Consider the following 70,653-nt stretch of genomic DNA (forward strand, 5'->3'; position numbering starts at 1 on the left):
CAAGCTCCACGGGTTTGTGTGGTTTTGTTTTAAGACTCACATGTGTTCAATGGTTTGTGTTTTCCTTTCCAGTTTTAATGGGCATGTGTTGAAAAATTTCCTTCAGCACCAGAGACAGCATTACACATATCTTTTTCTTAGAGGCAAATCTAGAATTGAGTGAGAAAGAACTTTGAGCAATAACTTAACAGCACAGAATGCATCTGAGAGCCTAAGGCTAGAATGGACTTTGGGTCATCATTGCCTCCAAGTCTTTGTCTGCAGAGTATATTATTAAAAGTGCTTTGCTACTGTAGGATTATTCTGAAAATCTTTTCAAGAAGGAGATTATACTCACATGCAGTATATACAACCCTTAATAAGAAGAGAGAGGAAAAATTCCCAGGTAGGTTGTGTAGGTCCCATGATGTCAGACCCCAGAAGAAAGTTTTGTTGGAGAAGAAAAAAAAGTAATATCCATATTGCCAGAATTCAGATATTTGCTTCTACCTAACGAATGGTTAGAAGTGATTAATCTGCTATATAATGGTATGCTAAAGGAAAGTACCAAGGGAAGACTCTAATAGAATTCTATAAATAGCTTAGAAGTGATTAATATGGTCATGAATTGAAATACCTAGCAGTACCTGCTTGCGTAAAGACATTTTTATAGAAAAAATTCATAAAATAAGATCAGCATTAACAAATGAACATTTGAAGTCAATTTTGATGAATCAGAAACACTAACTTTGAATTCCCATTAAGCAAAATGTTTATCCCCTCCTCCCAAAAAACCTGAGTTCCATTTTATTGATCAGTAGACTGGTATTATAAAAATCTGTCTTCAATTCTTATTGTTGTATTTAAATATTTTCAGTAAAATTTTTAATGGAAATTAATTTTGTTTTCTTATGTAGGATTTTTTTTTAAACAAAGATCTCAAATTGGTCTAAATTTTCTTACTTAAATTTTTGATGGTGTATACTTCTTTTCTTTGCTCTCTCTCTCTCTCTTTCTCTCCCTCTTTCCCTCCTTCTCATTTTTTGAGGTGCTGGGGATTGAAGCCAAAGCCTCATGCATGCTAAACAATTGCTCTACCATCGGACCCCCTTCCTTCTCTTTCCTCCCTCTCTCCTTCTCCTCCTTCCCTCTCTCCTTCTCCTCCTTCCTTCTCTCTTTTTTAGATGGAGTCTTGCTGTGTTGCCCAGGCTGACCCAACTCCCGGGCTTAAGCAATCCTCCTGTCTTGGCCTTCAGAGTAGTTGAGGCTGCAGGCATGTTCCATTGTACCTGGCTTTATTTTCTCACATTAGTATAATGTCCTTGGTTTTGCCCGTTGGCTTGCAAAGTCTGAAATGTTTACTATCTTGACTTTTAAAGATATTTGCTGAATCCTGGTTTGGATACGTGCCTTTTGTACCCAGAATCATGGTTTTAATATTTATCCATGTTGCTTTGTGGAGGTCCAGTTCATTTATTTTTATGGCCACATCATCTTTGAATGAATATGACATAATTTGTTGTTCATTCTATTGTTGGTAAACATTTCCCTTTTTGGCTGACTGGTTTTCCAATGGTTCATTTCTTCTGTTAAGCCTCTCAAAGTATCAGCTTTTACTTTTGCTCTATCTGCTGTCTTTTTTTTTTTAATCTCATTATTGAGATTCCTCAGGATGTGTGTCTAGTTATAGGGTCTCAATGGCTTAAGATCTCTCTGATATTGGTCTGAGCTACCACTGATCCCTATGCGATTTACAGGTGGGGGACTGGATGTGGTCTGTGAGATGGAAGGGTAGGCAAGCAGAGGGCAATTACAGGTATCAGGATAGGCATTCTGACTTCAGTGCAGGTTTAGTTGGGGTGTCTGAAATGGTCAACCCGAGAATCCTGTAGTTGGGCAGATCACAGCAAGCTGAGTCCGGTGACATTCCACTTAGGAGACCTGTGTTTCAGTGTTCGGATTAGCATTCTTTTGGTAACTAAAACAGTTCCTGGCCTGGAGTTGAGTGTTCCTTTTTGAGAAAGTCTGACAATAACCAAGTCAAATTTCAATAACTGAGGCCATAAAAATGTCCAAATAAATACTCATAAACAATGGGCCAGGTGGGGGGGTGCAGTTAAACCAAGTGGGGCTCATGGCCCGGGGACATGAATCAGGGAAACCGACAAAGCAGATTCTGTTATGAGTGAAGGGATGTTCCATGTAAATGTGAGGGCCACTGCTGGGTTTGATGTCAAAGTAAAAAAGGAGCACAGATTTGGTATTTTTGCCCTAGTTATCAGCTCAATTTAAAAGGAGAGGTGATATAAATGAACACAGATTTGGCCAGCTACACTCCTGTAGCTCATGGATGAGGAGTGACTCAGGAGTGTGGGGGAGCTAATGGTTAGGGCCAGTTGTCATTTTCTGGGTAAGGAAGAGGGAGGGAAATTCCAAGAGGAGAAAGAGCTGACACAAAGGCTCTTGCATTTTAATAGTTATTCAGCTATTTCTTAGGAAAGACAAATGGGCATTTCACAAAGATTTCAAATTTAGTCTGAATTTTCTTATATCTTTAATTCAGATGGCAGGTCAAAGAAACTCCATCTCACATCCTCTCATCAGCCCCTGGAAAAAATAAGTCTGTGTTATAGATTTTGAAAAGTTGCCTTGGATTAAGGCAGATCATTTTTTTTTTTTTTTGTCTTAAGGTAAGCCTAGAGGATCCATTGTCTTTCACTGTTCCTTCAGTTCATTGGTTAATCTCTCACTCTTTCATCCACTCAAAATTTACTTATTGCCTATGATGTTCCAGGCATTGGAAAGATTCACGAGACATATAAAAGGAGTCAAACAAAACTCATGCTTTTGAATTACTCCTAAGGCTACTCTCTAGGAAATCACCCACCCTACCGCCCCATTATGTTCCATTGTCCTGAAAACAGGCTGGGAGCTGAGTTTTATAGAACAGCATGTTGCTATGAAGATTTTTAAAAGTCTGGGGTTGCAAGGATCCGATTTGTGTGATCTTAGCACATACGAGATGTCTAAGACTTGTTATGCCATTTCATGGGATCTCGAGCTGGTTGGTTACTACAACTGGGCTTGGTTTCCTCATCGGTCGCATGAAAATAATAATATACATCTACTTTATATTATTTTAATTTAAAGTCATACCAACATACATTAGCTGCTCAGTGCAATGCCTGGCCCATGGTAATTATTTATTAGATGCTGTCTACTATTTTCTCTCTGGATGTTTGATTTCCTAACTGCAAAATGAGTAAATGATTCTGAGATCCAACCCAAATGTTAAACCTCCCTCTTCCCATCCCAAGGCAGGGTTAAACCCTGACCAATTTTTTTTTTCTCTCCCAAGCTCTCAGACCCTCTCTTTTTCATCCCCTGAAAGACCAAGGATAGTAAAGAATTCCTTACTTTTTGAATTCTTCATCACAGGCCACCTGACAGTCTAGCTTAATCACGAAGTTGTTAAGGTTGCCATTGCAGCCACTGTAGTAAAAATATTCACACTTTTTGGAAGTTTGGTTGTAGAAATATCTAATAAATATATCAAAGCAGTCTCCAGGATTCACATCCATCACACAGGGATCTGCGTGAGAAGTTCCCATTGAGTTAGGAGAAGATGAGTGGGATATATCAGGAAGGCTTGCCATTGTGGGCTCTTGAAAATTCTCACTTTAGCTTGGAAACATTCTCAGACTCAGGGTCATTTCTCTTGGAATCAGGGTGGCTTAGCGATTCAACCTGCTTTTAACTCTAAATTATGGCTGTGGTCAATAACTTGGAAAAGTACTGAACTATCAAAAAGGAGCTTGTACAAAGTGACGAGGTCCCCCACATTTCACATCTTTACAATTTATTGAAGTTTACTATCCTCCTTCTTCGCCATACCCTCATTTCCTATCCCTTTAACTGCCTCCTTAAGACATCCAATTCAGAACATTCACTCCCCAGTTTCACAACACTTCTACACCTCAAGATTCAGATAACTGTTCCCAAAGCAGGATGCATGACCACGGGGGTGAGGCGCTCACCCTCATTCCCTGTCATTTCGCCCTTCTTGCCTTCCCAGAGGCAACACTCCGTTTTTATTGGTAAATGGTCAAAACAGCCACAATCCTGGTTGGATTGGCAACCTAGCAATTAATGCTACCCTAATCGAGAGTAGCCAGTCTGGAATTCATTCTCTCTGTCAAAACTAGCTGTTTGGGCACAGTTCCACGTATAAACTTATTTTATACTCACAACCACCCTCCAAAGTAGATGCTTTTTTGATCTTCATTTTACACATGGGAAAAGTGAGACTAAGCCCTGATCAATGGTTTAGTGACTTGTCCAAGAGCACGCTTCTGTTAAGTGACAGGACGGGAGTCTGGAGTCTGACTCAAGATGTAGACTGTGTCACTTTGTCATGCTCTGGGAGCACTGAGCCTGTACATATAAATGTACAAGAAAATATCATTGCTTTTCACATCCACATTATAAACTCCTATAAACCAGGATCATGTGTTCAGGTGTTCTCTATATGCTCAGAGCCTAGATATTGCAAATGCTGGAATCTTCTCAGTCTTTAAAACCCTTTCTCTTTTATTCCAAAAATACTTTTTTTCTTTTTCTTTCTTTTCTTTTTTCTTTTTTTTTAGTACCAGGGATAGAACCCAGGGGTGCTCTACCACTGAGCTACATCCCCAGCCTTTACAATTTTTTATTTGGGACAGTGTCTTGCTGAGCTGTTAAGGCTGGCCTCAAACTTGTGATCCTTCTGCCTCAGCCTCTCCAGTTGCTGGGATTACAGTCATGTTCTACCATGCCCAGTTCAATATATATTCTTGAAAGGTTGGCCCTCTTTGAAATCTATCACAAAACCCCTAATTCAAAATACTTCCTATCTCTTTGACCTCCTACAAAAAGCTGTCTATCTGGAAATGACTTATTTCTGTTTTCTTCTCCTCATGAAACATCTATGAGCCCCCTCAGTAGTGCCCTGAATCAAGAGACTAATAATCTATGGATATTGCCACAAAAGAGGACCCTACTGGCCCACCTAGATGGCACACTTTTTTGGCCACTTTCCTCATTCATAATTAGCTTTTGGATTTATTTTCTGCCTTAACGTCATACCTTTGTGTTCTTTGCATAATCTATCAAAAGTGTTAGCCATACCACCCAGTACAGGGGTAGTTAGAGCGCAGAAGATGAAGAGCCAGAGAAGAAATCCCAGCTTAGCAGGCTTCATGGTGCAGTAAGCAGCAGGTCTTGGAGGATCTTGGTATCCACTGGTGTTATGGTTTGGCCTTGATACTTAAAAGGGCTGAGTCTACCCACCCCAAGGGCCAGGATTGGGCATTGCTAGGTGTTGAGTTGAACACTGAGTGCTTGAGTACCCAGCCATGAAACTGAAGGTCCCAAACCGATCAGACCCCTGATAGTAAGTCCCATATTCATGTAGAAACCATAGAAACTTAAGGATCAGAGCTTCTGCAGAAGGTTCAACCAGAGAGTTGAACCATCAAAGCATGAAATTTTAAAAAGGATTCTTCCTTTCTACTCTTTAACCATCTACAGCAGAGAAAAAAATTAACACACCAGAATGTAATAAGTGCTCAGTAATAGGGTTAGTTATAATTGCCAAAGTACTTCCTTCATGCCACAAACTATTTTAAGTAATTTATAAAGATTAATCATTTAAACATCACATAGACCCCATGAGGTAGGTATATTTATTTTCCTCATTGACAGAGAAGAAACCAAAGCAGTGGTTCACACACACACACACACACACACACACACACACACACACACACAAGCATTTACAACTAACATCACCTGACATTGATTTTTTTTTTTTGGTAAAATATGAAATGAAGTGTTTTTTTTTTAGATTTTCTAATGGTTCTAGACCCATTTATAAATGAACTCCTCTTTTATTGAATCATATAATAACTTTTACTATATGTATTATATGTATGAAGCATGATATAAACACAATCATTCATATGTTTCATATGAATTACTCTTTCTGAGCTCTTTATTTTACTCCACTGAATAGTTCTGTCTCAAAGCCACACTTAATATCTTGAACTTTATATTACCTTAGGATTTTGCATTTTTATATAGATTTTAGAGTCAGCTTGATAAGTTATTCAGAAAACCGATCCTGGGCATTGATTTGAGTTGCACTGGATCTGGAGATCAATTTGAGAGGACTGGTGTCACAACAATATTGTCTTATGAATGTGGTTTTCCATCTCTTTTGGTTTTTCACGAATCTTTCAAGAAAGGTTTTTGATATTTCTCATGTAGATATTATAATATTATTTATATTTTTGATAATTTTGTAAATGGCATCTCAAACATTATATTTCTTTCTGTTTAATTTGGTATACAAAAATGAGAGAGATGTTATATATTGCTCTTATATCCAGCCACACTCATATATTCTCTCATTATTCCTAAAACTTACATGTTATTTTATTTTTTGCCTTTTATAAAGGCAATTATCTGTGACTAATGACAGTTTTGTGCATTCTCTTCTAATTATGAGTTCCAAACTTCAATTTTTTTCACTTATTGCTCTAGATACTGTCTTGAGTACACTGTGGAATAGAAGCTGTGCGTGTTCATCTCTGTCTTTTTTCAGATCTTAAGGGAATCTTTCTAATAGTTTCACCTTGAAGAATGATGTACACATTAGGGTTTTATCTTGTCAAGGATATTTCCTTTTATTCCCCATGTGCTAAAAAATGTTCAAATATCACAGATGGATCTTTGTTGTTTTGTGGTACTAGTAATTAAACCTAGGGGTGCTGTACCACAGAGCTACACCCCAGACCTTTTTAGTTTTTATTTTGAAACAGAATTTCATTAAGTAGTCCAAGTTGCTCTCAGATTTGTGATCACCCTGCTTTAGTCCCCTTGTAGGAGACTAAAGTGGCCTGTGCCACTGCAGTTGGCTGTAAATGGACCTTGAAGTTTGTAAACTAGTTTTTGTATTTTTTGGATAACCATACATTTTCTTTGGTATTTGGTGAATTATGCTATAGTTTCTTGTGATGTATAATCTTTTTATACACTACTGAGTTTTTCTAGTAAACTGTTAAGATTTGTCTATCTGTGCTTGTAAGTAGGGTTGGTAAGTAAATTTCATTTCTCTTACTGTACTGTCTCCATTTGGTTTGGGTGTAAAGATTATATTGGCCTCAAAGACTGAATTGCAAAACAGTTACTTCTAGCATCTGGAAGATCTTACTTGAATTGAAATAGTCTGTTCCTATAGGTTTGAGCAAACTTTTCTGCAAATCATGTGTACTCTGTGTTTTCTATTTGGGGAGATTTTCTCTATTTAGTAGCTTTATTACTGGTTTACTTTTCAAGTTTCCTATTCTTTTTTCTTTTCTAAATCCTGTTTTACTTAAAGTAATTTTTAAAATTAGTTTTTTTAGATATATGTGACAGTAGAGTGTATTTTGACATATTATACAAACATGGAATATAACTTATTCTAGTTAGGATTATTAATATATTTTCATTGTGTAATACATTATATTGACTATAGGTATGGTAGTGTATTCCAGATCTCTAGATTTTATCTATCTTGCTTGACTAAAACTTTTTGAATGTTCATTAGTAAATCCCATTTCTCTTCTACCCAGTCATTGGCAAACGCCATTCCACTGTTGATACTATAAATTTGACTACTTTAGGGGCCTTATATAAGTGGAATCATGAAGTATTTACTTCTCTGTGTCTGGCTTATTTCACTTAGTGTAATATCCTCCATTCTCATAGAGTGGGATTGCTGGATCATTCTGTTGACCATTTGATGTGAAAAAGCTCTTTCAGTTTGATGTAATCCCACTTATCTATTTTTGCTTGACTGTGCTTTTGAACTCTACTCAAAAAACCATTGCCTGGAACAATACTATGAAGTATTTCCCCTACGTTTTTTTTTCCTAGCAGTTTCATAGTTTTAGTATTACTATTTAAGTCTTTAATCCATTTAAGAGTATAATTATTAGTGCATATTAATTGTACAAAATAATGGGTTTCTTTGGGACATTTTCTGACATGCATACACTGTACTTTATCATACCACTCTCCCTGTTGCCCTTCCTTCTATTAATCCATTTCAAGTTGATTTTTGCATGTGGTGACAGATAGGGATCTAGTTTCATTTTTCTGCTTGTGGATATCCAGTTTCCCCAGCACCATTTATTAAAGAGACTGTCTTTTGCCCAATGTGTGTTCTTTGTGCTTTTATTGAAAAGCAGTTGCTCTAGCTGTATGGATTTCTGTCTGGGTTCTCTCTTCTGTTCCATAGGTCTAAGTGAATGCTCTTATGTCAGTACCCTGCTGTTTTGGTCACTACAGCTTTGAGGTATGTCTTGTAGTCAGGTAGTATGATGCCTCCAGCTTTATTCTTTCTGTCAAGATTGTGCTGGTTACTTGGGGTCTTTTGTGGTTCTGTGCAAGTTTTAGGAATTTTTGTCTATTTCTGTGAAGAATGTTATTGGTATTTTGATAAAGATTGCATGGAGTCTGTAGATCATTTTGGGTTGTATAAAACTTTTAACATATTAGTTTTTCTAGTTTATGAACATAAAATATCTTTTCCATTTATTTTGTCCTCTTCAAATTGTTTCCCTAATATTTTTTAGTTTTCATTGTGGATATCTTCCAACTCAATTTATTCCTAGGTATTTTAATTATTTTTTTAGCTTGTATAAGTGGGTTGTTTTCTTTACTTCTTTTTGAAGCCAGGCACTCCTGTAATACCAGCAGCTCTGGAGGCTGAGGCAAGAGGATTGCAAGTTCAAAGCCAGCCTCAGCAACTTAATGAGGCCCCAAGCAATTTACAAGACCCTATCTCAAAATTTAAAAATAAACAATGAAAAAAGAGCTAGGGATGTGGCTCAGGGGTTAAGCACTCTGGGTCTAGTCCTGGGTACCAAAAAGTAAGTAGATAAACATTTGTTTCTGAGTTAGTTTGTTATTGGTATTTGGAATGATACTGATTTTTGTGTGTTGAACTTATATTTGGCAACTGAACTGAATTTATTAGTTCTAATAATTTTTAGTGGAGTCTATAAGGTTTTCTATATACGTGATCATGTCATCTGAAAATAGGGATCATTTGCCTTCCTCTTTTCCAGTTTGGGATGCCCTGTATTCTCTCGTCTGTCTGATTGCTCTGGCCAGGACTTCTAGTGCTGTGTTGAACAGAAGTGATGAAACTGAGCGCCTTGTCTGTTCCAGATCTAGAGGAAGGGCTTGAAGTGTTTGAACATTGGCCTTTATCGTGTTGAGGTACATCCCTTTTATACCTAGTTCGTTGAGTTTCACACTTTTCCCTTGACTCTCTGGTGCTGAACTGAATGCAGTTGGGCCCTGCTCTCAACACCGACCCAGGTGCTGCTTCACTGAGCTTCAGCTCAGCTGCCTGAAGTCCACCTAATCTGGGTAGGAGCCCAGATTTCTGACTACAGAGGCATGGGAGGGTACTGTGTCTCCTCAAAGTAAGCATCTCACAACATGCAGAGGGACTCCAGAGGCTGAGAAGTGTCCATGGTGCTGGAGCTCTTCTCTTCAGTTATAAGAGGTGTGGATCAGGAGGCCAAAAATCAGAACTTAGTGTGGGGAGGTACTAGAGTAAATGAAGGCCCAGGAATGAGGATTTGATTTGATTTAAAGATGAACAGAGGCATCTGGGGCTGATTATTTGCTGTTTTCCAGTAATCTTGATTAAACTTCTGTTTCCTATTAAGGCTGTTAAGAGTTTCTGTGTTGCTGACCTTAACCTTTGGGATTTCTAAACAGTGGACTTTGTCCCCCATCCTATTGTAGTTTCCCCCACCTCTCGTCCTTTTGCTCACCGTATGTTATATGCCTAGAATGAAGAGGGGAATTCTAAGAAGAGACCCCCGGACCCAGGGAGCTTACTCTGTGTTACTTGGGCACTCACCATGCACACGCTGTCTGCATTTCTTCCTTAAGGACTGAGCCCAGGGGTTTCTGACCTTTTCACCACATATCATATGGAAACTGCCATACTGCATCAGTAGAAGCAGAGCCAACTTGTATTTATTTCTTAATTTATTGTAAGGATCGTCTCACACAATGGACACCAAGTCCTAGGTCTGTCATCTATAAACTGGAGACCGACTGGTGGTGTCCTTTGAAGGTCTGAGAACCAGAAGCACTGAGAGCAGATCAACGCTCAGCTCAATTTCAGCAAGACAACAAATTCAACCCTCCTCCACTTCTTTATTTCAGTCAGGCTCTTGGGGGACTGGACGATACTCATCCACCTCAGGGAGGGCCATTTGCTTTACTGAGCTCCTCACTGAAGTGTTAATGCCTTCTTGAAACACCCTTGCAGACCCACACACCCTGAACTGACGTTTAAGGAGCTAGCTGGGCATCCTTACAGCCAACCACTCAGGACACCAACCCACCAACTTCACAGAGAAGAACCACCCACCAATCGCACTGGGATTTCCTTCTGCTCCTTTGGTGACTCCAAATGCAAGACATTGTATTTATTAATTTTATTTATAAGTCTAACACCGCTTGCTGATTTCAGGTCAAACACTTTTCTCCACCATTGCTCCAGAAGATTCCCTGGATGTGTCTAATGGAAAGTTTCTGCATTCAACTCTTTCCTTGGACTTTCAACTTCTCGGGCCAGCTTCTGTGATGATGTAGCATTCCTGCAAGGCAGAAAACCTCACTTCCAGAATCTCTGACCGAAACGACTTCTTGTAACTACTCAGAGGTTCATTTAGTTTTGGTTGAATTAAAGTGGGAAGTTGTTCCCATAAAAATGTGTTGAGTGGGCACAAAAGGACAGTGACTGGGTGCCCATCAGGAGAGTCCCGGATTCCAACCAGGGCTGTCTGTGACTCCTCCTTTTGGTTAGACCACTTCCCCTTTACTCACGGTTTTGTTCATCTGGCTTCCGGTTTCTTTCACCGTGTTGACTGGGACCACCCCATTAGCACTTCCTTCTTTTAATATTATTTAAAGATGGAGTATCAGAAGTCCAGCCTTCCTTCCTGTCCTCCTGCTCCACGCTCTTTAGTTCCCCTTATCTTGCCTATTACTTCTAGTATTATCTTCATAAACACTATTAAATATCCCAATTTTCTAAAAATTTAAGGGCCCTTCAAAAGGAACATTTCTCTTTTTTGAAGAGGAATAGATGAGTATTTTAGACCTATCACATTTTTGTAGTATTTAAGTTCACCTTGTTCTTTTAAAAATTATCTTATCAATATTATTGTACATCTACATTCTTCCAGTGGCCTCCAAGAGAGCAGATTGCAGTTTCTTTGTATTCCCTACCTTTAACTTGCTCCTTCCTGCCTCTTGCTTTCTTTGGTCAAGAGATGTTTTCAGGCTTGAAATGTTCTTGCAGGTTGGATGTACTCCTTTGACTTTCACATTTTTGCTGTGACAAGATGCATCTTTTTTTTAACTTGTTCTTTTTAGTTATACATGTCAGGAGAGCCAACTTTGACATATTTATACAAACATGGAGTATATCCTAGTCTAATTAGGATCCTAGTCTTGGGGATGTACATGTTGTGGAGATTCACTATGGTGTGTTCAAATATGAGCATAGGAAGGTCACGTCTGATTCATTCCACTGTCTTTCCTGGTCCCACCCCCGGCCCTTCCCTTCATTTCCCTTTGTCTAATCCAATGAACTTCTATTTTACATCCCCACCTTGTTGTGTGTTAGTACCCACATATCAGAGAGAACATTAGACCTCTGGATTTGCTTGTTTCATTTAGCATGATAGTCTCCAGATCCATTCGCTTACTGGCAAATGTCATAAAGTCATTCTTCTTTATGGATGAGTAATATCTATCTATCTATCTATCTATCCATATATACATACACATACATACCACATTTTCTTTAAAAATTCGTCTGTTGAAGGGCACTTAGGAAGGTTCTATAGTTTAGCTGGGCTTGGTTGGCTTTCTTAAAGTCCCTCATATGGTTTCGTGGAAGGGAGCACAACACTCCTTAGTACTGTGGCATCCTTACGAAATATCTCCACAAATCCTCTCCTTTATGATAAAACACTAACCTCCTCTTAGTCTGGTGGTGACCATTGGACTACTCTGGCCTCTTCTGAACATGTCTCTTTACACGTATTTCATACTTTACTTTTCAAATGGATGGGTGCTCATTAATAATTGCCTCTAGATTTGAAGTGTCAGCTAAAATATGAGAGAACTGATTGCATAATGATCACACATGCATATGTTTTATACCATGAATCTACTGCAATATACCTAGTCTTTTATCGAGTACCAAAATTGTTTCAAATGTTTTTGCATTTATAAATAATATGGATGAACATCTTTGTCCACATCATTATTTCATCCTTATATTTTTCTAGACATGATCTTTACTTGGTGTGATGCCTAAGGGTCCTCCAGTCCTAACACCCAACCAGTCCTCCAAAAACACAGGCTTATTACTGCGTCATCTCTTTCTTCTAGTTGGAAAATCTGTACGGTGGTTGCCTGTGGAACAGGAAATCTTCACTTCCGGATCTCTTTACTCCCTGTACTTTCCTCATACTGTTTTCATATTACACTCTTACATTGTCTCCAGAGTACAAAGTGCAAATATATGTTTCAACAATTAGTATACATATATTGGAATTTTATTTCTTTCACAAATAATTAGAATTAAACATTAATACACTACATGTAAAAAAAGTCTTCTTATAAACCATAAAACCTTGGTAAAATTATCTGTTACTGCGATCTTTAATTTGCTATCATTACATGAACATCAACTTTATATAGCTTGAAGCAGTACTTTCCATTAGAACTTCCTGTGAGATGGAGGTTTTCTTTATTTGAGAGGTATAGTACAACTACTCATGGTTATTAAATGTTTGAAATGACAAGACTGAGAAACTCACTGAATATTTTATTGTGTTATAATAAATATATATTTACATTTAAGAGGTCCTTGTGAGCTGTGCTTATAGTACTGGACAGATAGATCAAGCTTCAATTTTTTTTTTTTTTAATTTGGTACTGGGGATGGAACCTTGGGCCTCATGCACACTAGGCAAGGGCTCTACCACTGAGCTACATCCCCAGTTCCAACTTCAGTTATTAAAATAGTGATTGCTGTATTCTGAATGGGTCAACCTGTACATTGACTCAGGTCACCTGAACCATATCTGGTCAGTTTCTGGAGTTCAGAAGCCTGCAGACTTTTCTGAACAGTTCTTCCTGCTCCGGTCCAGGGGTTACCAGGAAGTCAGCCAGATTAGAAAAGTATCAAGGTGTAAGGATGGACTCATGATAAATTTATCTCAAGAAAGTTTCATACACAGAAACATGTAATTGAAAGGAAAGCAGAATTGTGGGAGTAGTTGCCATAAATTTTCAAGTTGGCAACATTCAAAAGGAATTTGGAGGCTTAGTTCATCAGATGTTTGGTCGAGAAGTTGAGGTCACTGTTAAATCTGCTGATCCTTCATTGTGAGGTTTAATCGCAGTATCTTTCAAGGATGCAGTGCTTTCTACAGCTGTGCCTTGCTTCTTTTTGAGATGATATTTAGTAGCTCAGAAAATACTGTACTTGTCTTCATTAACTTGAGTTAATTTATATGGAATTTGCAGAAATGAAAAAAAAAATCAACAACCAGTCAATCACGCAAGTAAAGTTGATAGTAGCATGAATGTGGTGATCCCTTTATAAAATAAGAATCTTGGATAAAGGAAGGATTGGCAGGCTTGAATAATAACAGGAACATTCTTCCTAGGCCTTCTGCCGGCAATGTAGCATGAGAGTTTCTGCTGTCACCTCATTGCATCTTCACGACACACCTGAAGACTAGGTATTCTTAATCTCCATTTTACAGGTGGACAGACTAGGGCTCTGAGGACTCAGGAGAGGCTCCGCATCACCATGATGAGGGCAGAGCTGGACCGAGTCCCAGAGTAGCAGGGACCTTTCACCCTTGCTCTTCTCATACCCTATGTGAACAGATCCTCTCAAACTTCTTTTTTATTTGTTTTCCTATATATTATAATTTTCTATAAGCAAATATAAATCAGTTAAAAAATAGTTTAAAAAATGAGTCTGACTCCAGGGGGAAACTGAAGTAGGCAACTTCCATCTGAGGGACTCTGGATCGTTCAGCGAGGATTTTTCTTGCAAGAACAGCTCATCGGCGGAGGTCAGGGTTCACCTGCTCCCGCAGCCTCTTCTCATTTCTATTGGAAACGTCTGTATTCTGTCCTTATTGTGTGTAAGACGTGACACTAGGTGCCAGGGCTCTAGGGAAATATCAGACATGGTTTCTGCTTTCGTGGGACTCAGACTCCAGACAGGAAAAATAGTCACTTAAATAATCACAACACAGTGTGTTATGGTTTGTGGTAGGTGGGAGGACGCTGGGAGGAGACACAGAGAGTGACTACTTTTGTCTGGAGTGAATTGGTGAAATTTCCATGGAGTTTTAAGTTGAACATGAACCTTGAAGCATAAGGAGTAGCTCAGCAGGAACCTGGGGGAAAGATACTGAGGGCAGAGAGAAGAGCGAGGGTAGAACGTGGAGGGAGAGACTGCATGGGGACGGGGAGAGGGACGGTCCAGTAGGGCAGTTCCTAGTAGAAAGGGACTGCGGAGTTGTGAGGCCTGAGCTGTAAGCAGGGGGAAGAGGATCAACTGAGTGGACGCAGGAAACCCACTCAGAACAGGTGAGCTGCCCGTGGCCAGCCCTTGGGAAGGGCATTTCAGATATCTCAAGCTTTGAGTTTGACCCTAGTTGATGGAGACGGTTCCGATCCCTTCAGCTCTATGTTCCCAGTTCCTTGTCTGTGACCTGAGAATCATGGCCGCGGGGAGGAATAAATTAGATGGCCTACCATGTTAGTTGACATTAAAAAGTTGGGAGCCCTTAACCACAGTCTCCAGAGCCCACGGTTTGGTGGAAGACTGTGACAAGGCCGGCCTGGCCCCAGGGTCCTCCCTTCCAGGTGGCCTTGGAGAACTCAAGGGAACAAGTTCAGCATCTTTGGAGGCCCTCTCCTGCACCCCGTCTCCCCCTCCCCGGGCCCGCCCACCCAGCTCCACAGGCCTGTCCACAACAAGCAGTCTGCAGGAGATGGGCTACTGGGGAAGGGGAGGAACCCAGGACCCATGGAGACAGCAGATGTGACAGTAATGTGCTATGGGAAGCCTATCAGAAGATAATAGGATTGGCACTTCCAGTTCCCATAGAAGACATCTCAGGTTCATGATCATGTTTTTCTGCTTGTCCAAGATGAAGTCCTGCCTCACTGGGCAAAGCATTAGAGTGAGACTTACAAAGTCATATGTACCCATTATGTAGCCATTTGACCCTGACATTGCAATAAAAATATAGTGTCATCAGCCACATTTAGTTGGCCTTTACCTGGGTCTAACAGCAGGGTTCTTACCACTTACCTGCTGCAGGAGCCCGGATGATCTAACCTTGTAGACACATGGGTGATGGCTGAAATCTGGTGTGAGCAGTCAGCTATGCCCAAGGTGCCGCAGGAAGTGAGCTCGATGGGCCCACGGGGTCCTGAGCAGGAGTTCATGCACTTGTGTCCCTGCACTGTCCCTCACCTGCCACACTGTCCACGCTTAGCACAAGCGTGAAGCTCCAAGACAGCGCCAGCTCAACACCACGTTTACTGTAGTGATATCAGGACAATGAGAAGACCCTCGATTCCTAATTTCCCCCAAAGTCCTCTGAAACAAAAGCCACCAGATTATGATGACTATTATTGTTTGGGTGGTGGAGTTATAGGAGCCTGCATTTTTTCCCCCAAGCTTATAACACTGAGAAAGTTCTAAAGATGATCTTCCACCTGTTTTATTTTTTTAAAGGAAATGCCTAAGTTCTTCATCCATGTGGCTTTGTGTTGTCCCCACAAGCCCCCAAGGCATGGATGTTCTTGTCATCTTCCACATGAAAGAGTCGACGGTCTTGGAAAAGCACAGTGGGATGACCAAAGGCACACACATGAAGCGCTCCACTGGGCTCCTTGCCTAGGGCACTGTCAACCTGGAGGCAGGAAGAGTCAGTTCCTGGCAGAGCCTCAGATCTGAGTGCCCTGTGCTCCCCTTGGGTCATAGCTCTGCCCTCTGTTGCTCTGTGTTGCAGAACTCTCCTGGGACTGTACCCCGCCCCAGGGAGCACAGGGATAGAACCCGGAGGGGACTAATGGAAGACCAGGCAAACTGGCCTTCAAAAGAGTGTTCTGGGCTTGTGGGGATATTGGTGACCCTGGGCATCCACAGGAGGAAAAGGAGCAGCCCTGGGAGATGCCATCCCAGAGGCCAGGCAGGCCTGCACCTACAAAACGCTTTGGGGGAACATACCTCAGTTGTCAGGCATGGGGTCTCCAAAGTTCCTTCACTAACATTTCTGTCCCTGAAGAAAAACATCTTCAAGTGATATCCAGTGCAGTTTATTCTTGGAGACTTAATTTTTATTTTCTATGACTTCCACCATTGAAACTAGACCACAAAGCGGAGTTCTCCTGCCATAGGCCAAGCAGAACCTCAAAAACCTCAGTGACGACAAAGACTCATCTTTTTGGCTTCTGGTGTTCTATCACAAAGCCTTGAAAGATGTATAAGGTTATTTGTAAGGGCCAGTCTCTTGAGAGAAAAGTGCTTATCTGATCACTAAAATTTACTGAGCAATTATTATGTGCCAAGCAAAGCTTATATGGATTGTTTATTTTAATTTAATTTTACTAATATTGTTCCATCTTTAAAATGAGGAGGCTAATGCCCATAGAGAGGTTAGTTTGTGTAAGGTCACTCAGCTAAGAAGTGGTAGAGACTGGTTATTTGGCTCTGAGCGCACACCGGAGTGCTCCAAACTTGTCTCAAGGGTGGGGATTGCGCTTGGGGCAGGGGAAACAGAGGAGAACAAGACAGTTGTGCTTCTCTCAAGAAGCTCTTTGGTCAATTTCCTACTGTGGGATTTTGACACTTACAGACCCCAGGTATAGTGTTCCAGGCAGTCTGGGGATAAAGGTGGATTCTGGGCCAGGGGAAGGTCTGTGGATGTAGTCATTTTGGGGTGTGTTCAGAGAAGCAGAGTCAGAGATTTCGTGGATGTAGTGGTGAGGAGGAAGGGTTAGGTCGCTCAGGAATGGAGGAGGCTCTTCTAGTCAGGACTTGGTGGAAATCTTGATCTTGGAAAGAGAAGGAGTGTTGGTAATATGTCAACAATAACAACCAAAAAACAAAGAACCGTACAGTGGCTGAGACTCTTTTGTCGGGCTCCCGCCGGCAGCTCTAGGATCAGGGAGGTCCCTTACTCTGAGGGTTCCGGAGGTCTATTTAGTGAACAGATCGTCCCACAGAAGGCAGAACAGCAGCTAAGTCCTTGGGCCTTGCAATCCTCCTGGACCGTGCAGAATTTGGAACAGTTCTCAGGTTCTGATCTGCAGGGTGGAGGCTCCAAGATGTATTCTGAAACAAGAATAAGTAGGCAAAGGGCCTGAGCCACAGGCTGAAGTAACACTCAAAGCTCAGAAAGCCCAGGGAACTTGCCACCTATTCTCTCTTGTGTGGTCCCCAGGGAGGGAATCGGGTTTTGTCTTCCTTGAGTTCTGATCGGTGAACCAGGGTTTGGATATTTGATCAAAGACAGAGTTTGGCAGAAACCTGAATCCATTGGTCATTCACGACCACTGTAAGTCCGACGCCTAGTCCCCATAGACTCTGGTTGGGTCTAGTCGTGGGTATGAGTAGAAGGTGGAAGGTGAGTAAGAAGAGGTATTGTGTACCCTTTCTTCACTTGTTCATTGTGTGGTCTTAAGCAAGTCATAGATCTTCTCTTTAACATCATACTTATTGTAGGGTCAACCTAACACAGGCTGTTTGGGTAGAGAAAGAGTAAGCGGAAGGTCAGTTTTGGGAAAGGATAAAGGCCACACAACCAACTGAAGGTATTGGATCAGAGAGGAAGGACCCAGTTCATAGGTGAGTTCTGGGAGTGACTTCTTTCATGGTGAGAAGGGTGTGAATTTCAGAATGTGGTGCCATGATTCATCTTCTTTCCCCTGGTATCTCCTACTTCCTACTGTTAAAGAAGAATAATCTTCACGTTGACACCCCCACGCGTCTCATTTCAAAGCCTAGACCCACTTCCAGTGAGAGATACTGTCCAAATGCCCCAACTCACAGTCCCCTCTCTGTTCCTGAATCTAAGGCATTAAGTTTGGGCCCCATTAACCCCTCTCCCCAACTTGTACCAGGCCCTCATTTTTGTATTCTATGATTTGTCCTTTCTTTGGGGCCAAATTCATAGACGGGGCATCTATTGCCAATTAGTTGGCTGACTGCTCTGAAAAAATCTGCAATTAGACGGGAGATCTGTAGGACATCTTGATGACCTGAAAGAGATGAATGAAGAACGAGGTTGGGGCTGTCACTTAAACAACTGGCACTAGAGATGGGTGAAGGAAGCCGAGTTCCAGAGATCAGTCACCAGCGCTCACTCGGCACTTCCCAGACACAACTCACTGGGGCAGTGCAAGAAATTGGAGCCAGTCTCCCCTTGGAAGAGCCTGGGGTTCAGTGGAGCAGTGTGGGAAAGGAGGCCATGAGCCAGGGAGCTCAGAGAGGTTGCTCTCCTCAGGTCTTGCTCCTGTCTGGGTGTCTGGTTCCAGTCTCACTCCAACACGTGCCAGTCTTCCCTAAAGACTTTGGCGTCTCTCCTCAGATTCTAGCCCTTGATTCCCCAGTTAATTGGCCTTGGGTACTCCTACGCTCTTGCAGCTCGCTTACCCCCTCCAGTCCCCCTACATCGCGTCTGCCCCGAGCTCCTGAAACAGGACCTATCCTGCTCTGAAACACGTCTATCAGACACATTCCTTTTCCAAGCCCCAAACATTCTGAAGAGGTTTCCCCACAGAAGAGTGCATTCAGGAAGAATAGTAGTTCGGTTCCCATTTGTTGTTCAGGTCAAGGTTGGCATTACTTCCCTTGTTAGGTTGAGCTGGACAGCGATGGTGGCTGAGATAGACTGTACTGTCCAGTTGATGATGATTCCTGGTGATCGTGCACTACCTCTGAAGATAGATATGTATATATGTTTTTTGCTTAGACCTTTGATATATGTTTTTGATAGACCTTTATTTTATTTATTTATATGTGGTGCTGAGAATCTAACTCAGTGCCTCATACATGCCAGGCAAGTGCACTACCATGGAGCCCCACCCCAGCCCCACCTCTGGATTTTTAAAAAGTGAAGTACAATGAAAGACTTCTTCCTCCCCAAACAGGCTCCGAGGCCAAGGCTGTGTAGATTGCAATTTGAGTTGTACCGTTTCATTTTCCTGCCTGTTTAAATGCCTGAAAAGTAGGACCAAGCCTCTTGGAAGGAACCAGGGCAGCAAGGCTATAGTGGGGATGAGGCCGATAACACAGTAAGTAAAACTTACAGAACATGTACCACGGTCTAGGGAGAGCTCTCTGACTGCACACATTATTTCAGTTTTTCCTCCCAACTATCTCAGTGCCAATCCAGACACTTGGCCCAGGGTCATGCAGTCACCAAACAGCAGAGGTTCAAACTGAGATCTTGTTGACAACGAAGCTCGGGCTTTGAACACGACCCTGTTTTTTCATGACATGTTCTGGATGGTCTGCTCACAGATCCTCTCCTCTCCGCGGAGGCCGCTTCCCCCCCACTGGACCCCAACCCCTCACCTACTCAGAAAGCGCTCCTTGAGACTCCCAGACAACAGCTGCAGTGCCACACAGAGCACCAGCAGGAACTGGAGAGGCAGCAAAGACGCCATGGTGCCACCAGGATGGGTGGGTACGTCTTGGCCCAGCTGGTTTTGACCAGGTGCTGCTGTGAGGAGGAGAGAGAGAAAGGGGCCCGGGAGGCCTCCTGGGCCTGGCTTCTTCTGCATACTCCAATCAAGGCGGGCCTGGCAGAAACCCAAGCACCTCCCAAGCACACCCAGTACAGGGCCCGCAGTGTTTCCAAATCCACTCCTCCTCCAGCCCATCATCTTCGCCTCGGTAGGTCTCCATCTACACAGGGTGTTTTTTTCTGATGATGCTGTGGATGGAGCCCAGGGCCTCGGGCATGCCAAGTGCATGTTCTACCATGGAAGTCTTGTTTACAACTTCAAAATGTGTCTAAAATAAGTTTTCCCTAGGGAGATCTTACATGTCTTTGTTACATTTATTCCCAGAGGCTTACATTTTAAAAATGAAATTGTGAAGAGTATCATAACTTTTTGGTTTTTTCCTTTTGTATGATGTTGGAGGAGGAGAAACGGCTTCCGTGTCTGAGCTGGCTGTATTCTCCCATTGTTCATCCTAAGTTTCCCGTGTCTTCTTTTCAGAGCTCATCATCTATAGATAATAACGGTTGTCCTTTTCCTCGTCAAAGCTTTACGCCATTTCTATTGTGTCTTGAGCTGGGCAGGCTCCCTAGTATATTGTTGAATAGAAATCTAATACCCGATTTAAAATGGAAGCTTCTTAAATTTCTCCTTTTTGTGTGTCGTCTAGCCAGTCTCTATTCTATGGACATGTGTGTCCTTTCTAAGATTTTGCTAGTACAAATAACCTGCAATGAAAAAGCATGGGTATGTTTTCTGCGATGTTGGAAGTATGGCATCGGTTGGAATTTTAAGTGTGATTGTTGGTTAAAAGGATAAAGGCATAAATTGGGTGCAGTGGTACACACTGGCAATCCCAGCTACTCAGGAGCCTGAGGAAAGAGGATCACAAATTTGAGGCCAACCTGGACAATTTGGCAAGACCCTATCTCAAAGTAAAATAAGAAGGGCTCAGCAGTAAAGCGCTTGACTAGATGTGCGAGGCTCTAGGTTCAATCTTTAGTGCTGGGGGCAAAAAAACTGGAAAAGAAAAAGATAGGGGAAATGCATATATAGTTTTATTAGATATTGCCAAATTCCACTCCATTAAGGTTGCACCATTTTGTACTGCTACTGTCACCAAAAGCTTCATCCTTGTTCCTGATGCCAATCCAATAAATGAGGACCCAGTTTTGAGAAAAAGGAAAAAGAAGTTTTATTGCTTTGCTGCCAAAGGAGAAACACAGGGGACTCCTCTCCCAGAGTCTGTGATTCTGCCCATCAGGGGGAAAATGGTGATTCAAAGGTACATTCCCATGCGCTCTGTTTCCCAAGATCAGGGAGGAGAGATTAGGAAGGAGAAGATCAGGGAAGAGAAGATCAAGAGGAGAGGATCAGGGAGGAGCACGTCAGGAGGAGCAGGTCAGGAAGAGGAAAAAAGATGTCAATTTTAGAGAAGCAAGGGCTGTATTCAAAGCATCAAGTGGACCATTGTTACGCCACTAACAGTGGAAGCATGTTTCCCACGGCCTCACTGATAGAATGCATCATCATGCTTTTGAGTGTTTGCCAAAACAAATGAGAAGTCTTATTCCTGTAGTCTTTGAGGTTCATTTACCATGTACCACAATCGGTACAGTTTTATGGCTAAATAACATTCCATTGTATATGTGTCTTACGATTTGCTTATCCGCTCATCTATTTATAGACATTTCAGCTATTACCACCCTTTGCTGATTGCAAATAGAGCAGTTATTAACATTTATGTGTTGGCAGCAGGTCCACCCTGGCCCCTGGAGCCCTACCTCCACTAGTTTGTTCTGCATGCCAGTGTGGCCAGCTCACAAGGCCATGGCGAACTTGCGGTTTTTCTGTTCCTACTTATCCGTCTGAGACATATGTATCCCACGGGAATGCCTTGACCTTTTCTGGTCTGATGGACTTATTGTTAAGGGAGGTTTCGGTACCTAACAATAATAAATGTTAAAACTAAATTTCTCCCCCCTCCCTCCTGCTTTTGGGTAGTTTTCCACTTCTGCTGCTTGGGGTATAAAAAAGGTGTGTTAGCAATAAAGATTATTGACTCCTGGATGAAAAACCTTGGTGTCCTGTGTGTCTTTTAACCTCGCCGTCCCTCGCCGGACTCGGCTCCCTTGGCCGGACGCGACATTTATGTACACGTATTGTTTTGAGTACTTGTTTTAAACCTTCTGGGTAAATATCCAGCAAACTTGGATCATCAGTTAATTTAATGTTCAACTTTTTGAGGATTCCAAGCCTTTCAAATCAGCTGAATCACTTAAAATTTCTTTCAGAAATTCACGAGACTTCCAATTTCCCTACACACTTTTTTCTTTTTGAAAAAATTGTAGTCATCTAAATGGCATCTCACTGTGGTTTGCTTGCTCTTCTCTCATAACTAATGATGTTGTTTTAGTCAGCTTTTTTGCTACTGTGACTTAATGACCTGAGAAGAACAATTTTAGGAGAGGAAAAGTTTATTTAGAGGGCTCATGGTTTCAGAGGTCCCAGTCCATAGAAGGCGAGCTCCACTCCTGGGGGCTCAAGGAGAGGCAGAACATCATGGCAGAAGAGTGTGGCACAGGAACGTGGTTCACATGATGATCAAAAAGCAGAGAGAGACTCTACTTGCCAGATACAAAAAAATGTGTTCCAAAGCCACTTCCCAATGCCCGCCTCTTCCGGCCACACCTTACCCACCTTCAGTTACCACTTAGTTAATCTCCATCAGGGGATTAACTTGAAGAGTGGATTAAGGCTCCCGTAACCCAATCATTTCTCCTCTAAATTTTCTTGCCTTTTCTCACACATGAGCTTTTGGGGGACACCTCCCATCCAAACTATAACAGATGTTGTGCATATTTTCCTGTGTTTGCTGGCCTTTTAAAAAAATATCTTTGGAGAAATTTCTATTTGAATCTTCTGCCCATTTGGTGATTGAGTTTTCTTATTCTTAAATTGAAAGAGTTCTTTAGCTATTACAGATACCCTTATGAGATATATGATTTTTCAGTATTATAGGTTGTTCTTTCGTTTCTTGGACAAGTCATTCTGATATACAAAAATTTTAAACTTTTTTCTCCCAGTTTTCTTTCCTTCATTATGTTTGCATAAAGACTGACCTGGTGACCACAGACTCAAAAGGCTACAAATATCTCAAAATATATAATTTACCTAATGTAGTCATGTTATTAAGAGTTATCGGAAAAAGATTTTAACTTTAGCAAAGTTCAGTTTATCGATTTTTTCTTTTGTTGCTGTTTTTGGCACCATTTATTTTTAAATTTTTATTTATTTTTCTTTAAAAAATATTTTTATTAGTGCATTACGGTCATATATAACATTGGGGTTTATTTTGACATAGTCATACATACATGGAATATAATTTGTTCCACTTTAATCTACAGTATTTTCTCTTTCCCTCTCCTCTTCCCTCCCTCTTTTCCTATTCCTTTATTTATTTATTTTTGGGTACTGAGGATTGAACCCAGGGATGCTTGACCACTGAGCTATATCCCCAGTTCTTTTTATTTTGAGACAGGGTCAGGCTAAGTTGTTGAAGGATTTACTAAATTGCCCAACTGACCTTGAACTTGTGATCCTCCTGCGTTACCCTCCTAGGTTGCTGGGATTACAGGTGTGCATCACCTTACCCACTTGTATAATTTCTAATGATCCACTCATTGCTCAATACAAGATAATGAAGATCAATTGATGTTTTTCTTCTACGTATTCCACAGTTCCTATATTTAAATCATTGATTCATTTTGAGTTAATTTTTGCATATGGTAGGAGATGGGTCCAGTTTCATTTCTTTGCATGTGAATATTTATTGTCCCAGCACCATTAGATAAAGGGACTGTTTTCTCCATTGAAGGGTCTTATCGCCCTGTGGAAATCAAGTGGCTACAGCGGTATGGGTTTATTTCAGGACTCTCAATTTTGTTCTGTCAGTCTGTATGTCTGCTCTTATGTCAGAACCATACTGTTCTGATTACTGAATCTTGGTCGGAAGTTTTGAAATCAGGAAGTAGGAGTCCTGAAACTTTGTCCTTTTCCAAGATTGTTTTGGCTATTTGGGGCCTCTTGCAGGTCTACATTAATCTGAAGATGAGCTTTTCCATTTCTGAAATGAAGAAAGAGAGAGAGAGAGAGAGAGAGAGAGAGAGAGAGAGAGAGAGAGAGAGAGAGAGAGAGAGAGAGAGAGAGAGAAAGAAAGGAAGAAAGAAAGAAAGAATTCAGTATTTTGATTAGGATGACATTGCATTGTATTACCATCTTAATAATTTCAAATCTTCCAATCTAGATTATGGGATGTCTTTCTATTTATTGGAGTCTTTTTGAATTTCTAGGCTCCACCTTTTAAAAAATACTTATACATAATCTTTTGGTTCATTTTGACAAAATAATATCTGCAAGGAATTTTATTTCAATTCCCATTCCCCTTACCTTCTCTCCTCCCTCCCCCATTCTCTCTTCTCCTTCCACTCCTCTGTTTATTTATTTATTTTTGATTGGCTTTCCTACGTGTACGTGCAGGTGAGATTCTTTCTGGGACACTTGTATGTGGATATAATGCACTATGTTCATTCATTCCATATTTCCACCCCTTTCCTTCTTTCCTCCTTCCCTCTCATTCTCCTCCTTTCACTTTACTGATCCACCTTATTTTTTTATGGTATCCAATCTCTTCCTCTGCCACCTTTTCCCCCTTATTTTGCTGTATCTTCCACATGTGAGAGGTAAACATTCGATTCTTAATTTTCTGAGTCTGGCTTAGTTCACTTAGCTTGATCTTCTCCATTTCCATCCATTTATGAACAGATATCATCATTTCATTCTTCTTTATGGCTGAGTAAAACTGAGAAAAAATATTTGCCAGCCGCCCCTCTGACAGGGGATTAATATCCAGAATATGTGTGTATAGACCACAGTTTCTTGATCCACTCATCTATTGATGGGCATCTGGGTTGATTCCATAACTTGGCTATTGTGAATTGTGCTGCTATAAACATTGAAGTGGCTGTATAACTATAATATGCTGATTTGAATTCTTTTGGAAAAATACCAAGGAGTGGGATAACTGGGTCACATGGTGGTTCCATTCCCAGGTTTCTAAGGAGTCTCCACACTGTTTTCCATACTGGTTCTACTAATTTGCAGTCCCACCAACAATGTATAAGTATACTTTCCCCATATCCTCACCAGCATTTATTATTGTTCATGTCCTTGATATTTGCCATTTGAACTGAGGTGAGGTGAAATCTTAGTGTAGTTTTGATTTGCACTTCCCTGACTGCTAGAGATGTTAAACATGTTCTCATATGCTGGTTGGCCATTTGTATTTCTCCTCTTCCTCCTCTTTGTCCTTCTCCTCCTCCTCCTTCTCCTTCTTCTTCATTTTTTTGCTTCTCCTCCTCCTCCTTCTTCATTTTTTTGTACTAGGGATCGAACCCAGAGGTGCTTTACTAATGAGCTCCATCCCCAACCCTTTTATTTTGTGACAAGGTCTCACTAAGTTGGTAGGGCCACACTTAGTTGTTGAGGCTGACTTTGCCGCGTCCGGCTAACAGAGCCGAGTCCGGCGAGGGACAGCGGGGTTAAAAATACACAGGACACCAAGGTTCTTCATCCAGGAGGGAGCGTGTGCGCGCTTTATTGCCAAATTTGTTCCCCTTATATATCTTTTTAACAGCTGCGGGAAATCACTCAAAAGTGAGGAGGGAAGAGTAATAACTGCGTCCTTGGGTTACCGTCACGTCACCGTCCCCTATCAGGAGGCTGGAACAGGTCAAGATGTTCCCGAGAGACACATATGCGCGAGGCAGATAAACAGGGAACCGCAAGCCCGCGTCACGGCCTTGTGAGCTGGCCACATTGACATGCATAACAAAGAACTGGGGGTTGACTCCCCAGGGGCCAGGGCGGGCCTGCTACCAGCATGACTTGAATTTGCAATCCTCCTGCCTCAGCCTCCCACTTCATTGGGATTGCAGGTATGTGCCACTGTGCCTGGTTCTGTTTCTTCTTTTTGAGAAATTTCTGTTTAGTTCTTTGGCATATTTATTGATTGGGTTATTTGGTTTTTTGGGTTCTTTATATATTCTGGATATTAATCCCCTGTCAGAGGGGCGGCTGGCAAATATTTTTTCTCATTCTGCAGGCTCTTTCTTCACTCTCTTAGTCACTTCCTTTTATGTGTAGAAACCTTATAATTTGATGGCATCCTACTTATATATACTTGGTCTATATCTTGAGCTTTAAGGGTCTTGTTGAGGAAGTCAGTGCCCGTACCTGTGATGGACCCCATTGTGATGGGGATTGCATTGAAAGTGTATGTTGATTTTGGTAGTATACAGGCCCCAATAGCACCATACTGGGGACCAAGTCTTTACCACATAGACCTTTGGGGATAGATAGCAGTTGACTTCATATGTGTTCAAGTTTGGCATGTATTATATTTATAATGTTATGTCTGTGGATGAATTGGTTTTTTATCAATCTTTTTTCACATCACCTTTTTTTCTCTTGTAACACATTCCACATTAATTCTCCAAATTAAAGTATATTTTTCCCAATATTAGAATAGCTGCTTTTTTTGTTATCCTTTGTGTAGAATACATTTTTCCATACTTTGATTTTTCAACTTATTTGTCTTTGGAGCTAAAGTAAATTTCTTTTAGACAGCATATAGTTGATTCATGTTTAAAATCCATTCTGTTGACCTCTGTGTTTTAATTGGTGAGTTTAATTCATTTACATTTAAAGTGATTACTATAAGGAAGGATTTAACTTTGACTATTTATTGTTGCTCTCTTTTTATTCCTTAATGGATCCAATACTGCCTTTTTTATGTCTATTTGACTTTTCTTTCCAGTGTATTATTTTGACTTCCTCTTTATTTCTCTTTTTGTAAATTTTAAAGTAAATTTTTTAGCAGTTACTATTTGGATTACAATTACCTTCTCAAACTTGAATCTAGTTTGAACTCATGCCAATTTAGCTTCAAAAGAATATAAACAGTCTGATCCTGAAAGGAAGTCTAGAAGAGCAGAGGAAGGAGATTAGGGTGGGGAAACGCGAGGGGGGGTGACAGGGGGAAAAGAGAGGCTTGTGAACTGAAGTCGAATTTCATGATGTATAATTTTGTTGGAATGAACCCAATGATCATGTATAACTATAAAGCTCTAATAAAGATTGTCTACATATCGATCAACTTAGAATGTAAAATCAGATCTAGTACTAGTACTGACATAATGTAATAGTCTGTAAAGAACAAAATGTTTACCCCCATCTCTGTTGATGTGTATGAGGAACATCTCTTAATGGGCATGAGAGAACGAATTGTCATTTTGTGCTCTGAAATGGATACATTTTAAATATGAATAATAAAAACTCTGCTCCTATACATCTCCTTCTGCCGACTCTCTAAAATGTTGTTATTGAAAGATGAAGATTGCCTTCTACTCCTCCCTAAGGTTTCACATTAAAGGATAATTCTTTTGGGAATTCTTCAATGATTCCTCCCAGTTGCTGGGCTTCCATGATACCTTCTTCTCTCCATCTGTAGTCCTTGTCATGTTGCATTGTGTTTATTTAATCTCCTTTTTCTTCTGCTATGTTATGATCTTATAGAACCAGGAATAGAATCTGACCCATGCTGCAGTACATAGCAGCAAGGGCATTGTCCTGTGCATAGGAATTTAAAAAGCATCATTTCAGTGAATACTTTCATTTGAGTCTTTCATTGCTTTTGTGAGTCAGAGACAGGACTTGTCCAAGGCCTTGGGAGTTTGTTAAAGAGATGAATCAGCAACCTAGTGTTCTTCTACACATGGATGTCCCCACGGAGTTAGCCTCTGGGGCCAATGATAATAGCTAGGCAGGGACCAAGAGCTTCCTTTGAACTGGATCTCCAGTGCCCTACAGCAGTGTGTTCCAAAACATGGGTATCACAAAAGAGAAAATGTTTGGTTTTGCCTCAGCCGTGTATTATTAGAGAGGAGGCGTCATCCTGCAGGAGCCCAGCTGCACACAATAGGACAGGGCGAGGGGCAGACAAGAGGAGGACAGGACGCCTTGCGCTCTCCTGGCTTGGCCAGCAGAGACAACCAGGAACTGAGTCAGTCTGTCCTGGGGATCCTTCTCCTCACAGCTCCCTGGGGAAGGCTGTGCCATCCTGGCTGGACTCGGACTCATGGCTCTGGTCAGAGTCATGCCACCCCCGGCTCTGAGGCTCCCCCTGCTCCTCTGTGTGCTGCTGCTGCCGCTGGAGGCCCAGGGAGGGTACCGTGGACGTAAGTGGGCCCCAGGTAGGTGACGGCTGTGTGGGTACACGGGAGGGACAAGAGGGACCCATCTTGGAGGACCTGGGCACGGTACCTCTCTGCACACCCAGCATGGACTGCAGCACTGTGGAGGCTCTGGGCTGTTCCAACGCCTGGCGTCCAGCCTGTGACCCAACCTGGGAATAGTGATGGTGGAGGAAGGCCCTGCACCTCTCCTTCCCCCTCCATTCCAAAGATCAGGAACAAATGGTACATGCTGAGGGGAAAGTCTAAGGGGCCAACAGGACATGATTCTTTGACCTGTGCACATCTGTGGGGACACGCAGAGGTACTCAGGGGCTGGAGGTGGTGGAGAAACGGTGTAGGTGTGGAGAGAAAGACACTGGGTGGGAAGATAGGAAGACAGAGCCAAGGTGAAGTTACCATCCAAGGGAACAGAAGGGTGGCAGTGTCAGGCGAGCCACTGGAGGAGCAGGTGCTGGAGAATGACCCTGAAGAGGGGAGAGAGGGGCAACAGGCAGGCTCAGCCTCCCCTCTGCATCTGCAAATCCTGCAGGGTGGGGAGGCTTGGGAGATGTCTAGGCTTCTCTGAGGTCCCAGGGCCAGAGTGTAGACTCCATGGGGGTGACTTCACCACGGCCGTGTCTGTGGGGGACAGGTCTTTGGTGGATGTGTGTGCAGGGACCCAGGCCGACCAGCCACTGATGTCTTCAGGGGAGGTGGGGTGTCAGGGAAGGGTGAGGATTTAGGACACTGCTGATTCCCAGGGTCTGGTGAGGGCACAGGGGAGTTCCCAGGAAAGTGCAGGAGCGTGGTGGACGGGTGCTGGGTCTCAGATTCCTGGAGAGTTGAAGCTGGAGAAGGAGGCTCTCTAGGCAGCTGCCCCCACCCAGCGGCTCCTGTTTCTTTTCAGCGTCCCCGTGGACTCCGGAAGCCGCGGCCTGTAAGCAGTGGCCCAGTGCTGAGCGCTGCAGCCTCCGCTGTTCCTATTTCCAAAACTGTCAAGTAAACAGCACGTGCTGCTTGACCTTCTGTGGGAGCGTTTGCCTGAGCATCCTGTGAGCAGGGGCGGGGGGCTTGCTTCCTGCCCCCCATCCCTCCTCGCAGAGACTGAGTCCCCCGAAGCCTGAGGACCTCTAATCCCAGCACAAGACCATCAACCACAGAGCCACCTCCCCAGGTCTGAACCCCTGGTCCCTGTCAAATAAACTGGAATGGCACCTGGCCTCTTACTCCCACAGCGATGTGCACCCAGAACCCCAGGCGACCGGCAGCACCCCGCCTCCCCTGGCCCAGGGCTCCACTCTCCTCCTGGTCGTGCTCTCTGCTCTGTCCCTTTGCCACACACCCCACTGGGCCCAGGAGGCTCCGCTCCTGCTGCTCTGCCCACTGAACCCCTTCTCCCGGTGGGCAGACTGCTCACGTGCAGCTCCCCCAGTGCTAAGGAGAACACGGCTCACCTGGAGCCAGAGGACCCGGTGAAGCATCAGAGGTGGAGGGAGAGCCTGGGCCTGGGAGGGCCCCAAGCGGCTTTCCTGGCCCATCCCGGCCCCACTCCCCCCATCTCCTTCTCAAGTTCAGATCAGGGTTTCTTTCCAATGAGGACAGTGAGTCCCGGAGACTCAGAGACTGAGGGGCTACGCGGTGCCTAGAGAGGACGTCTGGTCTGGACGGCCTTTCTGCTCACTTCCACGCGTCCTCTGAGACAGGAGGCCGCGCAGGAGGGCCTGCAGCAACCTCTCCTCACAGTACCCGCCCCCACCTACACGGCCACTCCTGTGACGGAGCCTGACCTCGGGCTGGGATCTGAGGCTCCAGGCCCTCTGCTTCCTGAATGTTCCTTACTGACCCCAAAACCCTTCCTGTGTGCTCTTGTTCTCTTTTGATCCAGAGGAGCCCAAGGTGGTGGGAGAGGTGGTCCATGCTGAGGTTCAGGGTTAGCTGGCACAGGTGTCCAGGGCTCTTGCCTGGATCCTACTGTTAGTGGAAATCGATCCCTGGGGGACAGTCTCTGCTCCTGGGTGAAGTCACAGTTCCTGTGAAGGATCCTGGGGCTGGATCCAGGGCTGGGTGACATGCAGCCACCTGGGGCATGGCCTCAGATGTGAAGAGACCTCAGGCAGGCAGGCCGGCCCTGCCCAGGGCATCTGGGCTGCCCGAGGCTCCAGCCCAGTGCTGGTTGCTGGGCTGCTCAAAGTAGAGGGGCAGAGGGGGAAAACTCCCCCCGACCAGAGCCCCTGACCTGCCTCATAAGCTCACGGGGCCCCAGGTATTTCAGGCTCGTCTCCACCTCTGACAAGGGCTGCTCTTGCACAAGGGGACCTCAGCAAAGATGCATGACCAACCACCAAGACAGACGTCACTGAAGTCGCTGGGCAGTAAGACCTGCTGTGTCTCCCTCCCACAGCCTCACTTTCCAAGCACCTTTCCAGGCCAAGGGGTGAGGGAAGTGCTAGGCTGACCATTCCCTCTCACTGGCTCAGGACCAGGGAGATGGACCTGACTAGTATGGGAGGCAGCCCTCGGGACACCCCTCAGTGCCCCAGAGACCCAGAGGCTGTACCCAGGTGCTGGTTGTGGAAGGAGTCACTCCTTCCTGGTCATGGCTGTGCTCTGCCTCAGGTGGAAGCATCTGTGTGTCCCCAGGTTAAGTAGGGCATGGGAGCGAGGACGTAGGACTCCTGGAGACCAGAATCTCGTGGAGGCAGAGGAGGAAGCCAATGGGAGTCTGCCAGGCTCTGGTCTCTAGATGTCAAGTTCCGGCCTGCAGAGGAGCCAGAGGGGTCTGTTGGAGACCAGGGTTGCCACGGCTTTGCGTTTTTGTTTTCCTGTGCCCCAGATCTGCTCCTTTCTCTATGTGATTAAATGAGAAGATTCTAGAAGGATCTTCTTCTCCTCACACACCTGCACCTGAAATTCACAGATGGGTGTTACCAACACCATCACCAGCAAGGTGTGTCCTACTCCTACCTCTGGTAGCAGTCTGCCTCCTTCCAAACCCAGGCTGCCTAATTCATGCACAACAGTAAGTCATTTGAAATGCAAGGGATGGGTTTAGTCTTGAACAGAGTACCAACGACTGGGAAAAGTGCATCAGACAAAAGCCTACATTGGAGGAAGGAGAGCCTCTTCAACAAATGGTGCTGGGAAAAGGGGAAATCCATATGGAACACAATGAGATTAAACCTCTAGGGCTGGGGATGTGGCTCAAGTGGTAATGCGCTCTCCTGGCATGCACGGGCGCTGGGTTCAATCCTCAGCACCACATAAAAATAAAATAAAGATGTTGTGTCCACCAAAAACTGAAAAATAAATATTAAAAAATTCTCTCTCTCTCTCAAAAATAAATAAATAAATAAATGGGATGGATTCAAACTAAAAAGCTTCTTCTCAGCAAAAGAAACAATCATTGAGGTGAAGAGAGAGCCTACAGTATAGGAGCAAATTTTTACCACACACATCAGATACAGCACTAATCTCCAGGATATATAAAGAACTGAAAAGATGATACCAAAAAAAACAAACTACCCAATCAATTATGAACTAAGGAACTGAACAGACACTTGTGAGAAGAAGATATATAAGCAATCAACAAATATATAAAAAACTGTTCAACATCTTTAGTAATTAGAGAAATGCAAATCAAAACTACTCTAAGATTCCATTTCGCCACAGTCAGAATGGCAGTTACCAAGAATACAAGCAATAATAAGTGTTGGTGAGGATGTGGGAAAAAAGATACACTCATATATTGCTGGTGGGACTGCAAATTGGTACAACCACTTTGGAAAGCAGTATGGAGATTCCACAGAAAACTTGAAACGGAACCACTTGACCCAGCTATCCCACTCCTTGGTCTACACCCAAAGAACTTAAAATCAGCATACTATAGCAGCTGAATTCACAATAGCTAAACTGTGGAATCAACCTAGATGCCCATCAATAGATGAATGGATAAAAAAAACTGTGGTATATACACAATGGACTATTACTTAGCATTAAACGAGAATAAAATTATGGCATTTGCGGGAAAATGGATGGAGTTGTAGAATATTATGCTAAGTGAAGTTAGCCAATCCCCAAAAACTAAAGGCCAAATATTTTCTCTGATTAGTGGATGCTGATCTATGATGGGGATGGGGCATAGGAAGAATGGAGGAACTTTGGATTGGGCAAAGGGGAGGGTGGTGAGAGGTTATCGGGTAGGAAAGATGGTGGAATGAGATGGACATCACTACCCCAGGTACATATATGATTGATTGAATGAATGACGTTCTTGGTCACACGTTTCTGAATAACCAAAGAATTGAAATGTTGTGCTCCATTTGTGTACAATGAATTGAAATGCATTCTGCTGTCATGTACAGCTAAGGAGAACAAATAAAAATAATGGTAAAAAGAAAAGCGTATAGACAAAATACCATTAGAATATATACTACACGTGGCATTCAAGAACAATCTTCTCTCCAGATGAAGTTGTTCCTAACTCTGAAACTGTAAAGTTACATTTTTAAAAAGTATACCCATCTGATCTGGGGTGGTGGCTCAGTGGCAGAGTGCTTGCCTAGCATGTGTGAGGCACTGGGTTTGATCCTCAGCATCACATAAAAATAAATAAATAAAATAAAAGTATTGGATCTATCTACAACCAAAAAAAATATTTTTAAAAGAATACCCATCAGTTAACATATCCACTGTTTTGGGAAGAATTCTCTTCTTGAAAATCTTCAGAGAGGGGTGGTAAAATGGGGAAGCCAGACTCTAAGTCATAGTGCATTAAACTTCTGATTTCTGAAATCATTCTGAATTGGTTTTGCTGGGTAAGGTTGCCCCTTAACATGTTGATTCAAGGATTCTATTCACTACATGGTAGTCTGGTGACATCGATGCCACCTGCATTGCTACCACCCAAGATGACCACCCCCACCTGCTCTCTGCAGCCACACTGCTCTGCCTTTGGGACCTGCTGTAGGAGTAGGCTATTCCTCACTCTGTGGTGCTCTTGGTCACATGTTTCTGGAGTTTCAGAAGAGTGGAGAGTCCCGCAGGCACAGCGCTACCTCTATGCAGACACGTGAACCGCAGAAATTCATTTCTACTCCACCAAGAAGCCCCCATGTCGTGTTGACCTGGACACAGAAACATTGAATTGAAATCCACAGGGCACCTTATAAGAGTTCTGACCTGGGCAGAGTAGGCCTTGGTACCTTCCTTTCTATGGCCTGAGTATTCCTGGATTAAAGAATTGCTGCTTCCTGTTGGTAGTTCTTCTCATTCCCCATTCCTCCCAACTTCAGACTCAAAGCTCTGGGGATATCTAGAGGAGTCTGTTGAAGTAGACTTCAGTTACTTTGCATCATTTCTGTATTCAGAAGGTTTTAAAAAATCTTTCATTGAGTATTTTTTTTTTTAACTAATTAACAAGGCTCAGATGAACTGCCCTGCTCCTGTGGAAGTCACGTACTGGAACACGAGATTCCTTATGACACCAGTCCAAGCAAGACGACCTTACACAAATTCATAGGGGAACTTAAGAAGAACGGTGTTACCACAACAGTAAGAGGATGTGAAGCAGCCCGTGACGTTATTGTAGAGAAAGAAGGCGTCCATGTTCTCGATTGGCTTTTGGTGGTGGTGCACCACTGTCTGACCACATTGTGGACGACTGGTTAAATCTTGTAAAAATAGGATGGGCCCGGAGGCTCGGTGGAGTGCACTGGCCTAGCCATGGGAGCTATCTGGGCACACCAGGTGAGCCTAGGGGCTGCCTCTGCTTGGGGGGCCTGGAGGCAAGGTCCACAGGTGCTGGCCTAGTGACTGGGGCTTCCAGGAACAGCACAGAGCCTGATTCCACCCAGGCTGGTTTAGCACTGAGGCAAGTCTGACGTAGACTTGTTTATAATTTATTTTTACCAACAGTTAGAAACCTGACTCTTATTATCTCCCAGTTATTTACTTGCTTGTTTGATCTTGTTTACATGTAAAGTTGTTTCAGAACTGTTAACACAAACCTCCATGAAGCATTTACCAGAGACCTGCTCTCCAAAAAACTCAATGAAAGGCCTGCTTGCCAATTCCCCATGTTGAAATGGCAAGTGAGAAATAAACTTTTATTCTAAGAAGCCCAGGAGATTCGTTTATCAGTTCTAAGATTATTAAATGGGGTGGCAAAAAAATTGTAAGCTTATGTACATTGTGGGGTGGAAACAATTTTGGGGATTATAATAAAGGTAGTCAGAGATAGTAGGATGAAGGGGGAAGGAAAAAAAATCCCCACTCTTGGTAAATGTGTATATTTATCAAAGGTTTCCTCCGGCTCACTTCTCAGTAAGAAGAGCTCAGCAGTCCCACGGTCCCACAACACTGCCCTGGGTTCTCTTAAACATCTCCCAGTGGACATAGGTGGTGGGCCAGTGGGAAGTCCAGATTCTCACGGGTTTTCAAGGTTTTCCTGTAAGAGAAAGAGAAAAAATTTAGACAGAAGCCAAGAAACTCTGAGAAACAAGCATTAATCCCCAGGCTTGACTGTGCCCACACCTGCCAGCCGACAGGCAGGAATATCTTAATGTAACAACAGAAACTGTCCACCCTGGACCAGGTGAAGGGTAGGGACCTTTGGGCCTGGCTAAGCCCAAGGGGCCCACAGGAAGTCTGACTGCGGAGGCAGCGGTCAGAAAGCTGGACTAGCAAAGCGGAAGAGCCCTGCACAGACATTGATTATATAAGGAAAGAGGCTGTGGCCTCTCAGCTCTTTCTTCACACTTTGTATTTGCCAGTGAACTGCTTTCCAGGTTTCGGGGACTTTTGTCTCCTACTATTTTTGTGTCTTGGGTTTGGGAAACTCTAGTCATCTGTTTGGGAATCATGGGCTCTGAAGAGAGGGCGGTCGTGGGTGAAGGCACAGACCCAGCCACGCATCTCCCAACTCACTTTTTCCCAGCAGATGTTACCACAGTAGGTCCAGCAGCACACGTGGTTTTTTTGTGCACATTTGAAGGTCCTTGAGCACTTCTGGGCACAGTCTACTATGTTTGGCTCTCCTGAGCACTCCTCGACCAGCAGGTCATCTCCTGAAAGTGGAACTTAAAGAGGTGGGTAAGGCTGTGTCATTGCCAGACCTAGGAGAAGAAACCCTCCATACACTGCTCCTTCTAGAATCTTTGCCCCCAGCCCCCAGCAAGGTATCTATCTGCCTAAAAAGAAAATTCCCTTTCTGAGCCTCCTCAGCTCCCACTCAGAGCTGCCTCTTCATGGACCACGTTGTCCCCTCCCCCAGGTCCCACCAGTGTTGCAGGTCCTGGGCCCTCTTTGAGCCGCCTGGAGACCAGACTCCGCAAACCCCAGCATTCATGCCTCCTCCCGTGAAATCTGTGCTAACTTAACAGGAGATTTCAGGGTCTGGCCGGCAGAGCAGAGACCCGACTTTCTCCCTCCTTCTCTTCCTTGCTGACTCTGCCTTTCAGAACTCGGTCTCTCTCCAAATTCTTATCTCTCTTGGTAAATTTTCTTAGTCTCTCCAGTGATTTCATTTTATTCTCGTGCCTTTTTGCCATCTTGTCACATTCTGAAAGGTGTGTGTACATTACATGCCCATTTGGTCCTCATCAGAGTGAACATATTAGGGCAAGAGCTTATGGAACTATGGAAAGTAGAACAGCTAGGTATCGTCACCCAAACTCAAAGACGTTGGGAATCATCATCTCCAGAGCTTACAGAATTTGTATAATGTTGAAAGATGCTCATTGCTATTTTCAAGGTGGGAAGAGGGGACACCAAAGGACCTCAGCTTGGGAATGTCTTGGATCTCTGTGCGTATAAAAGTGATTCTCCAGCGGGTGATTCTGGGAAGTGGGTCCTGAGTCAGATCCACCAGACGTGATGCCCCTTCACTTGCTCAGGAATGAGCACTGCCCTCTCCTTCTGTTCCCAATGCAGTCTCACCACCTACCATCATGTTTTGACTTCATTTCTCCCAGCACGGACAGCAGCTCCACACAGAGGAATGTCAAGTACAGGGGTATCCGGGACTTCATGATGCTGACCACGTGAGCAGAATATGCTGCGAGGGAGATTTTTTTTCCTTCCCAGTTGATGCTAGAGATCAAGCGGTAAAGAGAGGGAGGTAAAGGGTGGGTAAAGAGAAAGTGCTCATAGACTTTCTTCACACTTTATCTTCTGGGTGTCCTCCCTCGCCCTCTACCACCCACCACAGACTCACACCTTAGTGGAGAGCCGCCTTTGCCCCACGCCATCTTTTCATCTCACAGCATGCTTTCCTTTTTCCTGAGTAAAATATTTTTTAAATGTGTTGCCTTCCCTTGATTAAAAGATAATTCAGACTCGTCTTACAAAATACTTAAAATATAAAACGCACAAAAAAGAAAGTGAGATGTTTCTAGTAACTTACTGTTTGGGCATATGGTATTTCATTGTATATATGTGCATAGATAGGTATATGAATCGTTTTATAAAATGGAAATCACATGTATATTTTTTTTTTCATTTCAACTTAAAGACTCCCTTTGACACTTCTTGTAAGGCAGTGTAGTCTGGTGAATTCCCTCTTGTTTTTATTTAACCTTTCTTCAGTGTATCTTTTTACTTTTATGGACACAGAGTTGTACGTAGTCATGAGGTACAAGATACGTTTGATTCATGAACCCACTGGATAATCATCAACTCTAGTAATCAGCATATCCATCACCTCAGACCTCCATTTCTTTATAGTGAGTGCATTCAGATCCCTCTCTTCTATTTTGAGATATGTAATGAATTATTGTTCATTGTATGCACCCTGCTGGGTCCAAGAACACCAGCCCCCTTCCTTCTCCTCAAACAACCATTTTGTACCCACTGACCAACCTCTCCCCATCTCGACTCCTTTCCCTTCTCCTCGGCGTCTGCTAAACACTGTTCTACTCTCAACCTCGATGGTATCAACTCTTGGGATTTCACTTATGAGTAAGATTGTGAGGTGTTTGTCTATCTGTCCCTCACTTATTTCACATAACATAATGTCCTCCAAGTCCAAATGACAGGATTTCATGCATTTGATGGCTAATAGTATTCCACTGGAGATATATATATATATATATATATATATATATATATATATCTGGGAAACATCATCTTCATAGCTTACATATATACGTAAATATATATAAAATGTTTTCTTTATCCATTCAACTGCCAGGACTTTTATTTTGAATATTGTGAATAATACTGCAACAAACATGGAAATGCAGGTGTCCTTCCAACATACTGATTTCACTTTCTTTGGGGATGTACCCAGGGGTGGGATTGCAGATTGTATCATAGTTTTGTTTCTAGTTTTTTCAGGAACCTCCATACTGTTCTCTATCATTGCTCTACTAATTTACATTTGCACCAACAGTGTGTACATTTCCTCTTTGTCAACATATTCACTAGATCGTTATTTTTACTTTGTCTTTTTGATAATAGCCACTCTCCCTGGGATATGATGGTATCTTACCATGGTTTTTATTTCAGTTTCCTTAGTGATTAGTGATGTTGAGCAGTTTTTCATACATCTCTTGGCCATTTTTATATCTTCTTTTAAGATATGTCTATTCATATTTTAACCTCTTTTAAAACTGGGTTATTTTTGTTTGTTTGTTTTGCTGTTGAGATTTTCTTGGTTGCTTAGGTATATAGTTTGTAAATATTTTCTCCCGTTCTGTAGGTTATCTCTTCGTTGTGTTGATTGCTCCTTTGCTGTGCAGAAACTTTTTGGTTTGATATGGTATTTGTCAATTTCTGTTATTTTTATCTGTGTATCTGGGCTCCTAACCAAAAAATTACTGCCTGGGGCCAATGACCCAATAATTTTCCTTATATTTTCTTTTTTTTTTCCCATTATACAAATCATTCATTGAATGGAAATGAAGAATATAGAGAATGATTAGTTGCTTAGTTCAATGGTACACTCATGCACATACATAAACCCACACACTTGAGATGCAGAAATGCTATGTAGAAGAGAACATACAAAACTTGGTAAAATTTAGATGCCATTAATTTTAAGATACTCTATTAACTTCTTTACAAGAAATGAAAAAAAGTCTGCCACTTATATTATGAAATATTCATGCTTGTAAAATACTTCACAACTTCATAGATATGAAGGAAGCACTTTTACCTTAGACTCTATGAAATATGGTACAAATAAACAATAAAATAAATTAGGTATATGGGTTAGTGATGACATGTTAAGTTACAGAGATTCTGTACAAGTGAGAAAAAAGAAAACTTTCAAATTATATATTATATAATATGTTATAGAATTTTATATCTTATAACTCTTCAGATGTGGGAGGTTTTATCACTCCTATGGTTTTTTTTCTACATCTTCCTAAATGATAAACTAGAGGGACATTTATTATTATTAATATTTTTGCTAGTATGTAAAATTTTTTTTTAATTTTTTTTATTGGTTGTTCAAAACATTATAAAGCTCTTGACATATCATATTTCATACATTAGATTCAAGTTGGTTATGAACTCCCAATTTTACCCCAAATACAGCTTGCAGAATCACATCGGTTACACATCCACATTTTTACATAATGCCCTATTAGTAACTGTTGTATTCTGCTACCTTTCCTATCCTCTACCATCCCCCCTCCCTCCCCTCCCATCTTCTCTCTCTACCCCATCCACTCTTTTTTTTTTTTTTAGAGAGAGAGAGAGAGAGAGAGAATTAATTTTTTAATATTTATTTTTTTAGTTTTCGGCAGACACAACATCTTTGTTTGTATGTGGTGCTGAGGATCGAACCCGGGCCACACGCATGCCAGGCGAGCGCGCTACCGCTTGAGCCACATCCCCAGCCCTTCCCTTAGATTTTCCTTCTCATAGTTTTATATCTTATTTTTAAGCCTTTAATGTCTTTGGAGTTTATATTTGTGGCTAGTAAGAGATAGGGATCTCGGGGGCTGGAGCCATGGCTCAGCAGTAGCACACTTGCCTGGCATGTGTGAGGCACTGGGTTTGATTCTCAGAACCACATATAAATAAAAAAATTTTAAAAGTCTATCAACAACTAAGACATAGGAATCTCAGTTCATTGTTTTTCATGTGGACATCCATTTTTCAGAGCACTACTCATTGAAGAGACTGTTCTTTCTCCATTGTGGGTCCTTGAATCTTTTATCAAAAAACAGTTGGCTATAAATGCATGGGCTCTCTCCATGGATATGTCTGTTTTTATGACAACACCATGCTGTTTTGATTATTATAATTTTGTGGTATATTTTGAGGTCTGATAGTAAGATCTCTCCATTGTGTTCAAGATCACCCAGGTGATTCAGAGTCTTCTGTGGCTCTACACAAATTTCAGGATTATTTTTTCTAAGTCTGTGAAGAATAACATTGATAGTCTGATGGGATTGTCTTGAACCTGTAGATCACTTTGGATAGTCTGGATAATAATAATATTATTGTTAAAATATTTATTAACAACAGTGAATATTAATTCTTGAGGATAACTTTTCATTTATTTATATTCTCCTTGATTTCTTTCATCAATGTTTTGCAGCTTCTGTTGTGGAGATTTTTCACATCTTTGTCTAAATTTATTGCTGAATATTTTAATTTTTTTGTAGTTATTGTAAAAGGAATTGTCCTCTTGATTTCTCTTTCAGATAGTTTACTATTAGCATATAGAAATGCCACTGAATTCTATGTGTTGGTTTTGTACCCTACAACTTCACTGAATTTATTAATTCCAATGACTTTTTTATGTGGAGTCTTTAAGGTTTTCTGTGTATAAGATCATGTCATCTGCCCACAGAAAATTTGACCCTCTCTGTTCCAGTGTGGACACCCTGTATTTCTTTCTCTTGCCTAATTGATCTGGCTAGGATTTCCAGTAGCAGGTGGTAAAAGTGGGCACATTTGTCTTGTTCCAGAACATAGAGGAAACGCTTATAATATTTCCCCATTCAATTATTATCTGTGAGTTTTTCATATATAGTCTTTATTTTGTTGAGGAACGTTCCTTCTACACCTAATATGTTGTTTTTCACAATTGTATTAAATGCTTTTTCTGCAACTATTAGGATGAACATATGGTTTTTGTGCATGAAATTGTTAATGTGGTTTATGAAATTTATTGATTCGCATATGCCAAACCATCCTTGTATTGCAGGAGGAATCCCCCTTATTCATAATGAATGATCTTCTTAATGTGCCACTAAATTCAGTGTGCTAGTATTTGGTTGATCGTTTTTGTTTCTATTTCATCAGGGATTTTGACCTATGGTTTTCTTGTTTTGTTATGTCTTTATCTGGTTTTGGTATCAATGCAATGCTGACCTCAGAAGTAGTTTGGAAGAATTTCCTCCTCTTCAATCTTTTTGAGTAGTTTGAGAAAAACTGATATTAGTTCTTTAAACATTTGGTAGAATTCTGCAGTGAAGAGATCAATCCTGGGCTCGTCTTTGTCGGAAGACTTTCCATTTCTGATTCAGTCTCGTGGTTTATTGTTTGTCAGTTCATGTTTTCTATTTCTTCATAATTCAAGTTTGGTGATTCATTTGCATCTCTACTTCTTGTTTTCAATTTTCTGTCTTAATCTGTTTTCTGTTACTAATACAGAATACCTGACACTGGGTGGTTTAGAAAGAAAATAAATTTTTGTGGTTCATGGGCATGGAAGCTGGGAAATCCAGAGCCCAGAGCCAGCGTCTGCTTGGCTTCTGTTGAGAACCTCATGGCAGACGGCAAATGGGTACATGAGGAAGAGAGAAGAAAAGAGAAACTCTCATGATAGCTTCCCCATGTCCATGGAAAAAGCATTGATCATTCCTGAGGGCTCTGCCCCCATGACGCAAACCCCTTCCACGAGGCCTCACTTTCTAACACTGCCACATCGAGCAATTAAGATGCAACATGAATTTTGAGGACAACCCCTATTTAAACTATGGCAAAGAAAGATGACAGATATTCCCTGAAATTCTCTCCCTTCGCCACCGTACTGAAGATTGTTGGTGCTGTCTAGACACGGGCACTGGGGTCCGAGGGGCCTGGGCTTGATTCTCAACCCTAATACATTTAAATCAACAGAAGTTATGCGATTGACATAACAGTTTCTCCATCTACAATGTGAGTTCTATTAATGTCCACAATGCAAATGTTGAATACACAAAGCACTTGGCATAGGGCCTGGCTCACAGTACTTGCAAAATAAATGTTGGTTATTATTATTAAACTTAGACTTCTTTTTCTCCCCGCAGAAGGGTAAAGGTTATTAAATCTCATTGACTTTGTTGTGGACTTCAAAAATTTTTTATCAATTATTTATTTAATCTACTCGAAATAAATTCTTACAATTGAGTAAGGTTCTACCTTCATTTATCCAGCCTAAATTCATTCAACCTACAAGGATTTATGTAAAGTGACTGCTGTAATCTAGGAACTATTACAAGGACTGAGGGTACAGCTGTAAACCCTCCTCTCATTGAGCTCACTTCTAGCAGAGGGGACTGGGAGTAAAGAAGATACAGAAAAGAAATACCCAGTGTATCATATAGATATTGGTGTGAAGAAGAACAGAATGAACTAGGAAAGGGTGTGGGATCTGCAAAGTAAACACAGTGTATGCAGAATAAATGCTGCCTCTTGTTTTAAGCAGCTCATGGTGGAGCTGGGGCTTGAAAGGAGGTTAAGCATGGTTTGGTTTGGTTTTTAATTTTGTTATAGTTGTAGATGGGGACAGAATGTCTTTATTTATTTTTACGCGGTGCTGAGGATAGAACCCAGTGCCTCCCACATGCTAGGCAAGCCCTCTGCCACTGAGCTGCAGCCTTAGCCTTAAGTGTTTTTTTTTTTTTAAAGTCCCAGCCCTTCTTTACTACTCTCTTATTCCCAGCTGTTTTTTTCCTCTCCTGGAGGAAGATAGAAGACACAGATGCAAGGAGAAGTCAATACAAAAGAGAAGTCTGGATATTATGTAGTCATGGAAGGCATCATGGAACCTTTCCCTGCAAGTGAACCATTTCCAAAAAAGTCTTTATTTTTGCTTCAACATTTTCAACCAAGCAGAAGAAAACCTACATGCACTACATGCATTCATTGAAATCCCTTCAAATCTCAAAATTGGGAATTTGCAATGTGCAAAATTTTATATATAGAATGTATTTATTTATTTAAGGTGCAAATCTTCTGAGATGAGCTAAATTCATTTTCCTCTTGGCATATATGAAAGATTATAAAAAATATCAATAAATTTTGAGCCACTTGAAACTTTAAATGAATTGCCTTTAATTTAAAAAAATAAAATAAATAAATAAATTTTAAAAAATTATTATTTTTTGGAAATAACTTCAAAGTTGCAAGAGTAAGAATAGTGCAAAGATCATCTATTGACCATTTACCCAGATTCACCTATTTTTAAGGATTTACCTCTGTTGCTTCCTCTCCGTTTCTGTCTCTATGTCTCCCTCTCTGTCTCTCATATCTTTTTTTTTTCTGAATGATTTGAGAGTAAATTTTATTTTTCATAGCTCTCATTTCTAATCGAAGGGTAATCACTTCTTAACAAAAAGGTAATTCTCTTGATGATCATGGCATAAGTAGCAACTTCATTTAAATGCTGATAAAATATAATTTAATCTACTATGAGTATTCCGTTTTATCAATTTACCCGGTAATATATCTGTCTACATTTTTTGAAGAATACAGTCAAACTTTTCTTTTAATTGAACATTCCTGACTTGGGGTTGGTCTGAGATTTATTCATAATTAGATTCAAGGGAGGTCTTCTCCATGGGAGCACTATGTAAATAAATGATGTGGTGCTCTTCTCAGCATGTGGCAATGTGGAGGCACCCAGTGCCCATCGGTGCCAACCTTCTCTGTTTCTCTACTTGAAACAATTAACAACAAGAGCAACAATCAATTCCATCAACAGTGCCGGCGTGAGGGGACATGACGTGCCCTGGGAGCCCAATGAAGCAAACCCCAAATGGGAGCTTTCACAGGCTCTTGCACTTACAGCCCAGAACTTTCATCTCCACATACCTCTGAAGATGTCTGAACCGGAGGTGCTGTGTGATTATATGGCCAGCAGCTCTTCTTCCTCACCTGCAGGACTGTGGGACCCAAGCACTCAGGGTAAGTGAGGAGCAGAATGAATTCCAACAACTCAGATTCTAATCATCCTTCTGGCTGTGACAGATCTGGGAGTTCTGTTCCAAATCATAAATTGGGGACATACAGAACATTGACCCTGGTTTTCTACTCAAGGAGTGTTTTTTTTTAAATTCATTTTGCTGCAGGCAAAGTAGACAGAGATAGAATGATGTGAACCTGCCGGACTCTCCTCCCCTGAGACACGCTCACAGCAGTCTGGGTGACTGTGGAAGTAGAGAAAGGATCTATGAATATCTTTTTCTTTTTCTTTTTTTTTTAAGGGAGAGAGAGAGAAAAAAAGAGAGAGAGCAGAGAGAGAGAGAAAAGAGAGTTTTTTAATATTTATTTTTCAGTTTTCGGTAGACACAACATCTTTATTTTTTATTTTTATGTGGTGCTGAGGATCGAACCCAGTGCCCCGCGCATGCCAGGCAAATGTGTTACCACTTGAGCCACATCCCCAGCCCCTCTTTTTCTTTTTTTTAATTTTTAAATTCTAATTTGTTATATATGACAGGGGGTTGCATTACAATTCATATTACATATATGGAGCACAATTTTTCATATCTCTGGTTGTATACAAAGTATATTCACATCATTCAAATCTTCATACATCTATTTTGGATAATGATGCCCATCTCATTCCACCATCATTTCTAATCCTCTGCCCCCTCCCTTCACCTCCCACCTCTTTGCTCTATCTAGAGTTCGTCTATTCCTCCCATGCTCCCCTTTCCTACCCCACTATGATTCAGCCTCCTTATATCAGAGAAAACATTCAGCATTTGTTTTTTTGGGATTGGCTTACTTCACTTAGCATTATATTCTCCAACTCCACCCATTTACCTGCAAACGCCATGATTTTATTCTTTTATTGCTGAGTAATATTCCATTGTGTGTGTATATATATATATATATATATATCACAATTTTTTTATGCATTCATCTACTGAAGGGCATCTAGGTTGGTTCCACAGTTTAGCTATTGTGAATTGTGCTGCTATAAACATTGATGTGGCTGTGTCCTTGTAGTATGCTGTTTTTTTAAAATATATATTTATTTATTTTTATGTGGTGCTGAGGATCAAACTCAGTGCCTCACATGTGTGAGGCAGGTGCTCTGCCACTGAACTACAGCCCCTGCCCCAGTATGCTGTTTTTAAGTCCTTTGGGTTTAGACCGAGGAGAGGGATAGCTGGGTCAAATGGTGATTCCATTCCCAGTTTTCCAAGGAATCTCCTTACTGCTTTCCATATTGGCTGCACCAGTTTGCAGTCCCACCAGCAGTGTATGAGCGTGCCTTTTCCCCACATCCTCTTTAACACTTTTTGTTGTTTGTAATCTTAATAGCTGCCATTCTGACTGGAGTGAGATGAAATCTTAGAGTCGTTTTTATTTGCATTTCTCTAATTGCTGGAGATGATGAACATTTTTTCATATGTTTGTTGACTGATTGTATATCACCTTCTGAGAAGTGTCTGTTCAGGTCCTTGGCCCATTTGTTGATTGGGTTATTTGGTTTTTTTGGTGTTTAGCTTTTGGAGTTCTTTATATGCCCTAGAGATTAGTGCTGTATCTGATCTGGCAATATGATTCCATACCTAGGAGATCCAAAAAGTTCCACCAGGAAACTTTTAGAACTAGTAAATGAATTCAGCAAAGTAGCAGTATATAAAATCAACACCCATAAAGTAAAGGCATTCCTGTATATCAGTAACAAATCCTCTGAAAGGGAAATAAGGAAAACTACCCCATTTACAATAGCTTCAAAAAAATGAATATCTTTTTCTATAATGTTGTTGGATGGCCTTTTGAAGTCCTGTCCAGCTTTATATCCATTTCTCTGTTGCTAGCACCATCCTAACACTGCTGTATCTCCAATATCTTGTGGGTTTTGAGCCAATGATACAGGATCTTTTCCAAGAGGGCTTGGAAAGGGCCACGGTACGCAGAGAGTTAAAAGAGTTAAACCAGATTCAGATCCTGGCTCCTATTTACTTTGGGCAAATCACTAATCATCCCTGAGCATCCGTTTCCTCATTCATAAAGTGGGGGTAAAAACATCACTGTCCTTACAGCGCTCTTGAGGGGATTCCATGAATCATCCATTGAGTGCTTAGTGCTAATGACTGATAGGAAGGGAGTGCTGTGTAAAGTTTGGTAAATAGACCAATGAAACACGCAAGGAAATATCCAGAATCACCCAGTTTGTTATGTGTGCTGCCAAGGCAAGTACCAGAATCACCCAGTTTGGTACCAAATCCACTAAGCATAAAATATTTAATATTGCTAATGGATACTCTCAAAGACCCTGAGTTTAGTACTATTAGATTAATCTTTTGCAAATGCAGGAACTGAGGCACAGAAGAGTTAAGCAACTTGTCTAAGTCCACATGGCCAATAAGTGGCAGATGGAGAACTTGGAAGGAAGTGAGTCTTGGGCCAGGTATGCCCGATGATGGAGCCCCTGGTTTCTCCTGAACCTGGAAGCCAGGCTGCCCCTTGGGTCCACTGCCATCCCACAAGCCTTCTTTCCAGATGCTCTTACGAGATAGCAGAGGAGCATGAGGGTCCACATTGACTGTGGGAGCTCTGGGTAAGTCCTGACTGGGGCGTGGGGCATCCCCAGAATTACCTGGCTAGATTGAGGAGGAGGAAGAAGAAGAGAGAAGGAAAGCCTACGGGTTGCCCTAGTATTCTCTTCTCTAGCTCGGTTCCCTCCCTCTTCTTACTTTACAGTGTATGCTCCGTCTTGACCTCTTTGTGGGGCCCCTCATCTCTTCGTCTCACTTACGTCTTTCTGTACAAAAAAAAAAATGTTTCTTTGCAGCATCACTTTTTGCTTTCATACTAATTAGTGAGCAATCCAAGCTTAGTGTATAAACCTTATGGGTCTATAAAGACGACTTTTGAAATTCCAAAATCACTGTTCATTTGTTACCCTGTGGTGATATTTATGTATATATCCAAGGAGTCTTTTTTTTTCTTGTGCACATCTATTTTTAAATTGTGGATAATCCTGTAATTTTTAAATTTTTAACAGGTAAGATGTTTTCTTATAGTCCTAAATATTTTATAAAACTTCGTAGATCAACAGACTATTCTGATAACTAATCACCAGTCATTGGGCATCTTGGTGGTTCTAGTTTCTCCTCCTGGTAATAAATCATTTCACTATTATTAGTTTCACAAATAACTAGTTCCTTGAGTATTTCTTTATTCCTTGGGAAAGACAATATAAATAAAAATGGAATTAAACACGATTCGTCTTTTTACAAGATTTTTCGTTTTTACAAGATGTGGGTTGTATTTGCACCAACAGAGTATGGGTCAGCCCATTTCCCCTCATCCTGACCCTCACCTTGGCTGGTCCAGAGATAAGTCAGAGGAGCTGTGGGATGTTGGAAGCTCACACAGGTGTAGTGCCATGATTAATGTGTAGGCTTATCAGACACAGCTATAAAACCTGACTCTGTCACTTGCTAGTTGTGTGACTTTGGCAGGTTATTCTGTCTCTCTGAAACTCACAATCACATGTACAAACAGGAATAATAGAGTACAACCCACTGGTACCATAAGAATTAAGTGAGCAAGTGGATAGGCATGTTTTCTTTCTTCTTCTTCTTTTTTTAAAACATGGTCTTAAGTAGATTTGTTATCCATAGTTAATATTAACAATACACAAAGTGGGGAATGAAGAAAAATGCAATTAAACTTTAAAAAAAATTTGACTAAACTTTTGAGTAATTTTGTGTTGGTTCAACCTATTTTTGCAAGTATTTTCAAACTGATTCCCTTTAAAAATTACTATTTTTAACTGTCAAGCAATAATTGCATATATTTATGGGGTACAATGTGATGTTTTGATATATGTCTACATTGTGGAAAGATTAAATCAAGATAATTTAACAATCCATCATTTCACAAACCTGACTTTTATTCATGGGTGAAAGCATTTAAATCTACATTTTAATAATCTCAAAATGTGCAATGCATTACTATTTATTAAAGTCATGATTCTGTGCAAAAAAAAATCACTGAGACTTTGCTCCTATTGTCTTCCTGAAATCTTGTGCTCTTCCATCAACGTCTCCTCTTTCCCGCCCATCACCATCCCCCACCTCTGGTGACCACCATTTATCCTCTACTTCTGTGAGTTTGGCTTATCATTTTTCCTATCTTTATTGGTGCATTATACTTGTACATATGGTGGGATTGTTATTACATGTTTGCACAATCACACAGCGTAACGGTAGAATTGGTCAGTATCGTTCCCCACTCTCTCCCCTTTCCCGACGCTACTCCCACCCGGTCCCTTTCCTCTAGTCTACAGACCCCCCTTCACTGTTCTTAGGATCCTCTCAACCCCCTGCACCTTTCTCTTCCTTTTGTTCCCTCCCCAAGATACCTCCCACATACAGGGGCGGGGGGGGGGGAGAGAAAAAGAGAGAGTGCAATTTGACTTTCAAATAAACTGTTTTTCTGTGGAGAGTATGAACATACTAACTTCTGCAAATCACAGAAAATACCAGAGAATAAATGGAGCAAGACTCATTAGAGTCTTGTGGGTATTTTCTGTCAGGAACTTTGGAAACATTTTGTGCTCTGGTACCTGTGTGCGAATCCTGTCTTCAATATTCCCCAGCCTCGTAACACTGGGGAAATCCCACCACCTCTACAGACCCAGTCATGACCTCTGTCACACCCATCCGACAGCATGGGACCACGGTGTCTTGAACTTCAGCTGTGAGGATGCAATAGGCGACATGTGCCAGCACCATCATGGCACACAGTAGGTGCTCCATGTAGTCTATTTTTCTTCCCCCCACATCACAGCACCAGGTCCAGAACCTTCAGGCATCTCTTCACCCCCCGCTGGGTGTGATTCACAGCCCCCTGAAGGGAGATCCTGGATGGGCAAGAGATTTGAACACTCAGCCGAGCTGCTCACCGACTCCGTGTGGATTGGTGGAGGAAGCAGAACTGGAACTCAGAGCCCAGAACAGCCACTTCAAACACTGGCCACGTGTGGCTTTCCTCTCTTAGAGACTGCCAAAGGTGGGCAGGTGTAGGCAGGTGTAGGACGCGGGCTTGGCCTTTCCTCGTCCCCGTGTGGCTGCGAGGCAATGACAACCTCATTTTTCAATTTAAATTCCTTCAGCCCGCAGCAGTCCTGCCTCCGCACAGCTCCTGACCCCTCCAGCTCCTGGCCCCCGGCCTCCCTCCAGCTGCCTCCTCCTCTGCTTCCTGTCCACTCTCTCCATCCCAAGAACTTGTTTTCGGGGTGTGGTAGTTTTACTCAAAGACACCAGGTCCGCACCCTCTGGGGTCACTCCTACAGGCCTCCGGTCCAAGGAGTATCTCTAGGTGATGCTTCTGTTCCTGTCATTTGCCACTCCCGCCCCCTGTGGAGGCCAGACCCCTTTCAAAATGCAAATAGCTGTCAGGAAGGGGGACTATGGGAGCAGACCCCCACACCCAACCCTGCAGTTAGCAGAAACGTATGGACACGTCATGGAGTTTAAAATGTGCCTAATACACACAGGTGTGTATGTTCCTATGTGAGAGATAGGGTAGTGGAGGGCGTGGGAGGAAAGGGCCAGTGTGTGTACACATGAATATCTTAGAACTCAGGAAGAGAAGCCACATGCGGACGTTAGGATCTGTAACAACCCCCAAGGACTGGGTGTTAAAGGCTTGGTCCCCAGGCCTTGGTGCTATTGGGAGTTGGTGGAACCTTCAAGAGATGGGGGCTTGTCTTTAGGTCATGGACAGCATGCATGCCTTTGAAGAAGGTGGTGGGACACCTCTCTGTCTCCCTCTCCCTTTCTCTCTCTCTCTCTCTCTCTCTCTGGCTATGAGGTCAGTCGTTTTGCTCTACCACAAGCTCCTGCCCTATGTGTTGCCTTACCCAAAGCAGCAACAGAGTCAACCAATCATCTACTGAAAACTCCAAAACTTTCAGGCAAAGATAAACCTTTTCTCTTTATAAGCTGACTACCTCAAGTGTTTGTTACAGTGACAGAGAGCTGACTAATACAAGGTGGGACCTATCAGCCAAGGGCTCAGGGCAAGTTTATAGGAAGTAGTCATTGACCTTGAACTCTATGGAGGAAATAGGCTTTTTAAGACTATCAGGATCTGGACCAGACATAGCAAAAGATAATGATTGCTCTGCACAGAACATAATTTTCCTGCCATATGAACCAATGTCTTGGAAATGCATAATTCAATTATTTTAGATTAAGCACTATATTTGTTCTGTTGCTATAACCAAATACCAGAGGCTACAGAACTCTATAAAGTAAAGGTATTGGGGGATGGGGATGTAAATCAGTGTAAACTGCTTTCCTAGCATGTGTGAGGCCCTGAAACTGGAAAAAGGAAACAATGTTTTGTTTTGGAGGCTGAAATTCCAAGATTGGGCAGTTTCATCTGTTGAACCTCTGATGAGGGCCTCCTGGGCTGCTCTGATGAGGGCTTCCTTGGCAGAGGAGTGAAAAGGGAAACAGCTGTGTGCAGAACGAGCCCCAATGTGGGGCGGCTTCCTTTTATAACAACCTACTGGTGAGAACTAACTCATCCACAAGACAGGCACTAACCCTTCCCAAAGACGGTGTCCCCAAGGACCCGCCCACCTCCCTCTTGGCCCATCTCTTAAAGTTCCTACCACTTCTTCACATTGCCACGCTGGGGACGAAGCCTCTGGCACGTGGCCCCCGGTTTATCCCAGGCCTTTGGTCCCAGGTCTCTGTGCTCCGTGCTTGTCTTTGTACTGGCTCGTCCTCCTCCTGGCGGTCCTTCCTGTGGGAAGAAGTGTGACACACGGGCTGCTCTTGCCTCTGTGTAAACATTCCTGGAGACGGGTTTAGTTAGAGAAGGAAGTCTGCTCCTCGAGGGCCCCTGACTCTGGTCCACTGGACCTTTTCTAAAGATCCCCAAACGGCACGGATGTGTCTGGTGTGATGCCAGCCCTGGTGTTTGGTGACTGCATCTCTCCACCCTCTACCAACAAGCCTGTGCCAACCGCTGGATTTGATCGTTTCATTTCCTTCATTTGTTAGCTGGTCATCAGGCTCTTCCAAAATCCTTCCCTTTAATCTCCTTTTATCTACAGAAGATCTGGAAGGCATTTGGTGGGAGAGAGGGCTGTGGATTTATTGGCAAAGGAGAATCAGTCCTGAGCAGGATGGATGTTAAAGACAGACTCTGCTCTCGACCCCTATCTGTGGGCGAACTCAGACGCATCAATAGACTTTGGAGCCGCGTCACTTAGGTATCCCGTGGGTAGCCAGAGCTATCACCTGTACACAGTGTTCTTTCCAGCTTACAGGAGACACTGACTATATCAAAGAAAATACTTCTGGATGGGTGAGTATTTAAAAAAAAATGTCTGTAATACAGCCAACAGTAATTTTGGGGAGAACCAAATATCTAATACCTAAATCACTATTGATTTCTAGACCTTTAAACTTTGTTTTCCTGCTCTTTGGACTCTGTTTCAGCTTTCAGTCACCCCGTCCCAGTAACAAGAGGCAAGACACAGAGCTGTCAGCCAGTCCGTAGACACCTCCAGAGGTAGGTGGGGTTCAGGTCTTGAGGCTTGCGCTGTTGTTTGTGGGGTGCTTGGGTGTGTTCCCGTCCAGGTGGGGGCAATGCTGTTCCTAGGACCCGCATTTCTACAATCCCTAGGTCACCTTCTTGTTTTGTTCAAATAAGGAAACAGAGAGAGAGGTAATGTGACCTGTCTGAGGTCCCGAAAAGTAAAAGGGGCACAGACAAAACCAGCATTCCTGACTCTGAATCCAGAACTTTCTCGTAACAGTATCTGGGAAACCCAGGATCCCATATTTTGGGGGTCAGCAGTAGCTCTCGTGTCATTCTGACACCTGTAGATCTTTTAATTATCTTGCACTTTATCTCAGATGACCAAAGAATTCACCTAGAACTCTGTATGTGAGAAGCGCCCAGCCTGGACAGGATCTGAGAAGTGTCCCGGCCGTGATGGCGTCTCTCCTCTGAGATAATTCAGTGTTCTTAAAGTGTGCAAGAAAGGGATTAGGCATCTCCAGGATCCTGAACACCTCTTGGGGGCCATGATGTTAGAACAAGAATGTGACCTTCTAAATGAACAGATCTTAAAGCTCTGGAAAACTTGAGTCTAGGATGATATTTTTGAATACAAAGAAACAGCCTCATAGAACCAATGGCTTTGGGTTTACTGGGTTTCTGTCTCTAGGTTCCAGTCTTCCTCCTTTTTCCTGCAAAAGGCAGGTGCCAGGAACCCGGAGGCTCACTGCAATCCATGCCCACCCTCAGCCAGGTGGCCCATACCGCGCATCCCCACCTGGAAGTGGGTCACAGAGTCTAAGCACTGCATGCCCACCTCACACGGTGCTTGCTGGTGTCTTTGCGGGATCAGAATACTCAGGGCCTTGGGTTCAAAGGCTGGGCAAACTGCCCTGGTTAGTTAACGTCCCTGTGCAAAGAATGCGAGTGATTTGCAGGATTTCTGGAAATCTACCATGCTTCAAAGATGGATCTCTGATAGCCTGAAGTTCTCTTAATTGGCCTTCACCAATTAAGCTGTATTTTTTGTCATAAATGTCACCCAGTGGTAAATGAAGTCTCAACTTCTCAACTTGGCAATGTTCTATCATCCTGCCCACTGAGGCAAGCCAGCAGGGACTTGGTTTGAATGGAGAAGGTCCAATAGCAGAAACAAGTGTTGAGGAGTGGAAACCCCCAAACACCTGATTGTTCACAATTTCTCCTTTTCTTTCTCTCCCTAATCTCTTGCCTCTCCTCCAATCTTCTAAAACCAGTTTTCCTAAAAGTCAGTGTATCTAGTGATTCTTGTACCTAAACCAACTTCCAAATTTCACAAATGCCAAGAGGAGAAAGAGTCTTCGCAGTTCCTTTCAAGTGATCTCTGCAGTTACACCTGCTTTTCAGCAGAGTAGTCTTGGTGGGTATCTAGAGCAGCACTGTTCAGTAGGACTTTTTTGATAATAGAAATGCTCTGTCTTGAGTTACCCTGAAGTAATGGCCCCTGGCTACCTGTGGCTACTGAGTACCTAAGATGGCCAACAATTGGATTTTTAATTTGATTTAATAAATTTGAATGATGGCCCACATGATGATGTGGCCAAGGGCTGTCCTATTGGACAGTATAGACGAGTCTCCTCCGTTTGGGTTGAAAACTTCTGAACAAGCATGAAGACTTTCAGAGAGATGGACAATCACCACCTGTTGTCACAATATCAGAATTTTACCCTTTGCTGTGTCTCTTTGATATTCCTCCCTTTTTGGTCTCAGGAAGATAGAGCAGCAGACAGAGAGTGAAGGGGGCAGAGGTGAGCAGGAGGGAGTCTCCCTCCCTGACTCTCCTCCATCAGTCCTGGGAGTTAGGTGGCTGGCCCAGGTTCCAGAGCTGAGAGGTGGGGGTTAGGATTCCAGCTCAAGCCTCTCTTACTCTGGTGCCCACATTCTTTCTTCTGTAAAATACTAAGCAGCAAACAAATGACCTTGGTGTTGCCTAGGGTAGGACAGGTGCAGGGAGGGAGCAGCCCATGTCCAGGGGGTAGAAATGCAACTCAACTCTTGGTGAGAAAATTGTGGCAGCGAGCCCAGGAACGCTTCTCCATTAACTCATGCTATAAAAAACAATATCATATGTGCCAAACTTCAGCGGTAAGGAGGTTTATCTGGATATTCTTCTGTCAAGAAGAAAGGAGAGGGGGTGCTGGGGATGTGGCTCAAGTGGTAGAGCGCTCGCCTGGCATGCGTGAGGCACTGGGTTCGATCCTCAGCACCACATAAAAATAAAATAAAAACATTATATCCATCTAAAACTAAAAAATAAATATAAAAAAGAAGGAAGGAGATATTCAGGCCTTCAGAACATGAGGAATGATAATAATTGGACTGTTGGCATGACTTGTATGATGTCATCAAGTCTTTGCTTTTGTTTTTTTCAAAATGGCTAGTTATTTCCTTTGTTTCTTCAGGAAAACTTAGAAAAGACAAATTTTATGTGACTCTTCAACCACAGGCTAGCTTCTCAATTTATTAATTCAATTGTGCTGGCCCAGGCCCATACAATTAACAACCCCATAAGCTGTTGATAGCTGTGGCCTCTCTCCTCCCTCAGAAGTCACAGGACATGGTCAAGATCCCTCCTATGCCATTACTTTAGTGCTTCAGGTTTCTGCTCCTCCTGCCCAAGCTGACTGTCTCCCAGGACGGAGAGGAGTGGGGAGAGTCGTGGCACGTCAGATAGCATCATAAGCTGGCTTTGTGCTCACCTCCCGGCTCTTCTGGAGGAGACTTCGCGGGTTCCTTGGAGTCATAAAATGTCATCTGGCCAGTTATAACTTGGACACCTCCCAAACTGCAGCCCTCCTCTCTGCTACCAAAGCCACGTTAGCCAGATGCCCACACTTTCAGAGTCTCTTGACCCTAACACAAATATATTGGGTGCCCATCCGCTTCTGGGGACATGCAATAAACTCTCAGGATGGCCTTCACATTCACTTCAAGGTCCCCTTTACAGGCTGGGGACATAGCTCAGGTTGGTAGAGTGCTTGCCTCGCATGAACAAGGCCCTGGGTTTAATCCCCAGGACCATAAAATAAAAAAAAAAAAAAAGCAGAAGAAGATCCTCTTTCCAATCCCTTCAACTCGGCGTCATCTCTGTGGGTGTTTCATGAGCCCTAACCTGTTGTTGCCAACAACTTTTCTCAAGTTCTGCTGAATGAACAGTTTCTTTGACTTTGGAATCAATCTACGACCTTTTAAAAAAAAATCTGGAAAATGAACTTAAGAGTGAAAACAGGATTTTCCTAGTATAGTTAGATTGAAAGTGCACAGGGCTAAGAATACTGGTTAATATTTAATGAGCACTTGTCATGCATTATGGTAGTTTGCCAGGGCTGCCTTAGGAAAGTATCATAATGAGGGAGCTTAAACAAAATAGATCTATTTTGTAACAATTCTGGAAGCTAGAAGTCCAAGACCAAGGTGTCAGCCGGACTGACTCCTGGTGGAGGCTGTGGTAGAGGCTCTTCCACACCTCTGGTCTGATCCAGGACCTCTTGTCTTAATGCCTTCACTGAAGTGTCCACTGTACCCCCCATTACATATATTTTCAGATTAAATACCAGGACACATAATGTGTCCGATTTCATAAAAAATGACTGTGACATTAAAGTATACTCATGTACTCCTCCTCTCTAGGTGGTGAACTACGGATTTATTTTACAAATTATATAATCTGAAGATTGGTCATTTTAAATCATAAAACAATGCAATTTTTTTAAAAGAAAAGCAATGCCTAGCTTGGGAGTTGAACTGTGGTCGGTACTAGAGGAAGAAGAGTAGGAAAAAGAATAACTTAATATGATAATAAGCACTTTCCCTCTCTCTCCTACCCTCTTCTCCTCGGCCCCCTTTCTACCTCCACCCGTCTTCCGCCAGAAGTCAACCCAACACACGCAGAGCCAACCATGAGGCTGGGGATTCTCCTGCTGATCCTGTTCACCTGTGGGGTTGCAGTGCTTCTGCCTGTTCTGGGAAGCTTCAGGAACAAAGAGGGTAGCGGTGGTGGTGTGGGAAGGGGGGGCGGTGCTCTGTCCAGTTCTGGGGATCTCTCATAGCTGGTTCAGGACCCACATTTCCAGGATCAGCCTTTAAAGAACCCGAGCCCTCTTTAACCGAGACATCCAAGCAAGATGGCATCCCTCCAAGCTTCCTCCCCATCCCTGGAAGCAAATTGAGTGTATGGAAAGGGAGCACAGCTTTTGCCTACAATCATGAACTAGCAGGGAATAATATTTCCCAATGTGAGGGTATCCAGCTGGAATAAGGGAAATATCGACACAGAGCTTCCCTTTGAGGCCATATTTTCAGATCTCTGTGCCCCAAGGGGATGAGCCTTTGATGAGGGCCAAAAGGATGATGTTTAACACATGCATATTTAATTTGAAGGGAAGAACATCTTAGAACACACAAAAAAATGAAAAAGACAAATAAGGAGTCTTTAATGGATCGTGGGGTCATATGATTAAAAAGTGAGGCTAACTGAGCAGAAATGTGGTGATCAGTGAGAGCAAAGAATCTAGGAAGAGGGCGAGTTCATTGGTGGTATCAACAGGGGACAAATAGGAAGGGAGACAATTAGGTTCCTATTCTCCCTTAGCTCAGGTTTCCCGTTCTGCTAATCAGATATGGAAACTGGAGCTAGAGGATATTGTTAGCCTTAAAAACTAAGGTTATATGAGAATGAATTTAGTGGTGTGGTGTCATACACAGTGAGGGTATCCCAGGTGTTGTCTTTAGTACCCAGAATCCTGCAGGCCTGTGGTAACGTGGAAGGAGGGAGCATATGTCATGTAAGTGAGATTCAGTTTCACTCACAATACATGTCACCAGAAGTGGTCAGTAGGCATCTCTGGGGAAGAGATGCTGGTTAGAATTTGAGGAAGGAATTTTCTTGGAGGTCAGAGAACTACTTCGCTTGCGACCTGAAGCCCTAGTTCCGGAAAGGTTTCTTCAGCTTGAAAAGGGTTTCTTCAGGTTGTAAGTGGAGGGACCCTGCCAACTTCTACCATCTCCATTTCAGTTGAAGAAAAAGAAACTGAACAGTGCTGGGTGCAGCCTCCATCAAAGTACTGTGAGAAAAGGTGCACGAAGTCCCTGAGCTGTTTAATTCCAAACCATACATGCTGCTGGACTTACTGTGGAAACATCTGCCTGGACAATGAGTAAGTTGGTTGGTTGGGAGGTTAGGACCTGGGTGTGCTTGATGTCTGCTCTGCACTCACCAGTCAGAAGCTGGTCACCTCATTAGAAGACTACAGTCACCCAAATTCCAGTCTCTAAATCCAGGCCACCACTCTGCAAAATAACCAAAACAGCAACTTTTTCCTCCAGTTTCATTTTGTATTTCAAAACATCATTCTATATATCCTTCCTTTGTCCAAGGACCCAATTACTGGTCTCTTTCTCTCAACCAGACCCAAGGAGACCTGATCTCCAGCTGTTTGGAAAGTCAGCAAACCTCTTGGGAAAAAAAAAAAAAATTGGTTGGAATTTGGTGACTCCTGATGTAACAGAAAGAGTTTCTGTCCTCCTCTGGAACAGAGGATGCTAGTAAGTTTGGAAACAGATTTCCCCAAGGGCTTCTGACTTCTAATCACCTAGCATTTCTCTTCCAGAGAGCCCATGAAAACCATGCTAAACCCCTAGGTTCTGCGTGACCCAACTCAGGCGTGGGCGCGGGATGGCTGTGTGGTCTGGGAAGAGTGCTGCCTGGCTCCCTGGTGGGACACTTGCTTGCTCCATCTGAGGATCTTGCTGGAATCTCCTCGATCTCTACATCCTGAAAAGGTTCAAGGTTTTTCCCAAATAAACTAATATATCAATCATAAGCCTGAGAGCTTGTATTCCTTCCCTACAATTTAATTTCCCTTGTTACAAGCCCCCAAGACTTGTTCCCATTACCTTAGGAACATAGGTACCCAGTTCTGCCTTCCTCATCAGACCTATGTGCTAGCCAGCCTGGGTAATGGCTGTAGCAAAACTACAAAGTGAGTCCAGTTTTACTCACAATAGATGTCACCCAAAGTGGTCAGTAGGCAGTCATCCGCACCATAAAGGACCTAAGTTCTTCCACCTGTAGCTTGTCATCTCCCAGGGCCTCCTCTGCTGGTTCCTCTACATCTAGCCAGAAGATGAGAGAAAAGAGTTAGCATAGCGGCCCATACAGAAGATGTTCACAGACTGGTCTAGAAGCAGAGTTCATAGTTGTTATTCATCCTCCATTGGCCCTCCTGTAATCACATGGTACCACCTATTTGCAAAGGAGGCTGGGAAATGTAGTCTAGCAGTGTTTTCAAGAAAAGAAAATGGAATTTGCTCAACACATGGTAGTGTGTGATCTGAGAACTCATGCAGAGCTAGAGTCCTCAGCAAAGACCCAAGGCCCTGGCCTCCATCTCACTCTGTCCAACAGAGTAAGCACTTTTCCTTGTAAGAAATAGGACTGTTCTGTCATTATAGAAAGCATCCTGCCTTCCAGGTGGGTACCAGGAGCTTCTAGAATAGATCCATCTCTCTGCCATCCTAGTCTCCTCTTACGCCTATCAGGTCAGTTCTGTCTGCCTGGCAGTTTTACCTGGTGATAATATTCATATCTTGAGATTTCAGGGAATGCAGGGCTGCTCATATAATTTTCCTGAATTATGTACAGAAAATCATTTTAGAGATGTGACTTCCTCTTGATGAGGAATTTCTGGCATACCTACTATGTATCCACTCTCATGCCTCCCCTCATCTCCCCGGCCCCCGAGACACAGGACAAGATAGTCTCAGGTGGATGAGTCTGAATGTTGTATTGATCAACTTCATAGCCCAACCAAAGGTTTGGGGATATGACACATCAAAGAAAAAGTCCAGGCAAGGGCTAGGGTCCAAGAGAACACTAGTTAGTACCTTATTGCTCAGAGGAACTAAAAGGGTTGATGGAAAGTTCAGGAATGAGGGATTCAGGTAAACACTCTTCAGAAATTAGGCTTTGCCTTAACCTTGGGGGATGGGAGGACTTGCAGTTCTTTAGAATGAAGATGGTTATTCCTTCCTAACCGCCCCCCCCCCAAAAAAAAATGTCAAGAAAAACATAGAGCTATCCCCAAAGAAGCAGTAGGAAAGGAAAGTGTTGTCTTCTTGGGTGCCCTACTTCAATATCACATCCCTTTCCTACCTTCACATGCCAAGCCTGGGTCATGAGGGGTGGAAAGGAGAGAAGATGTGACTTAGCCAATATCAGCAAAAGAGCAATTGGCATATTGTGAATGGACAATTGGATAAAGAAAATATGGTATATATACATTCAATGGGGTAATACCCAGTCATCAAGAATGAAATCCTGTCACTTGCAGGAAAACAGGTAGAACAAGAGGGCATCACATGAAGTGAAATAAGCCAGACACCAAAAGACAAGCATCATATGTTTTCTCTCATGCGTGGAAAGTTAAAAAAAATGACATGAAATTAGAAGAGAAACCACAAGGGATTGGTAAGGGGGTCAGGAAGCAGGGAACAAGGAGTGGAGGGTAAAAGCAGGGAGAATAGATATAATTGACACATGATATTTGCAAGTTTGGAAATATCACAGTGAGTCCAATTAATTCATACAACTAATATGTGCTAATAATTATAATGAAAATAGCACTGGCCGAGAAGTGGAAGGAGTCCAAGGGATCAGTAAAATGTGGACACACGGACAGCACTGCCCCTTTGTCAGCCCCGCAGACACAGACACAAAGGCTCTGGACGGTACGGACTGAGCCCAGTGAGCTTTCTGCCCTGTCGTCCTGAAGGGCCAGCCGGGATTCCAGAGAAAGAAATGCTGAATTCCAGGGTGATCTGCCCAGTGCACTCAACGAGGAACTTGTTTATTGAATGCTGCAGCCTGTCTTCAAAATGGATTTCGAGGAAAGGGGTGTTCTGCCTACAGTGCCTGCAGCGAGGAGGCCAGGGCATGGCGTTCTTAAGAAGGCTTAAGGAACTGGGCGCAGGGCCAGGGCCAGCGGCTTTCAATGTTTGGGGCAATGATAGAGTTACTTATATCAGCGCTGGGGACAATCTAAAGCTGATTGGGTCACAGAGTGGTCAAGGCTCTGGTGTGATTTTTTTTTTTTCCTCATGGACATGAAGAAAGTGAGACTGCGGAGGTCACCACATCCCATCAAACGCTACAACACGGATGAACCTTGAGGACACCACACTAAGTGCAGTAGCCAATCACAAAAAACAAATGCTGCATGATTCTACTTGTGAGGCTTTTAAAAATTTTTGTTTTTTAGTTGGAGATGGACACGATACCTTTATTTTGTTTATTTATTTTTATGTGGTGCTGAGGATCAAACCCAGGGCCTCACACGTGCTAGATGCGTGCTCTGCCACTGAGCCCCAGCCCCAGCCCCATTACGAGGCTTTTAAAGTGTTCAAACTCAGAAACATCATGAAGTAGAATGTGGATACCAAGGGCTGTAGGAAAGATAAATGGAGAGTTGGTCAGTGGGTATCGCGTTTCAGTCACGCAAGATGTAATGCTTCTGGAGACCCATTCTGTTGTTATGGTGCATGCAGTTATGAATATATGGTAGAATACATTTTATTCTACCACATGTTGCAGGTGAATTTATTTTATGTGTTTTTTTCATGTTAAAAAATTAGTCTCAATGGCTCAGGAGGCTGAGGCAGGAGGATCGGGAATTCAAAGCCAGCCTCAGCAACGGCAAGGCACTAAGCAACTCAGTGAGACCCTGTGTCTAAATAAAATACAAAATAGGGTTGGGAGGTGGCTCAGTGGTCCAGTGCCCCTGAGTTCAATCCCTGTTATCCACCCCCCCCACACAATTAGTCATTCTTTAAAAAATTAGTTAAAGTAAGAAAATTCAAACCGCAGCAAAACTAGAAGTCAAAGAAATAGATTGCTCCTTAAAACTTTGAAGGGAGTCTTATAATAAAGGCCTTAATGATTTAAAAAGATGATATCGTGGTATAGGATATTGAAAATATTAATCAAGTTGTTATTTTATGCTTCTGTGATTCCTTCTTTTCCACCAAGCCCTGCCACCATTGGAACGAGGACATGAAGCTGAAGGTTGTTTCTCTAGGGAACAGAGATCACAAAATGAACAAATATGGACAGAACCATTTGCGCTCATGTATCTGAGGTCCAAAATCACTTTGAAAGTTATTCCTGATATTTGAGAGAGGAGAATTGTTCTTCTGTGCTTGTCTTGTGTTTGCAACTACCAAGATTTGGCTTCGACTGTCAGAAGTATGGAGTTTACGTGGAATCTTTAGGTTAGGAATAAAGCCAAATAACCTAAGAACAGTCTTTGCCCATTGCAAAAGTCATAGACATCTAACAGCTGGCGGAAGAACTCTAGAGGAGTGGACAGGAGAGGGGCAGGAACATCCAGGTGGGCTTGGGAAGCCCAAGGCAGAAGCAGGGCCTCTGGTTAAACAAGGTATTGAAACATGAATGTGGGTGTTTTTTTTTTTTTTCTATTGCTATTGCTATTAACAGATCACTACAAATTTAGTAGCTTAAGCAACAAATCATTACCTTATAGTTCTGTGGGTCAGGAGTCTGGCTCGGGTCTCATCCGAAATGAGGGCTCAGCAGGGCTTCTTTCCTTGATGCCTTTCCTCCCCGTAGAGGATTCACTTCTTGGCCATTTAGATTGTCGGCTGAATCCAGTTCCTCAAAGTGGAGGACCAAGAGCCCCTTTCCTTGCTGGCTGTTGGCGGAGGGCTGTTCTCAGCCTCTAGAAGCTACCCACGTTGCTTGGTCTCCCTTCCTGTTTAGAGGCAGGGACAGCAAGTTGAGTCTTTCCCACACTTCACATCTCTCCTTCTGGCTCATCTCTCTGACCCACTGGAGCAGAGAAAAGCTCTCTGCTCTTAGGAGTCACGATTTCACTGGGTTGACTGTAGTAGCCAGTCAGAGCCCCCGGGCAAGCCGTGCATGTCCACTGTCCTGCTTCTCTCATACCCTGGAAGCAATCAGACTTCTTGAAGAAGCAATGAGGAAGCTGAGGCACCATTAGAAAGGGGTTAATGAAACAGAGCTGTGCTTTCCTGCTACTGAACATAAAAGGAAGAACCAAGAACAAGGAGGGAATCAAGCTGCCTCCAGTGAAAATTGCTCAAAGCGAGGAGCCCTAGAGCAGAGGGCAGATTGAGGGTGAGTCCAGTTTTTCTCCAGGCCTCTTCACCGGGAGGCCACAGGTCTTCCCTGCAAGCCAGGGTAGAAGAAAGGTTTCAACACGGGGCCACAAGAAGCCTTTAGTTAGCTTAACAGTAGGTGGTAACATGTTGTCATTCTGTGTGTTTGATCATCAGCCTCTTCCCTTGCCCCATCCTGCCCAAGAGATGAAGTGACTCCTTAAGTTTCTAGAGATCGTAGGATCGGGGCCACTTAAATTAAATAAATTACTATTAATACTGAGGTCCAGAATATTAAGCCAAATTTTTGGTTGTCCTGTTTGGGATGTGGAAAACTTATTAGCTATTAGGTAAGCTCAAAGAAAGCAACTTTGAATTTCTTTTTTTCTGGTAATAAATTAGTCATTAAGAATATAAAATTAGAGATGCCCATGTTAATCCTTATTAAAGTTTGGAAATGGGCCAGAATGTGTGAACATTACTTGAAAGAAATTGAGTGAAATAAAATCAATTTTATGCACGCAAAAATTATATGTCGGGCTGGGGATGTGGCTCAAGCGGTAGCACGCTCGCCTGGCATGCGTGCGGCCCGGGTTCGATCCTCAGCACCACATACAAACAAGGATGTTGTGTCCACTGAAAACTAAAAAAATAAATAAATATTTTTAAAAAAAAAATTATATGTCAAGTATGCTCGAAATATGAAATATGTTTATATCATGTAGGAGCTGATTATTGCAAAGAACAGAAAATGTTGGGGGAATTCAGATACAGAAAAAATTGTTCCAATTAAAATTATGGTTTTTTTAAATTGTCAATAGATCATTATATTATTTATTTATATGTGGTACTGAGGATCAAACCCAGGGCCTCACACATGCTAAGCAAATACTCTACCACTGAGCCACATCCCCAGTCCATATGTGGTGAATTTTTAAGTCTCTGATGATTTAAAATTTTAATTTACTTCTTGATGCTCTTAACTAGCTTTTTAAAATACTGAAAGATATTTATATAATAAATATGTATAATTTTAAGTATTTGGGGAAGGGATTTAACTCTAAAGCTATCATACAAGACAGCAATACTGATATCCATGGAAATAAAAAGGATATCAAGAATATGAACTAAATCTCTTAAGCTGTTGCCTCATTTCATTATGTTCTTTGATTTTTTAATTTTATGTCTTTTTAATTTTCCTTTGTGTTATTTTGTATAGGATATTAACTGTCATATGATTTTGTATTATCTAGTATTCCCTATGGTGACTGTCTTCAGTCTTAAAATAAGTGAAACCACACTTATTTAAAAATTAAAAAGGAGCTATAGATTATAAACTAGATATCAAGATAGTCTCATTAAAAGTAAAGAAATATAAATTCTAACAATTAATTTTAATTATTATGCAAGATAATTAATGGATTAAGAATAGTCTTCAACAACTGGGTAGCCACAAGTAAAAGAGTGAATTTGGACTTATACCATATACAAAAGTTAACTCAAAATGCATTAAGGAAATTCTTAATGCAAAACAGTAACCTAAAACTATGAGAACTAAAATTATAAAACTCTTAGAAAAGAATCAGTGTATGAATTTTTATGGCCTTGGATTAGGTAGGGGTTTTTAGACGTGGCTATTCAAAGTTCAAGGAACTGGAGAAGAAAATTTTAATTCCTCAAAATCAAAAATCTTTATGTGTTAAAGGATCTTATCAAGAAGATGAAAAGGCAACCATATTTTCAAACACAGATCTGAGGGCTTAGTATCCAGAATACATAAAGAACTCTTGCAATTCAACCACAAAAGAAGCAATCCGGTTTCAAACCAGACGAAGGAGCTGGAGGCGTGGCTTGGTGGTGGAGGGCCTGAAGAGCATGTGTGAAGCCTTGGATTTCACCATTAATTCTTCAAGAAACAAAACCCCCAAATCAGAAATTTTAAAAACACCACCATAGGCAAAGTATTTGCATAGACATTTTGTCAATGAAGATGTATGAATGAACAATAAACACATGAAAGGGGGCTCAATATCATTGCTTATTAAGAAAAGGCAAATTAAATACATATCAATACCACCCTTGGAATGGAATAATTTAAAAAAAACACTGTGAACAATAACAAATGTTGGTGGATGTGGAGAAATTGGAACCGTGTGCCTTGCGGGCAGGATCAGACAACGCGCAGCCACTAAGGTAAACACATGGGAAAAAAAAAACCTCAGAAAAATTAAGCATCGAGTTACCACGTGGCTGAGCAATGCCACTCGTGGGCACAGACCAAGAAGAATTAAAAGACATCTTCCATATAAAAACTTACATTCATAGTAGCCCCCAAGTGGAAACGAACCCAACAAAAGGATTTAAAATGTGGTCTACCCACAAAATTGAACAGTAAGTCATCAAAAGGAATGCGGTGCTGATGGGTGTACCCAGAAGGAACCTGGGAAACGTGCTAAGGAAAAGATGCCAATGCAAAAGCCCCCTGTCTTCCGAAGTCTAGAAGAAGCCAGTTCCTACAGACAGAAAGCAGGTCAGTAATCGTCAGGGGCTGGGTGGGGGAGAGGGAGGGCAGCGACTGCTAACGAGTACAGAGTCCTTTAAGGGTGATGAAGATGTCCTGGACTAGACAGCAGTGTGACTGCACAACCTCGTGGATGTATCTGAAGCCACTAAACGGCACACTTTGAAATGGCGAATTTCCTGGTATGCAAATCGTAACAACTAAAAAGAAAAGAGAAATAACTAGAGGAGGACTTAGTTCTCTCTCTTGACTCAACTTGGCAGGCGAGACTGACGCAGCCGCACGGACTCCTCTGCCTCTAAAGATGGGAGGGAACAGAAAGGGACCCGAACAGTCCAGTCAGTGTGAGTTCAGCCATAACACTGGGACCAAATAAAAAATGGAAACTCAAGAGAAGAAAGCCCAGGATGTGCCTGGAAGATCAATTCTTGCCACCTGAAGACCCAGAAGGCACAAGAAGCCACTGAGCTGCTCCCAGTCGATGAGGGACGTGTTGGAGTCATCGGGAAGTTTGGCAGGCCCCACAGCTCTGGGGCAGCCGGACGGCCACCAAGGGCAGGGGAGTGGTGAAGACCTGCACTCCCGGGAGGCCTGACAGTGACAGCAACTGCCCAGAGCCCTCCACATGCCCCAGGGAGGGCCGCAGGAGAAACCAGCGGAGCCTGGGGAGAGCAGAGCACCCTGAGAGAACGGCACACCTCTCGCCCCGCAGTTATGCGCAACAGGGTGACAGCATGTTCTGATGGGTTATCAGAAATTCTTTTATAGACCTCCAGCTCCCCAGCTGCCCCATAGCACTGTGGGGTTCAGGCTTTCTCATAGAATAAACTTCCTGTACCACCGGCCACAATTGTTCCATGATGCAGGTGTAGACCCTCTTCCTGTGTATAAAATTAGACAGTCTAGGAGTTGGCGCCAGTCTCCAAATGTGGAATACTGCCAGGCACCGTGGTGCATGCCTGTAATCCCAGTGACTTGGGAGGCTGAGGCAGGAGGATTGAGAATTCAAACCCAGCCTCAGCAACTTAAGTAGCCCTGAAGCAACTCAGTGAGATCTTGTCTCTAATAATAAATATAAAAAAGGCTGGGGATGTAGCTCAGTGGTTAATACCCCTGGGTTCAATCCCTGGTGCCAAAAAAAAAAAAAGTGGAATGATTATGTAGGATCATCAGCTTGGCTTGGCTAATACCTAAGAAATATATTTTTTTTTTTTTTTTTATTTTATTTTATTTTTTTTTTAATTTTTTATTGTGGGTTGTTCAAAACATTACAAATTTCTTGACATATCATATTCCACACTTTGATTCTAGTGGGTTATGAACTCCCACCTTCACCCCATACACAGATTGCAGATTCACATCAGTTACACATCCATTGATTTACAAATTGCCATACTAGTGTCTGTTGTGCTCCGCTGCCTTTCCCATCATCCACCCTCCCCCCTCCCCACCTCTCCCCTCCCCTCCCCTCCTCTCTCTCTACCCCCTCCACTGTATAACCCTGAGGGTCTCCTTCCATTACCGTGCAATTTACCTTCTCTCTCCCTTTCCCTCCCACCTCTCATCCCTGTTAAATGTTAATCTTCTTCTCCTGTTCTTCGTCCCTACTCTGTTCTTAGTTACTTTCCTTATATCAAAGAAGACATTTGGCATTTGTTTTTTAGGGATTGGCTAGCTTCACTTAGCATAATCTGCTCTAATGCCATCCATTTCCCTGTAAATTCTATGATTTTGTCATTTTTTAATGCAGAGTAATACTCCATTGTGTATAAATGCCACATTTTTTTTATCCATTCGTCTATTGAAGGGCATCTAGGTTGGTTCCACAGTCTTGCTATTGTGAACTGTGCTGCTATGAACATCGATGTAGCAGTGTCCCTGTAGCATGCTCTTTTTAGGTCTTTAGGGAATAGACCGAGAAGGGGAATAGCTGGGTCAAATGGTGGCTCCATTCCCAGCTTTTCCAAGAAATCTCCATACTGCTTTCCAAATTGGCTGCACCAATCTGCAGTCCCACCAGCAATGTACAAGTGTACCCTTTTCCCCACATCCTCGCCAGCACTTGTTGTTGTTTGACTTCCTAATGGCTGCCAATCTTACTGGAGTGAGATGGTATCTTAGGGTGGTTTTGATTTGCATTTCTCTGACAGCTAGAGATGTTGAGCATTTTTTCATGTACTTGTTGATTGACTGTATGTCCTCCTCTGTGAAGTGTCTGTTCAGGTCCTTGGCCCATTTGTTGATTGGGTTGTTTGTTCTCTTATTGTCTAATTTTTTGAGTTCTTTGTATACTCTGGATATTAGGGCTCTATCTGAAGTGTGAGGAGTAAAGATTTGTTCCCAGGATGTAGGCTCCCTATTTACCTCTCTTATTGTTTCTTTTGCTGAGAAAAAACTTCTTAGTTTGAGTAAGTCCCATTTGTTGATTCTAGTTATTAACTTTTGTGCTATGGGTGTCCTATTGAGGAATTTGGAGCCCGACCCCACCGACTGTAGATCGTAGCCAACTTTTTCTTCTATCAGACGGCGCGTCTCTGATTTGATATCAAGTTCCTTGATCCATTTTGAATTCACTTTTGTGCATGGCGAGAGAAAGGGATTCAGTTTCATTTTGTTGCATATGGATTTCCAGTTTTCCCAGCACCATTTGTTGAAGATGCTATCCCTCCTCCATTGCATGCTTTTAGCCCCTTTATCAAATATAAGATAGTTGTAGTTTTGTGGATTGGTTTCTGTGTCCTCTATTCTGTACCATTGGTCCACACGCCTGTTTTGGTACCAGTACCATGCTGTTTTTGTTACTATTGCTCTGTAGTATAGTTTGAAGTCTGGTATCGCTATACCGCCTGATTCACACTTCTTGCTTAGCATTGTTTTTGCTATTCTGGGTCTTTTATTTTTCCATATGAATTTCATGATTGCTTTCTCTATTTCTACAAGAAATGCCATTGGGATTTTGATTGGCATTGCATTAAACCTATAGAGAACTTTTGGTAATATCGCCATTTTGATGATGTTAGTTCTGCCTATCCATGAACAGGGTATATTTTTCCATCTTCTAAGATCTTCTTCTATTTCTCTCTTTAGGGTTCTGTAGTTTTCATTGTATAAGTCTTTCACCTCTTTTGTTAGGTTGATTCCCAAGTATTTTATTTTTTTTGAAGATATTTTGAATGGAGTGGTTGTCCTCATTTCCATTTCAGAGGATTTGTCGCTGATATACAGGAATGCCTTTGATTTATGCGTGTTGATTTTAAATCCTGCCACTTTGCTGAATTCATTTATTAGCTCTAATAGTTTCTTTGTAGAGCCTTTTGGGTCTGCTAGATATAGAATCATATCATCTGCAAATAGTGATAATTTAATTTCTTCTTTTCCTATTTTTATGCCTTTAATTTCTTTCGTCTGTCTAATTGCTCTGGCCAGTGTTTCGAGAACTATGTTGAAGAGAAGTGGAGAGAGAGGGCATCCCTGTCTTGCTCCAGATTTTAGAGGGAATGCCTTCAGTTTTTCTCCATTCAGAATAATGCTAGCCTGAGGCTTAGCATAGATTGCTTTTACAATATTGAGGTATGTTCCTGTTATCCCTAGTTTTTCTAGAGTTTTGAACATAAAGGGATGCTGTACTTTGTCAAATGCTTTTTCCGCATCTATCGAGATGATCATATGGTTCTTATTTTTAAGTCTATTGATGTGGTGAATAACATTTATTGATTTCCGTATATTGAACCAGCCTTGCATCCCAGGGATGAATCCTACTTGATCATGGTGTACAATTTTTTTTATATGTTTTTGTATCCGATTCGCCAGAATTTTATTGAGGATTTTTGCATCTAGGTTCATTAGAGATATTGGTCTGTAGTTTTCTTTCTTTGAAGTGTCTTTGTCTGGTTTAGGTATCAGGGTGATGTTGGCCTCATAGAATGAATTTGGAAGTTCTCCCTCCTTTTCTATTTCCTGAAGTAGCTTGAAAAGTATTGGTATTAGTTCTTCTTTAAAGGTTTTGTAAAATTCTGCTGTATACCCATCGGGACCTGGGCTTTTCTTAGTTGGTAGTCTTTTGATGGTTTCTTCTATCTCCTCAATTGATATTGGTCTGTTTAGGTTTTCTATATCCTCCTGACTCAATCTGGGCAGATCATATGACTTAAGAAATTTATCTATGCCTTCACTATCTTCTAATTTATTGGAGTATAAGGATTCAAAATAGTTTTTGATTATCTTCTGTATTTCTGAAGTGTCTGTTGTGATATTGCCTTTTTCATCCCGTATGCTAGTAATTTGAGTTCTCTCTCTTCTTCTCTTCACTAGCATCGCTAAGGGTCTGTCGATTTTGTTTATTTTTTCAAAGAACCAACTTTTAGTTTTGTCAATTTTTTCAATTGTTTCTTTTGTTTCGATTTCATTAATTTCAGCTCTGATTTTAATTATTTCTTGCCTTCTACTTCTTTTTTTTTTTTTAATTTTTTATTGTGGGTTGTTCAAAACATTACAAATTTCTTGACATATCATATTCCACACTTTGATTCTAGTGGGTTATGAACTCCCACCTTCACCCCATACACAGATTGCAGATTCACATCAGTTACACATCCATTGATTTACAAATTGCCATACTAGTGTCTGTTGTGCTCCGCTGCCTTTCCCATCATCCACCCCCTCCCCACCTCTCCCCTCCCCTCCCCTCCTCTCTCTCTACCCCCTCCACTGTATAACCCTGAGGGTCTCCTTCCATTACCGTGCAATTTACCTTCTCTCTCCCTTTCCCTCCCACCTCTCATCCCTGTTAAATGTTAATCTTCTTCTCCTGTTCTTCGTCCCTACTCTGTTCTTAGTTACTTTCCTTATATCAAAGAAGACATTTGGCATTTGTTTTTTAGGGATTGGCTAGCTTCACTTAGCATAATCTGCTCTAATGCCATCCATTTCCCTGTAAATTCTATGATTTTGTCATTTTTTAATGCAGAGTAATACTCCATTGTGTATAAATGCCACATTTTTTTTATCCATTCGTCTATTGAAGGGCATCTAGGTTGGTTCCACAGTCTTGCTATTGTGAACTGTGCTGCTATGAACATCGATGTAGCAGTGTCCCTGTAGCATGCTCTTTTTAGGTCTTTAGGGAATAGACCAAGAAGGGGAATAGCTGGGTCAAATGGTGGCTCCATTCCCAGCTTTCCAAGAAATCTCCATACTGCTTTCCAAATTGGCTGCACCAATCTGCAGTCCCACCAGCAATGTACAAGTGTACCCTTTTCCCCACATCCTCGCCAGCACTTGTTGTTGTTTGACTTCCTAATGGCTGCCAATCTTACTGGAGTGAGATGGTATCTTAGGGTGGTTTTGATTTGCATTTCTCTGACAGCTAGAGATGTTGAGCATTTTTTCATGTACTTGTTGATTGACTGTATGTCCTCCTCTGTGAAGTGTCTGTTCAGGTCCTTGGCCCATTTGTTGATTGGGTTGTTTGTTCTCTTATTGTCTAATTTTTTGAGTTCTTTGTATACTCTGGATATTAGGGCTCTATCTGAAGTGTGAGGAGTAAAGATTTGTTCCCAGGATGTAGGCTCCCTATTTACCTCTCTTATTGTTTCTTTTGCTGAGAAAAAACTTCTTAGTTTGAGTAAGTCCCATTTGTTGATTCTAGTTATTAACTTTTGTGCTATGGGTGTCCTATTGAGGAATTTGGAGCCCGACCCCACCGACTGTAGATCGTAGCCAACTTTTTCTTCTATCAGACGGCGCGTCTCTGATTTGATATCAAGTTCCTTGATCCATTTTGAATTCACTTTTGTGCATGGCGAGAGAAAGGGATTCAGTTTCATTTTGTTGCATATGGATTTCCAGTTTTCCCAGCACCATTTGTTGAAGATGCTATCCCTCCTCCATTGCATGCTTTTAGCCCCTTTATCAAATATAAGATAGTTGTAGTTTTGTGGATTGGTTTCTGTGTCCTCTATTCTGTACCATTGGTCCACACGCCTGTTTTGGTACCAGTACCATGCTGTTTTTGTTACTATTGCTCTGTAGTATAGTTTGAAGTCTGGTATCGCTATACCGCCTGATTCACACTTCTTGCTTAGCATTGTTTTTGCTATTCTGGGTCTTTTATTTTTCCATATGAATTTCATGATTGCTTTCTCTATTTCTACAAGAAATGCCATTGGGATTTTGATTGGCATTGCATTAAACCTATAGAGAACTTTTGGTAATATCGCCATTTTGATGATGTTAGTTCTGCCTATCCATGAACAGGGTATATTTTTCCATCTTCTAAGATCTTCTTCTATTTCTCTCTTTAGGGTTCTGTAGTTTTCATTGTATAAGTCTTTCACCTCTTTTGTTAGGTTGATTCCCAAGTATTTTATTTTTTTTGAAGATATTTTGAATGGAGTGGTTGTCCTCATTTCCATTTCAGAGGATTTGTCGCTGATATACAGGAATGCCTTTGATTTATGCGTGTTGATTTTAAATCCTGCCACTTTGCTGAATTCATTTATTAGCTCTAATAGTTTCTTTGTAGAGCCTTTTGGGTCTGCTAGATATAGAATCATATCATCTGCAAATAGTGATAATTTAATTTCTTCTTTTCCTATTTTTATGCCTTTAATTTCTTTCGTCTGTCTAATTGCTCTGGCCAGTGTTTCGAGAACTATGTTGAAGAGAAGTGGAGAGAGAGGGCATCACTGTCTTGCTCCAGATTTTAGAGGGAATGCCTTCAGTTTTTCTCCATTCAGAATAATGCTAGCCTGAGGCTTAGCATAGATTGCTTTTACAATATTGAGGTATGTTCCTGTTATCCCTAGTTTTTCTAGAGTTTTGAACATAAAGGGATGCTGTACTTTGTCAAATGCTTTTTCCGCATCTATCGAGATGATCATATGGTTCTTATTTTTAAGTCTATTGATGTGGTGAATAACATTTATTGATTTCCGTATATTGAACCAGCCTTGCATCCCAGGGATGAATCCTACTTGATCATGGTGTACAATTTTTTTTATATGTTTTTGTATCCGATTCGCCAGAATTTTATTGAGGATTTTTGCATCTAGGTTCATTAGAGATATTGGT

General features: G+C 42.2%; 4 protein-coding genes and 1 long non-coding RNA gene across 6 annotated transcripts; 2 read left to right on the plus strand and 3 right to left on the minus strand.

Moving 5' to 3' along the window:
• Window positions 1–17,327: 17,327 nt before the first annotated feature.
• Wfdc13 (WAP four-disulfide core domain 13) lies at window positions 17,328–19,821 on the minus strand. The gene is made up of 2 exons (XM_046433089.1): window positions 19,734–19,821; window positions 17,328–17,485 (listed from the first exon to the last, which is right to left on the minus strand). The coding sequence occupies exons 1-2, from the start codon at window positions 19,819–19,821 to the stop codon at window positions 17,328–17,330; spliced, it is 246 nt and encodes an 81-aa protein (XP_046289045.1).
• An 8,158-nt stretch (window positions 19,822–27,979) lies between these two features.
• Wfdc10b (WAP four-disulfide core domain 10B) lies at window positions 27,980–29,511 on the plus strand. The gene is made up of 2 exons (XM_058575461.1): window positions 27,980–28,190; window positions 29,080–29,511. Exons 1-2 carry the CDS (start codon window positions 28,076–28,078, stop codon window positions 29,226–29,228), a joined length of 264 nt encoding a protein of 87 aa, XP_058431444.1. The 5' UTR covers window positions 27,980–28,075; the 3' UTR covers window positions 29,229–29,511.
• A 5,085-nt stretch (window positions 29,512–34,596) lies between these two features.
• Wfdc11 (WAP four-disulfide core domain 11) lies at window positions 34,597–36,418 on the minus strand. Its single transcript, XM_046433091.1, has 4 exons — window positions 36,387–36,418; window positions 36,115–36,260; window positions 35,097–35,236; window positions 34,597–34,617 (listed from the first exon to the last, which is right to left on the minus strand). The coding sequence occupies exons 1-4, from the start codon at window positions 36,416–36,418 to the stop codon at window positions 34,597–34,599; spliced, it is 339 nt and encodes a 112-aa protein (XP_046289047.1).
• A 6,727-nt stretch (window positions 36,419–43,145) lies between these two features.
• On the plus strand, window positions 43,146–56,749 carry Wfdc9 (WAP four-disulfide core domain 9). 2 transcript variants are annotated; one of them, XM_046433610.2, is made up of 5 exons: window positions 43,146–43,301; window positions 50,825–50,897; window positions 54,798–54,914; window positions 55,942–56,083; window positions 56,537–56,749. In XM_046433610.2, exons 3-5 carry the CDS (start codon window positions 54,827–54,829, stop codon window positions 56,565–56,567), a joined length of 261 nt encoding a protein of 86 aa, XP_046289566.1. In that variant the 5' UTR covers window positions 43,146–43,301; window positions 50,825–50,897; window positions 54,798–54,826; the 3' UTR covers window positions 56,568–56,749. The 2 variants fall into 2 exon arrangements, with proteins under 2 accessions (XP_046289566.1, XP_058431546.1); XM_058575563.1 differs by lacking the exon at window positions 43,146–43,301 and adding an exon at window positions 50,539–50,690.
• On the minus strand, window positions 49,995–57,082 carry LOC124085709 (uncharacterized). The gene is made up of 3 exons (XR_006849529.2): window positions 56,929–57,082; window positions 56,144–56,216; window positions 49,995–50,123 (listed from the first exon to the last, which is right to left on the minus strand). It is a non-coding gene; the product is annotated as an uncharacterized LOC124085709 (long non-coding RNA).
• Between the last annotated feature and the right edge of the window lie 13,571 nt (window positions 57,083–70,653).

The sequence above is a fragment of the Marmota monax genome, unplaced genomic scaffold (assembly GCF_021218885.2).
Source record: "Marmota monax isolate L192 unplaced genomic scaffold, Marmota_monax_Labrador192_F-V1.1 WCK01_AAM20220418_F8-fsc00014, whole genome shotgun sequence".
Lineage (NCBI taxonomy): Eukaryota > Metazoa > Chordata > Mammalia > Rodentia > Sciuridae > Marmota > Marmota monax.

Coding starts and splice junctions, on each gene's coding strand:
- Wfdc13 (XM_046433089.1), bottom strand. CDS start 19,821: ATGGCGTCTTTGCTGCCTCTCCAGTTCCTGCTGGTGCTCTGTGTGGCA. Junction 17,486..19,733: donor TCTCAAGGAGCGCTTTCTGA/GTAGGTGAGGGG, acceptor TTCTTGTTTCAG/AATACATCTTGGAGCCTCCA.
- Wfdc10b (XM_058575461.1), top strand. CDS start 28,076: ATGGCTCTGGTCAGAGTCATGCCACCCCCGGCTCTGAGGCTCCCCCTG. Junction 28,191..29,079: donor TGGACGTAAGTGGGCCCCAG/GTAGGTGACGGC, acceptor GTTTCTTTTCAG/CGTCCCCGTGGACTCCGGAA.
- Wfdc11 (XM_046433091.1), bottom strand. CDS start 36,418: ATGGCGTGGGGCAAAGGCGGCTCTCCACTAAG. Junction 36,261..36,386: donor AAAGGCGGCTCTCCACTAAG/GTGTGAGTCTGT, acceptor CTTGATCTCTAG/CATCAACTGGGAAGGAAAAA. Junction 35,237..36,114: donor AATGAAGTCAAAACATGATG/GTAGGTGGTGAG, acceptor TTCCACTTTCAG/GAGATGACCTGCTGGTCGAG.
- Wfdc9 (XM_046433610.2), top strand. CDS start 54,827: ATGAGGCTGGGGATTCTCCTGCTGATCCTGTTCACCTGTGGGGTTGCA. Junction 54,915..55,941: donor AAGCTTCAGGAACAAAGAGG/GTAGCGGTGGTG, acceptor TCTCCATTTCAG/TTGAAGAAAAAGAAACTGAA. Junction 56,084..56,536: donor AACATCTGCCTGGACAATGA/GTAAGTTGGTTG, acceptor TTTCTCTTCCAG/AGAGCCCATGAAAACCATGC.